This window comes from Ochotona curzoniae, unplaced genomic scaffold (genome assembly GCF_017591425.1).
Source record: "Ochotona curzoniae isolate NIBS_2020 unplaced genomic scaffold, NIBS_Ocur_1.0 contig_2723, whole genome shotgun sequence".
Lineage (NCBI taxonomy): Eukaryota > Metazoa > Chordata > Mammalia > Lagomorpha > Ochotonidae > Ochotona > Ochotona curzoniae.
In genome coordinates this window covers 1,494,859-1,566,947 of record NW_024465573.1, presented here as the reverse complement: position 1 = coordinate 1,566,947, position 72,089 = coordinate 1,494,859, and the positions used below count along the sequence as shown (strand labels likewise).

General features: G+C 39.3%; 6 protein-coding genes across 7 annotated transcripts; 2 read left to right on the top strand and 4 right to left on the bottom strand.

Moving 5' to 3' along the window:
* Positions 1–22,016: 22,016 nt before the first annotated feature.
* Positions 22,017–22,964, top strand: LOC121153943 (olfactory receptor 8D1-like). The gene has a single exon (XM_040976701.1). It carries the CDS (start codon positions 22,023–22,025, stop codon positions 22,962–22,964), a length of 942 nt encoding a protein of 313 aa, XP_040832635.1. The 5' UTR covers positions 22,017–22,022.
* Positions 22,965–28,102: 5,138 nt separating this feature from the next.
* LOC121154227 (olfactory receptor 151-like) lies at positions 28,103–29,029 on the top strand. Its single transcript, XM_040977180.1, has one exon. The coding sequence runs from the start codon at positions 28,103–28,105 to the stop codon at positions 29,027–29,029; it is 927 nt and encodes a 308-aa protein (XP_040833114.1).
* Positions 29,030–33,479: 4,450 nt separating this feature from the next.
* On the bottom strand, positions 33,480–38,204 carry LOC121154225 (olfactory receptor 8D2-like). Of its 2 annotated transcripts, XM_040977178.1 has the most exons (2): positions 37,290–38,198; positions 33,480–33,497 (listed from the first exon to the last, which is right to left on the bottom strand). In XM_040977178.1, the coding sequence occupies exons 1-2, from the start codon at positions 38,196–38,198 to the stop codon at positions 33,480–33,482; spliced, it is 927 nt and encodes a 308-aa protein (XP_040833112.1). The 2 variants fall into 2 exon arrangements, with proteins under 2 accessions (XP_040833112.1, XP_040833113.1); XM_040977179.1 differs by lacking the exon at positions 33,480–33,497 and having other exon boundaries at positions 37,263–38,204.
* A 7,456-nt stretch (positions 38,205–45,660) lies between these two features.
* LOC121153942 (olfactory receptor 145-like) lies at positions 45,661–49,062 on the bottom strand. Its single transcript, XM_040976700.1, has 2 exons — positions 48,139–49,062; positions 45,661–45,717 (listed from the first exon to the last, which is right to left on the bottom strand). Exons 1-2 carry the CDS (start codon positions 49,060–49,062, stop codon positions 45,661–45,663), a joined length of 981 nt encoding a protein of 326 aa, XP_040832634.1.
* Positions 49,063–55,768: 6,706 nt separating this feature from the next.
* On the bottom strand, positions 55,769–56,734 carry LOC121153941 (olfactory receptor 145-like). The gene has a single exon (XM_040976699.1). It carries the CDS (start codon positions 56,723–56,725, stop codon positions 55,769–55,771), a length of 957 nt encoding a protein of 318 aa, XP_040832633.1. The 5' UTR covers positions 56,726–56,734.
* Positions 56,735–64,069: 7,335 nt separating this feature from the next.
* On the bottom strand, positions 64,070–65,014 carry LOC121154224 (olfactory receptor 8B3-like). The gene has a single exon (XM_040977177.1). It carries the CDS (start codon positions 65,003–65,005, stop codon positions 64,070–64,072), a length of 936 nt encoding a protein of 311 aa, XP_040833111.1. The 5' UTR covers positions 65,006–65,014.
* Positions 65,015–72,089: the final 7,075 nt, after the last annotated feature.

Sequence of the window (72,089 nt, the reverse complement as noted above, 5' to 3'; positions counted from 1 at the left end):
TTCAAAAAAAAAAAAATAACAAACAACCAAACAAAAAATTACAGGTTAAATCAAGGCAAACATGTGGTATCTAATCTTTTGGGATTCGCTCATTTCCCTTAGCATTATAGTTTCCAGTTGTACCCATTTAGCCACAAAGAACTGCATTTTGTTTTTTTTAATAGCTGAGTAGTATTCCATGGAGTAGATGAACCAAAGCTTTCTTATCCAATCTTCTGCTGATGGGCATTTCGGTTGGGATAAGGAATTGTTAAAAAAAATTACAAAGTTCATTAAAAATGATAAGAAGCATCCACAGAAATTCGAAGAACTTAAAGAACACTTTAGACAATAAACAGATCGAAATAAAAGCAAGCCAAATTACTATAAATGAAAAACACAATGCATCAAATTTTAAAAATCAGTTTAATGCCTCAGTAATAGAATGAATAAGGCAGAAGAAAGAATACCATAATTGGGAGATATCTCTTGAGATAATGCTGAAAGATTCAAAAAGCTGGAAGAGGAAATGAGTCAAGCTAAGGAAAGCATTTGGGAATTAAGGGACACCATTAAAAGGCTAATATAAGAGTTATGGAGGTTCTAGAAGGCACAAATAAAGCTGGGGTCAATGAAATAAAAATTAAGAACTTTTGAATATTGAAAAATATTTAGGAAACAACATAATGGGTTGGAAGACACAGAACTCCCACTAGGGTTGACCAAAATTGATCTTCACCATGACATATTTTAATCAAGCTTTCTTCAGTTGAACATAAGGAAAAGATCATAAAATACTCACATTAAAACATCAATTAACTTATAGAGCAATCCCAATCAGACTCACAACTGACATCTCAGAGCGACTCTACTGGCCAGAAGAGGCTGGAAAGACAGATTTCAGATTCTGAAAGAAAAAAAAAAAAACGGCCTACATTTGAAAATCTACTCATAACTCCTGCTGATGGTGATGTTGGTAGAAAGGCACCCTCCTTCATTGTTGATGGGATTGCAGGTTAAGGCAGTCACTACAGAAGTCAGTACAGAAACTGCTAATATAACCTAAAATTGATCCATCATATGATTTGGCTGTCCCACTACTACAAATATACCCAAAGGAAGTGGAATCTGTGCATGAGAGAGGACCCCCAACCCTGTATCTATAGCAACATAATCAACAATAGTGAAGACATGGAAACAACCCAAATGCCCAATGAAAGAGGAACAGATAAAAACAACTATGGTACATCTGCTCCATGGGAACACTACACAGTCATTAAACAGAACAAAATTCTACCATTCTCAACAAAATTGTACCACCTAGAGAGTATTATGGTCAGTGAACCAAGTCAATCCCAAAAGTACAAATATTATATGTTCTCTCCGATATGAGGTAAACTTCATGCAAAACATGAGATCTATAGATACATAGGTAAACATGTATACTTCACTGTATCTTCACTTCTCAGTACCGTCTTGAAGTTTCATTCAAAATATTGTTCCATTTGACGCATCCTTAACCTTACAGATTCTACTTTTCTTGCTTTACATTGACTCTCGTGATCAGCAACCAAAAGTTGGGATGTTTCTCTGAATGTCAGGGTGACAAAGTGAAGATGGCTCTGCAAAGTAAGACAGTTGACAAGCTCTTAGAACATAGCTGAACCTGGAAGTTTTTCACTCAAGAATTTACTTGATGTAAGAATTTACTTGATGTCATAAAGCATCAATACATGTGCATTTGAGACTTCAACCCTTTATTCAGGAATAGCCACACTTCCTTCTCTGTCAGTGGAGCACATAACCAGAAACCCAGGCTGATTCCACTTACTGACAGAGATAACTTGAGGAGATAGTGTTTGCTGTCATGATTATGCCGTTTGGGTGACTATCATCCCACATCTGGATGTCTGGTCCAAGTTGAAGCTCTGCTTCTGATTTCAGCTGCATGCCAAGGTGTGTCCTGGGAGCAGCAGGGGATGACCCCAGGGATGGTGTCCCTGCCACCCACAGAGGAGATTTGGATTGAGTTCTGAGCTCCTGGTTTTAACCTGGTTCTGTCCAGGCTATTGCAGACATTTGAGAAGTGAAACATCAGCTAGAAAACCCTCTGTCTCTTTCTCCATCTTTTAGAGTGTCCAAGAAGGGACTGGAAAGGCAGACATCAGGTCAAAAGAAAAAGAAACCGATGCAGTTTATGTTAGTCCAAAAAGTCCAGAAAGTCCAGAGCAGAGAACTTCCATTACCCAGGATAGTCTCCATTCAACCAACATCAGAATCAACAAACAACAAGAAAGAGAGTTTTTAATCTATGCCTGAAATGCCTCATAGCCTCCAGGGTGACATTTAGTAAACAAATATTAGGAACTGGGGTGAAGATCTCCAGGACACAGAATCATCCCTTGTCTTCATTTGGCTTCATTCTAGACACACAGGAAGATGACTTCCAATACTGAACTCCCAGCTCCCAACTTGGAAACCCTTCTGTCCCCTGTGCTATCGACCCAGCAAAGCCCTAGAGTGGAGCCAGATTGAATTATGACCTCATTCAGCTCAGTCACAGTCACCAGGGGTAGCCACACCCAGGGGGCTGTCACCCAGGTCCCGTGACCTCCCTGCTATGGATGAATGTGGTGTATTGACTGGCTGTCCCATTCAAATATCATTTTGGAGACAGTTGCTCTGTGATGGCTAACACAGCTGCCATTGTTCTGCATTTACTTTCAGTTACGTGATTGTCTTCAACAGATCCAGTACAGCAAGGGAGCACTCAGTAAACTGCATAAAACAAGTTCAAAACACTAACAGATGGTGCATTGTCACATCCAATGAACACTGAGTCTGACCATAAGTCCTGAAGTACCTCTGTGAGGGGACCAAAACCTCTTTGCTTCCCTGATACACACTTGGAGCAATAAAAAAATCCTTGGTTCTAAGGGGACAGTCTTAAGGCACAGTGAGCTAAGCCACTGCTCATGAAGCCAGTATCCCACAATCAAAATGAGAGTTTGGTTCCTGGCTCTGATCCAGCTTTCTGCTAATGAGTCTGGGACAGCAACTCAGAGTGGGCAAGCACCTGGTTTCCTGTACACCACGTGAGAGATCAGGGTGGAGTTCTGGGCTCTTGGCTTTGACTTGGCAAAATTGGAAAGGAAGCAGAAGAGCTGGGTGTCCATTGGACCTGCCTCTGTGTAGCCAGCAGCAGCTTAGCCCATGGTAGCACCCTTGCCCTGGCCAGGATTCTTACAGGGCACTTCTACAGGAAACTGGTGGTCTCGCCCTTGCCCTCAGCTTGGGACCCCAGAATCTTCTGTCACTGTCACTTTCTGCTGCCCAGCCTCTTACTAGGTTTGTACAGCTGTCGGGCACTTGTATGATGACGGTTTAACGCTGTCCAGGAGAAGGAGATGGTCCTTCGCTAGTGCTGCCCTCTCTACCACACTGCTTATCACAGGGCACCCCTGTCTGTGGCTGATCTGTCCTGAGCCACTCTGGGTGGAAGCACCTGCAACCCCCCAGCCAGAAGTTTGGCCAGGACAGTGTTCGGGTAGTAGGTTTGTCCAGGACAGGGCTCTAGAGCCTGCGGCAGAGGCAGTGCTCAGGGTTGAGGGTCTTGGAACCAATGCCCTCTCTGTCCTGGTTCTACCTTGGGTCCAGACAAGGGGAGGCTCTGCTCCAGCTTGGGCGGGGACTGCGGACTTATGGCTGCCTTGGGCTCAGGTGCCGGAGCCCAGCAGCAATCTTGGCCTTGCCATGAGTCCTACAGGCCAGGTCTGGTGGCAAGGCCGATGCCCTCTGGCATCAGATGTGGCTCCCAGGCCGAGTAGATCCCATTTGGAATGGGATGTGATCACAGGCAAGAGTTGGGGCCCAGAGTTCAGGGTGTAGCCAAGCCTACCTGGGTTCACATGCCAGGAAATTGTGTGTAACCTGGACAGAGTGCTGTGTGGCAGAGCTGTGACGGGGAAGTAGCCATGGGGATGTCTCCCTGAGAAAACCCTGTCTTGGCCTTTTCTTCCCACGCACCCCCCCCACCGCCGCACCACCACCACTGGTCCCTAGAGTGTGGGGTTCCTCCTGCTGATGCTGACTGGGGATGCCTTCTCTTGGGCTTCTAGGCCCACAACCAGGAGCCTCCAACACCCTCCTCATACCTCACTGCTTCCCACAACGCTCATTTCTCTCTGGGTAAGGAAGGGTGCCCCCCTCAGCTCTGCCTGAGTTATCCGAACTCATCTAAACTGATTGTTTTCATGTGTCTGTGACAAAGTACAACCTTTGAAATTTTGGGGAGCTAATGTAATTTGGAAAATAAAAGTAAACAGCCAAATAGATCCAAAGGCAAACAGTTTGCCATACAGGAGGCTTGAAAACCAGATAACAATGGAAAACTGCTCAGGGCAGCCTGCTGGGAAATGGCATGTTGGCTGTGTTGCTTCCAAACAGGTTTCAGAAATCACTTGCCACCCATCCTTACCACCATATGGGTCTGACATGTGACTTACTAGTCCTTATCTTGGCTCATGTCATTGTTGCATATAATTTCCATGTAATATCACGTTAGTGGTAGAAATTGGATTTGGCTACCCTTATGGTTTCGCTGCCATTGTTCCATATCCCAAACATGAACTTGGAAGATGTTGATATGGCACGTACACAACACACATTCTTTCTCTCTCTCTTGGAAAAAGATTATTAGATTCTATTTTTCCAGATGCACTCTGTTGTAACTAGAGCAATTAGAAAAAGAGGGGGGTGACACTGCGGCTCAACAGGCTGATGCTGTAATTGTAAGAGTGCCAGCTTCCCACATGGGCCCTCGCTGAAGTCACAGTTGCTCCACTTCCCATCCAGCTCTATGCTTACGGCCTGGGAATGCAGTGGAGGATAGCTTAAGTCCTTGGGACCATATACTCACATTGGAGAGCCAGAAGAATCTCCTAGCTGCTGGCTTCAAATTGGCTCACCTCTGTTGCATCCATTTCTGGAGTGAATCATCAGATGGAAGGCTTTTCTCTCTGTTTTACTCTCTGGCTTTCCAATAAAAATAAAGCTTTAAAGAGGGGCATCAAAGTCACAAAGAAACCAGGTTATTACTCTTTGTAGTTAATATGATTTCTTAGAGAGAAAGCCTCCAAAGAAGCCACCAAAATACTGATAGAACTGAAAAATTCAGTAACATTGGAGGGTATAAAGTTGATATACAAAAATCATTAGCACTGCTATACACCAACAATTCCATGTCCAACAGCTACCATAAAGAAAAATACCCAGAGGCCCAGCATGGTGGTCTAGCAGCACCTTGAAAGAGCCAGGATCCCATATGGGCACCTATTGTAATCCTAGCTGCTCCACTTCCCATCCAGCTCCCTGCTTGTGGCCTGGGAAAGCAGTTAAGAATGGCCCAAAGCCTTGGGACTCTGCACTCCTGTGGGAGACCCGGAAGAGCTCCTGGCTCCTGGCTTTGGATCGGCAGAGCAGCGGCCATTGCAATCACTTGGGGAGTGAACCATTGGATGGAAGATCTTCCTTTCTGTCTCTCCTCCTCTCTGTATATCTGCCTTTCCAATAAAAACAAATAAATCTTGTGAAAAAATGGAAAAAGAAAAATACCCAGGAATAAATTTAACCAGATAAAAGATCTCTACCATGAAACTAGAAATCATCAATGAAAGACATTGAAGAGCATATTTAAACTTGGGGTTAGCATGTAACCCCAAGTAATGTGTAGTCTTATTTACAAAACTATATTATTTCAGCACCTAGACTCAGTGTAAGTGACCATACCACGTAACTATGCACCCCAGAGAGCTTACGTTTTACATCTTGATCATCATTCTCCAGTATCCTGTAGTTCATCCTGAAAAACTGGTGACAAATGTCAGGGTCCTTCCAAACTTCGTATTCAGACTCCAAACTCAGTCACATGCATAATGGAGGGGAATCGAGGAAGTGATGAAACCACAGGGCTCCACTGTCCTGATCAGGAGGACTGACATTCAAGCACACACACAATTTTCCATCTACTCATTCAGTCCCCAGACAGCCACACAGCAAAGGCTGGGCAGGCCAAAGCCAGGATTCCAAAACGCCAACAGTATCTTCCATGTGGATGGCAGGAACTCAAGCTCTTGGGCCATCTTCTGGTGCCTTTGTAGGCACATTAGCAAGCAGCAGGTTTAGAAGTGGAGCAGTCAGGATTCTAACTGGCAACACACTGTATACCAGCTTATCTTACAGTAATAGCACTGTAATGGTCTCTTGAGGACACCCAAAGAAGGCACTATCTTTGCTTAAATGTATTGTTTTAATTTACTTTTGTGCTTTGAATCAAATTACTTTTACAATGAACTTATGTATTTCTTAAGGGCTATAATTTACTATTTAAACACACATACAAAGCTTCAACTGACCATACCAGGCCAGCTGCCCTTCTGTTTCTTCATTGTTTCCATGAAGAAGTGAGGCTATTGGGAGCAGAGTGTGAATTCTTTTCAAACAGCTCTCAATATTAGATTCCCCAGCCTCCAGAATGCTGAAGAATAAGCCCAGAACCCTAAAACTTTGCAAAATCTCTATATCTACCTGCTATTCTGAGGACCATGGTGGACGATGTGGCTCTCTGGGCAGACACTATGTGGCCTTCCAGGCCAGGACTCTAAAGTCACACGACCTTCTGATGAGCAACTTGGTGATGCTCTCAGGAGGCAATGATCATTGAAGACACCCTTCCCTCAGCTCTGTAGATATGAATCATGTGCCTGATGGTGTCTTGGGAAAATGAACATTTGGTCTCAGCATCATGATGCCAGAAAAATGAGCCACCATTTGAGACCCATCACTCAGGGTTACAGGACAAGGAACAGAAATCTTGAGCGTAGATGTTAGGATATCTTCAAATGATAAAAGTTACTGTCATTGTTTCAGAAATGAAAAGGCTACACTGAACATCCTACATGTTTTCATGTGTCAAAAAATTGGTATCAATTTCTACCACCAATCAAAGCAGAAAGCTCCTGGCCTGCTCATTTTTAATTAAAGATTCTGAAGAACATCCCTGTCCATGTTCTGCATCTCTGGTTGGCCCATGTCTTGCTCTGACTGACTTCACAAGGAGCCACTGTTATGAATCCACATGTGTGCAAGTCCCTGGCTGGGCTCTGATTGGTCCAAGACTAGCTCTGACTTCATAAGGAGTCATTACTATGATGTAATTCCCAAAAAATGTATATATAGCCGTCAGCGGGGCCTAGGTTTTTGTCCGCCTTACCCAGGGAGCTATATCTGGTGACCTGTGTGACTTGGACCCATCTACCCTAGCGGTTGTGCTTGTTGGAGTGGTGTGTGCTTTTTTTGTTGGTTTTGTTGATTTCTTGTTCTATTTTGTGTATTCTTGTGCCCATTTTATTTAGTTTGTTTTTTTCCACCTATTTGTTGTTTTGCCCATTTTGTTTTTTTTGCAGTTTTGCTTATTTGTACTCCCCCCCCCCCCCCATTGCTAGTTAGCCAGCTTGGTTAGACTTGTTAGCAGTAGCGTATTTAGTGGCTTTTCCTCTTTCTTGTTTTCTGTTTTATTGAGATAGTCTTGCTTCGCGTTAGTCTAGTTAGTCTAGCTAGTTACACATTAGTCAGAGGCAGTCAGTCCCATTGCGATTCCTTTTTTGTTCTTAGTTAGCTCAGTCAGGGTAACTGATTAGTTAGTGTTTGTGAGTAGACAGTGCAGTTCAGAGAGCGTAGAGAGGGAAAACTGGACATGTATACCACCTGGTCGTTTCATCCTCCGCTTCCCGGGTACGAGTTCACAGAGATCATCGGCCAAGGCGGCTATGGCGTGGTGAAGCTCGCCCGCCAGTTGGCCACGGGTAGGGACGTGGCGGTGAAGATCTTCCTGCGGGAACGCCAAGGCACCAACTCACACAGTGTGGCCCGGGAAGCAAGCATGATGCGGAGCCTGCGCCACGACCACATCGTGCATCTCCTGGATGAGAAGTGTCTGGGCAGGTTTGTGTTCCTGGTTATGGAACTAGCCAGCAGAGGCACCCTCCATCGCTACGTGTGGGAGCGAGGCGGCCTGGAGGAGCCCGAGGCCCGCTCGCTGTTTGCCCAGATCCTATCAGCGGTGGACTACTGTCACGCCAGCCGCGTGGCACACAGGGATCTCAAGCCCGGCAACATATTGCTGGACACGAACATGAATGTCAAACTGGCTGATTTTGGGTTGAGCCGCCGGCTGCCCGAGGGGGCGTGGGTAAGGGGCTTCTATGGGACCCCGGAGTACTGTGCCCCAGAAATGTTTTCTGGGGAGGCATATGATGCCTTTCAGGCTGATATGTGGAGTTTGGGAGTGACTCTCTTTGGGATGCTGACAGCGACGTTGCCCTTCAGTGGGGCAACTGCGGAGGAGCTGCAGAACTGCATCATGGCTGGCCACTATGTGCTGCCGCGGCCCTGCAGCCTGGGCCTCACGGACCTGCTGGGCTTCCTGCTCAGCGTAGAGGCCTGGGCGAGGTTTACAGCCGAGGTCGCCAGGACGCACTGGTGGTTTGGCACCCGTAGCGAGGTGCGCCCTGAGAGCCCAGTCACCCTTGTGGAAGTCTTAAATGTTCCCCAGGACCCAGAAGCCAGGCAGTACCTCGCAGGGCTAGGTCTGCTGCCTGGCAGCAGAGAAGAGAGGACGCTGGACCCTGTTTCCCAGAACCTCGGGTTTCAGCCACCTTCCCTCTTACCGAGCACCAGGAGCCACTGCTTGTCTTGGAGCTCCTTCCGTAGTGATACTGCCTGCTCTCCACAAAGCTCCTTCACAGCCAGCAGCTTCCAAGAGAGCTCCAGTGAGTATGTCTCCCCTGTCACCGAGCCTTTGCCCCTCTGTTTCCTCTGGAACCTGGGTCCCAGCTGCCACAGAGGCCCACACCCCTTGCTCTCTCTTACTAGGCCAGCTGCAAGAAGAGAGGAGCTACGTTCCCAGCGCATCCCAGGAGCCACCAGTGTGTCAGGCCTCCGGCTTCAAGGCCAGCACCAGCACCCCAAAGCGCCTCTCAGATCCAGAAGTGGTGTCAGCAAGTGAGCCTGAGGATACTGGCACCCCAGCCACCACCAAGAAAAGGAAAAAGGGTTTCCGGGGCGTCTGCAGGAGTATCCTCAGGTTCCTGCAGTGCACCTGCTGTATCCCGCAGGCCCCAGACCCAGGTCCCAGCCTGTGCTCCCGAAAAGTGCTCCTGCGCTCCCGGAAGGTACTCCCAGAAGGCTGCCGGAGGGGCAGGTGAAGATGAGTCTGGGAGCTGAGATCCCTGAGATTTTCCCCCTGAGATTTTATTTGATAAATAAAAGTATTGTTTATATGAATCTGGTCTCTTGCGTCTTTTCCCTCTGTGCACCTCGGCAAGGTCCTATGGTGTTGGCCAAAGGCTGGGTCTCGGGGAAGGGGAAGCCCAAAGCTTACAAAGGCCACTAGAGGGATGAGTTCTGAGGTGTCTCATAGCAGGCCGTCTCAGTCTGCAGTAATGGGCACTGTAGCAGAGCTGAAAGACTCCCCAGCCAATGTCCTCTCACATTGTGAACAAGATCCCCAAGGGCCACAGATGTTGACCTCACAGTGAGTGGGTCACTAGCTTAGCACCCTTAACAGCTGCTGGGAGCAGCAGAGCAGGTTCATGTGGCTGTGTGCCTGGCATACCCTGGGTGAGGCAGCAGACAAGAGACAGGCCAAGTACCTGCAGGCTGTCTGCCAGGTGCGAAGGTCAGGTGGGACCTGGCAGTACCTTGGCCTTCACAAGCTGCCTGTGCAAACTGGGTCAACTTGAAGCCACAAAAGAAGAGTGGACCCTTCTGGCCCCACCTTGGGGAAGCCATGGGGATGGGGTCCCACACATCTCTGGAATAATTTTTAAAACTGTCACAATTTTTTCCACTTTTTAATTGAAAAGTCAAATTCACAGAGAGAAGATTCTCCATCTACTGGCTCACTCCCCGAGTGACCGTAATGGTCGACACTGAGCTGATCTAAAACCAAGAGCCAGGAGCTTCTTCCAGGTCTCCCTCAAGGGAGAGGGTCCCATGGTGCTGGGCCTGGCTGTCCTCCACTGCTCTTCTAGGCCACAAGCCGGGAGCTGGAAGGTAAGTGGAACAGCCAGTGTGGGTGATGGCTGGCCCCCAGATCTCTGCCTGTTTTGCTCATGTGGGAGGCTGTCAACACACCGTGTCCCCAGGGGAACTGCTCACAGGAGTCTTGGCTAACCAAGACTCCAACCTGGCCTGTTCATGGGACATGAAACTAGAGCAGTGGGCTGCACCCCAGTCTCTGTTCTCTGTCCTTGGACCAGCTGTGCTAAGATCTCCCTGGTAAACAACTCGAGAAAGTTACATGTAACACTCATCCTGTTTTTCGGCCACATTGAATGAGTTTGCCCCAAGGTGTAGCTTCCAGCTCAAGTGTGAGGTTATGTGGGTATGTAACTTGGTTCGTCTGCCAATGGCCTGAGACCTGTGTCCAGTGACAGAGACATGCTTACTAGCCAGTCACAATACCATTGTTGGGTGGGACAACTGTCAGCACTGTCATTCTGCCTGCCCCCTTTTCTACTCTATGTAAGCTTGTAACTTCTTCCAAAAAACAAACATCTCTCACCAGTTTGTCTCCTGTGATTCTGTGGCTGAAAGACACTGCTGCCCCACCACTCTGTGGTCTTGGGATGTGCTAGACAGAAAACTCCTGAGAATCCAGACACAAACCGGCACCCATAGAGGATTCTGGCACATGCAAGGTGAGGACTTGAGCCACTAGGCTGTTTTGCCAGGCCCAAAACTATCAGGAATTTGAGGTTTGTACATTCTTCTGTTCCTGAATCTTTAGACATTTAGTACATGCTAACATTCTGACATGTTACAAAGCCAAAATCACACATAGAAGCTTTAGATGGACTAGATTATCTTGAGGTGTGGACCCTGAGCAGGCTGATGGTGCCCCAGGCTGGCATTCTGCACCACTGGAGGACCAGGCCTGGAGCCTCACCGATCCAGCCATGGAAACGGTGGCTATGAAATAGAGTCAGACAGGTATTTGGGGATGTGTTTGTCAGCGGACTGCTAAGGAAGTATTGTAGCTAAGGATGACTTCTGGCGGACTTCCACAAACTGAGCCACTGCAATCACAGGTAAATGAAGGATTGAGGGGTGATTTGGAAGGGAGTGGATGCCTGAGGACACGTCAGGGTCAGACTAGAACTCATGCCCGTGTGGGAGACCTGGGCTAAGCTAGCAGTCCACTAGAGCACAGTTAGGGCTACAGGGATGCCTGGCAGGACTATGTCATAGTACCTGCCAGTTAGTGTTGGGGCAGGGAGTGGGTCATCATAGGCTGGGCCATGACACTAACCTTCACACAAGAGAACAGGGTCTGAGGACAGATTCTATGGGGAATTTGTGGGCTCATCCCTGTGGGAATACAGTATCTCCTGGTTTGTGTGAGACCTCGGTGTGGTGAAACCAAGCTAGAGATGACCACAAAACTCACCAACACATTCATAGGAACTGTGGTTCTGAATAGGCCAGGTTTTCCAAGCACTTGTGGACACACACAAAGATTGTATGGGGGGCAGCCCAGGACACAGTATCCACCAACACCGACAAAAGCCAAGACTTGGGAGTTACTATGCTGGGCAGTACACTAAGACCTGCTGATCCTCATGAGAGCTGGGTCTGAGAGCAGGCCTCATGGGGAAACCTGGAGAACTCCCCTCCTAGGCTGTAGCTCCCACTGGTGAGCACCAGAATTAGGGTTGTTTATGGGCCAGACCAGGCAGGGATGCTCCACTTGTTGGTAGGTGTGTAGGCTGGCTTGGTGGATAAACTGGGAAAGGCTAAGCCAACTCATAGCGCACATTGGCACAGGTGGAAGCCAAAATAGATGTGTGAGCCATGCCATGCTAGGCTTCTGTACATGTCTGTGCATGTGAGAGCTGCAGATGTGAACAGACTGGACAACACTTAGACTATAGTATCTACCACTGAGAGTTGAGATTGTGGGCAGGCCAGGCCAGGCCAGGCTATGACATCCAATGGCAAAGGCCAAGACATGGGCCAGGCCAGGCTGGGTGAGATCAACCATCAGCATACATAAGACCTGTGACTGGGAGTAGTCCTATCCTGGGAGCTAAAGGAACTCTCTTGATGAGCTAAGGTCCCCACTGGTGAGCGTGGGAGCCAGAATGGGAGCGGCAGATTTGGTTTGACATGGCGGTGTCTGGAAATATGCCAGATGAGGTTAGGTTCCATCACTTGCTTGTATTTGAGAGGATATAGACCAGAATGGATGTAGGACAGACTGGGCTAAATCATAGCACCAGCTGAAGCATGGAAGAGCTGGGTCTGAGGGTGGGCCAGATGAAGATGGGCTGTTGCATCCACTGATAAGAGTCAGAATGGGTGTGAGCCCGACAGTCAAGGCTGCTGTATCTCCTGGTGAATGCTGGATCAGGTGGTGGGTCAAGATAGGTTGGGCCAAGTACCCACCAGTGAGCATGAGATATACCACTGGAAGGTAGCCTGATAGAGGAGCTTGGGGAATTCCTCTATCAGGACACAGTCCCTGCTGGTGAGCTTGAGAGCTGAGACTGTGAGGAGCCCAGATCAGACCTGGTTATAGTATCTTTCAGCATACGTGTGTGTGTGGTCTGAAAGCAGGTCAGGTCAGGCCAGTTCACAGCACCCACCGGCAGAACAGAGAACCAGAAGAGGGTGTAGGTCACAGTATCAGTCAGTTTACATTAAGGACTGGGACTGGGGGTGACTGGGCTGGACTAGGCTGCAAGCATCTGTCAGCAAATGCTAAGATGGGGGCAGGCCATGCCAGACTGACTGTAGGCACTCCCCACCATGTGCAATGTGTAGAGTTAGGAGTGGGCCTAGTTTGGGAACTTCAGGGACTCCTAGGCCACTGCTTCTACTGGTAAGCATGAGAGCTGAGACTGGGGGCACAGTATGTTGGGCATCGATGCAACACCTTTCAGTCCATATGTATGCTAGGTTTGGGGAAGGGCAAGGATGGCTAGAGCCAGAGTAAGTGCAGGCCAATCAGGCTTTGCAGCAGCATCTGCTGGCAAGTACCAGGACAGGGTACACATTATATCAGGCTGAATCACAGTACCCACACTACCCCCTGGCAAGCAAAGACCTGGGCCTTAGAGTGAGTCTTCTGTTAGGCTGTATCTGTCACTGGTGAACATGAAAGCAGGGCTAGGTGGGAACCAGGGTGGACAAGTGACAGCATCTATAGGCATACTTGTGGGCTGGGTCTGATGGCAGGTCCATGTGATCTAAACTGCAGCACCCATGGTTATGTTCAAGAGTCGATGATAATGTGATGGGACAGACAAAACTGCCGTATATGCCAGCACACACACAAGAATTGGGGCTGGGATTGGGGTTGGTGGTGGTTATTGAGGGTCTCACTATTGAAGCTACAGTCCCTGCTAGTATGTGTAAGGGCTGGCTTTGTGGCAGCTGGGTTGGCCTAAGCCACAGCACCTGTGAATTTGTGTGAAAGGGGCTGGTGGTGGAACTGACCAGGCAGCTACAGCCGCTGTTGTGTGGATGGGCTGATGCAGGTAATGGACTGAACCAAGCCAATACTAACTGGTACACGCAAGAGTCAAGTCTGAGGTTACTCCAGGCAAGGTTTCTAGGGGAACTTTGACATTTTTAAGAAACCACAAGAAAAAACTCTGTAGATAATGACAACAAATTGTACAAGAGAAAATCTATCCTTTCAATACATTCTCAATGAACAATGGGAAATTGGGATTTTAAAATGTGATTTGCAAAGGCATCAGATATGTAAAGCTTATTTGTCATAAATCCAGTGGAAGAAACAGATTCTTGTAAGAAAATATAGTGAACTGAGAGAAATTAAAGCTAAGAATAATGAGCTTTGACATCAAAAGATTCAGCAAAAACGTCAATTTTGCTCAAGCTGATTTACAAATTCAAAGCAATCCCAGCCAGAATATCAGCCGACATTTTATAAAAACTAATGAGCTAAAATTAAAACTCACAAGTGAATATAAGAAGGTCAAAGTTTTTTTTAAAAAAAGGGTTGTAAAGAATAATGCTGATAATGACTTTAGGATATCAAAAATATAATAAAGCTACAGTTAATGAGACATGGTGGTAGGTATCAAGATAAACAAAAGGTCAGTGGACTGGAATAAAGAGTACAAAACTGGGTCCATCGACATATGATTGGTTGGGTTCCACAAGACGTGTGCCCAGGTGATCTTGGGCTTCAGTACCTGCAGAACCATGTGTGACTCTCAAATCTTTGTATTGAACTGAAGAAGGCAAGAAAAAGTCATGCATGTGTGGTTAAATAGATTAAATTCTTGAAGATGTCAAGTCATCTACTCGGACAAACCTGGCTTCTCCATAACCTAGCATGACACTGACAGAGGAAGGCAGCTGGAGAGGGCAATGACTGCAAAGCATCACTAAGGTTTTTGGAGTGAATATTTTAATTGTCTTTACTGAATGGATGATGTCATAAACAGATATGACATACATAAAAGTATGCATTTACAAACTTTAATGTTTATTTTACATAAATTATGCCCTGAAAGGGCTGCTAAAGTTTTGCTGAAGAAAATAGCACGTTAGTGCAGGGAACTGATGGAGCACTGGGAGAAGTCCCTTCCAATGACACAAGGATTCAACATGGGCACCAGTTCAAGTCCTTGCTGCCATACTTAGCATCTAGCTTTATTATAATATGCCTGGAAAAGCAGCAGGGAATGACCCAAGTACTTGGGTTCCTGCTGGCCATGCAGGAGACCCAGATGGTTTTTTGGATACCTTTCTTTGTTTTAGCCCAACTAAAGCATTTGCAGCCATTTGCAGAAGGAATTAACAGATAGAAAATCAATCTCTGATTTGGAAGTAGAAATACTTATTTCATGAGCATAATGGTCCTTAGTTGGGGCCATTTTGTTGACAACAGTACATGTCATTCTTTTTAATGATTGAGTAGTATTCAGAAGAGTAGATATACCATGTTTTCTTTCTCCCAATGAAACTTAAACACATATTGACAATAGGATGCGCAACTTTGCAATTGTCCATACCCATAGTGTCAGGACACACTTACATAGCAGAACAATGGACTTAAAACTGTTTTTGAAGGACTACATTATTGTAATAAAATGGGAAGAATCAGTGAGGGGAGACAGGGCAAATCTCATAGCCATTGCAACTGTATAATTAGATAAATAAATAAATTCAAAAAATAAATTAACAGTCATATTTGATTGCAGCAGCTAAGAGGAAAAAATCTTTCTAGCTCTTTGCTCTCTCTGTCTCCTCTTCTCTTCTCTTCTCTTCTCTTCTCTTCTCTTCTCTTCTCTTCTCTTCTCTTCTCTTCTCTTATTTTCCTTTCTCTCTGTTTCCAGCGCTGAGTTATGCATCTTAATAAATAAATAAATATTTAACAAAAGACAAATAGGCCATTTCTGATCATTTAGATTGGTGAAATTCATATATGTCAAGTTAAATTTAAACTAGAAACTTAAATGCATATATACTTTATTCAAACATAAAACAATATGAGAAAGTAAATTGGAGCCCTGGTAGCATGCTTTGAAATTTAAAAAGATGAAAATAATGTCTCTTGCTCCATTTCTGCACATATACTCCTTTAAAATATAAAAATTGGTTGAAAATGGAAAAAGAGTAAGTTTGTACTGGACTGTGGAAAATCCTAAAGTTCATATAAGTATAATTCTTCACTTTTAAATTTTTATAAAACAATACAACTTTTCACATGATGTCCACGGTTTAATGACAACTATGGAAGCACTGTTAATGGTTCCATCACTCCAACGACAAAGCTTGATGTTTGTTTAGAACCACAGGGATCATGGAATTTCTGGAATGATGCCAACAGACATGCACTTTGTTTATTCATATCCCTCAGCCCCTGAGATGATGGCCCCTAAGGAGAACATATGTCTATAATCATTTTCTTTAGGTCTAAGCAAATACAAATAAATATTCTCTTCAATATTTGCACAATAACGTTCCCTGGAATCACCTCTCTTACTTTGGTTAGTTGAGTCTTAAACTGCCGTTGTTCAAAGATATTTGAATTCTCAATCAGAATCAGCTCCACTAGTTTGACCAAATCTGAAAGTAAGTGTCTGATAACAAGAGCATCTGTGAGTTACTCTGTGTGTGTGTGTGTGTGTGTGTGTGTGTGTGCGCACGCTTATACATGCATGCTTTTTGGAAAACAGTAAAGGTTTAAGCTCAACAGCACTTTCCTGGAAGATAATATTCAGGTAAGTCACAAATTCTTACCTAGCTTTGATAAAATGCTTTAGTTTCAATTCGACTGACTGCAGAAGATAATTAAAAATTCTTAATATTTGTGTGCATTGAGCTGCTGTTTTATGCCCACTGAAAGAGACATACCAAGCAAGCAGGGTCTCCAGCAGACCCATATAGGCACACTTAGTATGCGTGCATTCCATTTATGTTTTCACTCCTTCAGCATCAAACCTTAAATTTCTGGTTCGCTTCCAGTACCAAGGCCATTCACATTCACTGCTCTCATTTGCACCCAACTTTTCGGCTTATAGAGCATCTTCGTTTGCATTAAATGGCATCTTATTGCTGTGTTTGGTCAGTTCTGAAATTTCTCTTACTAAACAATCAGTAGCATTGATGTACATACTCAACATCTCTAATTAGTCCATTTCTGAATAAAGAGCCAATCTCCTGGGATAAGTATGTATCCTAAAAGTTAAGATGTGTGTGTCACACATGGGAGTATCTGCAGGCTGATAACTTCAGCCTCTTTTTAAAACAAATGCTGAGGATGTAACTAATGACTAACATGTAACTCAGTCCCTAACCTCTATGGAGGAGACCTGGATTGAATTCCTTCCTTCCAGCTTCCATCACTGTGTACCTGAGGAAGAAATTCAAAGATAAAAGCATCTCCTTCCTTCCTTCCTCCCTCCCTCCCTCCCTCCCTCCCTTCCTTCCTTTGCTTCCTTCCTTCCTTCCAACCTTCCTTCCCTCTTTCCTGCATGCCTGCCTGCCTTCCTCTTTCTCCTCTCTTTGCGCTCTCATTCTCAGTGCATACTTAAATAAATGCCTCAAGCTCCTGACTCCCAGTCCATTTCATAAATGGTATTTTCTGGGTCAAGTATTTTGTTTAGTGGTTAAGATGCACATGTCTGGGCCCAGCGTGGTAGCCTGGCGGCGACAGTCTTCACCTTACACATGCCAGGATCCCATATGGGCACCCGTTTTAATCCCAGCAACCCTGATTCCCATCCAGGTCTCTGCTTGTGGTCTGGGAAAGCAGTAGATCACAGCCCAAAGCCTTGTAACCCTGCACCTATGTGGGAGACCCAGAAGAAGCTCCATGTTCTTGGCTTAGGATCAGTGCAGTTCAGGTTATTGTGGCCACTTGGGGAGTGTATCATCAGATGGAAGATCTTCCTCTCTGTCTTTCCTCCTCTCTGTATGCCTGACTTTACAACTTAAATAAAATAAATCTTCAGAAAAATATGCCCATGTCTCATATCACAGTGACTAAGTTTGAGTCCTGTCTCTACTCCTTTTTCCACTTCCTACAAATGTGCACCCTAGGAGGGAGCAGGTGGTGGCTCCACAGCTGGACATGTGCCTCGTGGGCAGTAAAGATAGATGACATTCCCTCCTCCTGTGTTCAGTTGTTGTGAGCATCTGGGAAGTAAAACACCAGATAACAGCTCTGTGACTTTGATTATTTCAAGTTATGCCCTTCTCTACATTATTCTTTACAAATAATGAATTCAGAATTGTGTCCAGACTCAATATAGCATGAAAGGAACTCCCAACCTTACGTGACATTTTTTCCCAGATAATTAAATTTCTGTCTGCTTCTGTATCTCTTGGTTGCAATTACAGAAGAAGAAACTGCTGCAGAGTTCAAATGTTTCTAATACACATAGAAGTGCTTCTTCCTAGAGATAAGAAATCTCAGTCTTAGACTTCATACTGATTTCTTGCAACACCTGTATTCTTGAGACACTCCATCACTCAGGGCTCTCAGTATTCAGAGATGTTCAAGAATCATTGTATCTCATAACTAGTCCTGCAAAGAAAGGTTAAGCTAGCTTTAATGACACAATCTACATGGGAATGTTTAATCATAAGTGTATCAAATGGGAAACAGGTCACTGAATTTCATCTTGAGCTCATAACCTAAATTTGCCTAAAAGAAAGATACATGAAGCATGTAAATACAGCCAAGACAAATGCAAAAAAAAATGTCAAAGAAAAAAAATAAGACATTCTTGTGTATCACTGGATATGATGCTTTAGTGAAATTATTCAAATCATAATTGAGATGTGGGAGGAGTCGATATAGAAAAAAAATTTGAAGGAAAGATAAAGAATAGATATGCTGGTTCCACTAGGTCTGAGATTGTGTGCTGGATGTTCTGTTCATATGACAGAGGCTCAAAAGGACTGCTATCCTGGATGTACAGCAAAGCAGGGTAACTAAATTTGTCATACAAATAAAAAGGAATACAGAAATAGAAAAGAGATTTCCAAAATCTTTACTATATAACACAGTATCTGTTAACAGTAAAAATTAGTCTAAATGTGATTGGCAACTTTTATGTACCAACAGTTTTCTAAAGCCGTGGCATGCAGCACGCCCACATTCTGACGACTCAGAAAATCATTTCCCAGTCTTGCCTTTCCTCTGATTTTCAGAGTCAAACACTGAATTTACTACTCAACACACCCATTTTGTAATAGCCTTTAAATGATATTATGTGCAATATAAAACAAAAACTTTCTCAATCTGCGCTATAATACTGTTGATCTCTCTCAAGCCAATATCCTTGATCCCAAACTTCCTAATCTCAGACACTCAGATCCAACAAACATCATCCATCCCAAAGCAACTCATCACTAATACTGCCAGAGTGACAAAAGCCATCATTTCTCCACTGGTGCACATTTTTTTTCCTCTGTGACTTCTAAATGTATTCCTACATGACAACTTAAATAATGTTCTTAGAGAATATGACAGCCTGGTTGAACCTTTTGAAAGTGTGTCAAAACACACAACACTCCTCCTTCTGCAGGCTCATTAAAAGTGATCCACCACAGCTAAGTCAGGCTTTTGAGAAAGAGCAGCATCTGGCACCTGCTTCCACCCATAGCCTCACTGCTGTGATTCTCCCACTGCTCTGTCTGCTCTGGCCTTCTTCATCTACTGGTTGCTGTTCAACAGCACCAAGCATGCTTTATTTCAGAGACTTTAAACTTGTTGTCCCTTCTGTCTGAAACAGTCTTTCAGCCAGATCCTTCCTCTGCTGCCTCCGTCACTTCATTCAGAACTCAGCTCTGTGGCTACCCCAATGCAGTCCTCTTCACTTGTCCTTCCTGATTATCAACCACTTTCCTTTACGTTATTTTCCTTGTAATATTGCTTAATGATTAATTCCACAGCTATCTGTAGGTCCATTTGTCTTACCTGTTAGAATGCCAGTTTTACAAGAATGATAATTTGTTTGATATTACACGCTCAACAATAGACTTTTTAATATTCTATTAATTTTTACCTTTATTAATTTTAATATATACTTAACACATTATATGCTTAGTATTATTTAATAGTCCTGGATAACTAAATAAGTGTGCCATTGCAGTAGCTACACATGGTAAGAATTATTCTACTAATGAAATTATTGGAGTTTACAAAGAAGAAGTAAGCTCTTCAGGTTCAAAAAGCTGGAAAGTGGTCACACTTGAAAATGAATCCAGTTCCAATTGAATTCAGTTGGAGCTGTTTATCTTCTCCTATTGACCATTAGAAAGAAAACCCCAAAGATAAGAAATTACACACTATGTGCCCATATAGGATTAAAATGTCGTTTGGGGAAGAGATTTGAAATAATTCGATACAAATTGGATGATTGCACATTGGGTGACATAGGTATAGACAAACATTCATGAAATATTAATAAGCTTGATTTCACCAGAGGAGAGAGTTATGTTTAGCAAATGTTGCAACCTAGGCTACCTATGTCACATCCAAGACATATGAAGCAAAATGCTATTTGTAATATGTTCTCTATACACTTGCTGCAATATATCATTGATCTCCTCCTCATGCTACTGCTCATATTGGTATAGTCAGCCTTGAAACAAGAATCCAATTTTCTTATGCATTTTCTTACTGTCCCCGGAGAGGAGGCATTTCTATTTCATGCTCTACTCCAAAATGGAAGAGTTAGAAGGAAGGGCTTTAATCCTCAGATGCGTTATTATTGCTGTTATTTTCTTGTGTCGTTGTTAGGAAGGCACAGAGTGTAGATTTCAGGCTTATCTGTTGACGGGATGACATGTATGTATGTACGTACGTACATGTACAGGAATGCTTTCCTGTTGATTTATTTTCCACTTTAAGGCTATTGAAGTGATGATATACTTAAGAACTGAAATAGAATGTTTTTAGTGCTTACATATATGTATGAGAAATACTCTAACTTAACAACAGTAATAAAATACTAGTGATTTATAAGAGTAACAAACTAATTGTAGCTGTGTAGAAGTTACTATGCAATATTTAATTTTTAATTTTTCAAATAAACACGTTTGTGTGTAGGACACATTGATCTTGTAAACAAAGAGCTGATTGTGTTTCTTATTAGATGCCTTCAGAGTATTCACTTAAATATTTGTAAGACATTGAAAGTTATATTGCTTTGAGATTTTCTCCTCAGAGCAATTATTTTCTTAATCTTTTTGTGTCTCACAATACAGCATGTATATTAGAATACAAACAGGATACTATAAAAAACACACTCACAACAAAAAAGAATGAAGTTGATGTCTTACGATTGTATTAACCCTTGTCTATACCCCTGTAGAACAGCGTCATTCCTGTTTTAGCTTGCTAAATTCCATAACGTAAGGTGAATTCATCCTATGGATGTGTAGCAATTGAAATTACGATGTCTTATGTGGTTATAAAGTAAATTAAAGTTATGTTTTATTATAAAGTAAAAGAGAAAGAAGGGAAGAGTGGGAAGGGAGGGAGGCGAGAGGGAAGTACAGTTTTCTTAGAATTGCACCTATGAATTAGTTTATTTTTATATTAATAAAATCAAATTTAAAAGAGAGTAACTAAATGTTTGTCGTAGTGTTTCTCTGAAGTTGTAATAAGGTATAAGAGTGATGCTCTTTGTGTGTGTGCACATTCAGTTTTACTGTAACAAAACAACTTGTATCATGTAACACTTGAAACTGAGCATCATCTTTTCTTTTCCAGTGAAATAAACAGAACATTTGAAAACAAAGAAGAACAAAATTCCAACAGCTTGTGGCACCTGAAAGGAGCACATCATGTTTGCATCTTTTTCTGTTGTTACTCTTCCTTCTCCTGAGATTCTTTCAGTATAAGATAATGGCTCCCTTGCTGGTAATCCATTCTGTGTACCATCCGTAGCACAACTTTATTTCTCTCAAAGCCTTGTATGCAAACACAGAGAGAAGCAAAGAAAAGCAAACTCAAAATCAGTAATTTAGAGAGGAATTAGGGAACCAGAGTGGAGAAGACAAAAACTTCTGGCAAATGAAGGCAGTGGCCAAATCAATTACACAAAAGTGCTGAAGAAAGAAGGGCACAATTGAAGGCCATCAAGGAAAAAAAGGTCAAGTTCTGAGATATCAGAGAATGCAATTGTTGCAGATAGAAGCTCACTGAAGCTTAATGAATAACAAGAGTTATGTTTCTTCTATAGAAAAAGACTAACATTAGCTTTGTTGGAAATATAATAATGTTCACTTCTCAATGCCGTGAGCATAACAAATACTGAGCTCTAGAGAAGTAGCATTCACCTCAACTCTATTTATGACTCAACCTCGGGGTCAGTTGGAAATTATTTAATTCATTACTCTCAAGTCATGAAATGCTTTCAGATAACTACATTTCCTAATGGGAAGTTTTTGTTCACACCACTTGGGCTGCCACAACTGAAAGAGAAATGAAGTTAGGAAATCACTCTTCAGTAACCAGGTTTATACTTGAGGGATTGACAGATGAGCCACGACTCCAGCTCCCTCTCTTCCTGCTCTTTCTCCTGATTTACATGGTCTCCATTGCAGGAAACTTGAGCTTGGTCTTTTTAATCAGGGTCTGTCCTCAGCTCCACACACCTATGTACTATTTTCTCAGTAACTTGTCCTTCATAGATCTCTGCTACTCCTCTGTCATAGTCCCCAAGATGCTAATGAACTTTGTGTCAGAAAAGAATTTCTCCTCTTTTCCTGCGTGCATGGCCCAGCTCTTCTTTTTTTGCTTCTTTGGTATTGGTGACTCCTACATGCTGACAGCCATGGCATACGATCGCTATGTTGCCATCTGTAATCCCTTGCTCTACAATGTGAAAATGTCCCCCAGCATCTGCTTCCTACTGATCTCCAGTGTGTACACGATGGGGGCATTTGGAGCCGTGGTCCACACCAGCTACATATCTAGCCGTTCCTTCTGTGGAACTAATGTTATCCATCACTACTTCTGTGATATCCTTCCACTTCTGGATATTTCTTGCTCAAGAGACAGCACTAAGGAGCTTCTCGTGATGATTCTGGTTGGATTTAACGTACTTGCCTGTGTGCTGCCCATCTGCATCTCTTACACCTTCATCCTTTGCAGCATTCTGCGTATCCACTCAGCTGAAGGCAGGTCCAAAGCCTTCAGTACCTGCAGCTCCCATCTTGCAGCTGTCGGGGTGTTCTATGGCTCCATTATCTTCATGTATTTTAAGCCCCTTACCGGTAACACCATCCAGGAGAAGGTGGCTTCCGTATTTTACACCACGGTGATTCCCATGATTAACCCCCTTATCTACAGCCTTAGGAATAAGGACGTCAAAGAAGCTCTGGAGAAATTGTGTGGTAGTAGAATATGTTCTGAGTCTTTGTAGAAAATGAAACTGTCAAAAATTTGCTCTTTTCAAAGTGGATTTTGTCCTTCATCTCTGCCTGTAAGAGCAAAGAGTTTCAAATCAAAGTCCAAATTAAGCTAAGATCATCAATGGTTTATGTCTAGCATCGTCACCCTTCATCACTCAACTCCTCAGCACTTATATTCTCCTCCGAGTACTCTTCTATCTAGTGTTTTAACATGCATCACAGACATATATCATATCATGTCATATCAACTTGTATCTAATCATGAGAAAAATTAAGTGAATAGTGTATAAATCCAAAAGAAATAAAATCGTTGTATTAAAGGGATACCTATTTCTCCATGTTTGTTTCAATACTTTTCACAATAACCGAAGCATAGAATCAAACAATGTGTCCATCAGCTGAATGAATAAAGATAATGTAAAAAAAAAAAGACACAATCTAATATTACAATTAAAAAAGAATAAAGTCCTGACATTTGCAAAAAAATAATGGAGAAACTAAAAAACATCATGTTTAATGAAATACGTCAGACACAAAAGGGCAAATACAACATGTCTTCCTTTACACTTAGGAACTTAAAAAGTTAAACTCGATATGTGTGCTGGCATTATAGTTCAAAAGGCCAGAACCTCAACCCACAAGCACTAGAATACCAGACCGGGTCCTCATTCAAGCCCCAGCTGATTCAGTTCCCATCCAGCTTCCTACTTAAAGCCTTAGACCAGCAACAGAGAATGGCCCAAAGCCTTGGGATGCTGCATTTTTTTTTTTCAGATTAGCTCAACTGTGGCCATTGCTGCCATGTGGGGAGTGAGCCAGCAAATGGAAGCTCTTCCTCTGTGTCTCTCCTTCCCTCTATAAATCTGCTTTTCCAATAAAAATAAATAAATATTTAAATAAAAACGACTAACTATGAGCACAGATTGCTGGTTACTAGAGACTTACAGGGACAGGAAGGATACAAGGAATTTGGATTCAAAGATGCAACAGAAACTGCATATGATATATAGATTGTGACAAATATTCTAAAAGCACATATTAACAATAAGGAAAGTTGGATGCACAGTGTTTGAGGAAACTTTGTGCAACCTCACAATTTTTCTTTTGTGAATTTTAAACTATTCTGAAGTTTAAAGGATTTTTTAAATCTCAAACAATAGAAATAAGTTTAGGCATACTATGTAAAAGAACTAACTAAGAGTACTTTAAAATATCAGTATCATAAATCTAAAGAGCAATTGTAGATTAATATGTACTAAATAAAATTGATAACCACAGAGATGTGAATAAAAATGAAAGGAAGGAAGGAAGAAAAGAAGGTAGGAACAAAGTGGAAGGAAGAAAGGAAGGAAGGAAGGAAGTTGGAAGGAAGGAAGTTGGAAGGAAGAAATGAAGAAGGAGGAAAAAGAAGGAAGTTCATAGAATTTTATCTATGAACTACAATGAACCTCTTCATATTAGTAACATGTAAACTATGGAACCAGTGAGATTGTTTGGTATTAATTCTCACACATTTGTTATGACCCTGGATCTAATGCATTAAAAATTATCCTAAAAGGAAAAGAAAAAGACAATGAACCCGTGACTCACATTAGGCGGACAACTGATGGCATTTAAACACGAATTAGATTTGAATCAATGTTGAACTGAATAAATGTGGAGATTGTTGTGGTTTTGTAGGAAAATGCCTCTTCTTAGATGTGCACTGAGGTTTTAGAGATAAAGTGTTATGATATCTAAACAGCTCTCGAGTGACTCAGCATGTGTGTATGCTGTCTGCATGCATCTAGTGTAATATAGTCAAAAATGCTAAAGCCAAGGTGTCAAAACAATAACTGGTAAATTCCTGTGAGTGTATATGAATAATCACTTTCATTTTTGAGATAGTTCTGTAGGCTTTAAATTACTCAAGGTAGAAGTTAGAGAGAGAAATAACAATTTTGCTGCTTACCTGTTAATCATGGTAACAAATGACAGGTGGAATGGTTCATACATGATAGGATATGGGAGACTGACAGTTAACACATGGTAGCATATGGCAGGTGGGTAGTTAACATGTGGTAGCATATGACAGGTGGGCATTTAACCTGTAAAAGAACTAACCAAGAGTACTTTAAAATATCAGTATCATAAATCTAAAGAGCAATTGTAGATTAATATGTACTAAATATGGCAGGCATATGGCAGGTAGAACAGTTAACCTGTGGTAGCATATGACAGGTGGACAGTTAACACGTGGTAGCATATGACAGGTGGACAGTTAACATGTGGTAGCATATGGCAAGTGGAACAGTTTGAAAGATACTCAATAAATCAAGTAAGATAAAATCTAACAAGGATAAATACAGCAAAGGAAGTAAAAAGCGTTAGAATTCTGCATAGGTCTTGAAGGTAAGGCCTTAGTGTTTTTTTGGATTGAATATGGGATGTGAATTGTAAGAGAATGAAGATAGTGGAAGATATCTTCATTGTTTTAGGCAACAACAACTTTTAAAACAGAGTTACAGTCCAAAGATACGGAAAATTCATGAAAGGAGCTATTTTGACAAGTGGACTTTAGTTTCTTATTTATGGTCATTGTTACCTTGTTATTAAAACAAACACGTTTTTGAGGTACATGAGTTCTGTGTGTTTTGTTCATATATCAGTTTGTGTTATTGAAAAAAAAGTGTTCCCCAAGAAATTAATTTATATTTAAAGAGACCACACAGTGCCAATAGAACTAAAGTGAGTAAATGGGTGGTATCTGTAGATGGTGATAATTATGCATACACTCATACATTTCAGAGGAAAGCAACTTTCACATTCAGCAAAGAACTCTTCTACTACAACTAGATTAGGACCAAAACTGTGCTAAATGCCAAAATATCGGCTAGGGTTGAAACACAAAATTGAAATATTACAGACTTCCTCTCGTGGTTTGATTCTCTGCTTTGGAAAGTGTTGAAAAAATTGTTCAAATGGCAATAGATGACAGTTTCTGAGTATCTCTAGAAAGCTATCTTTGAGTTCTCTGCTTTCCTTGTCCTAGGACTCACTTGTCAAAACTATAATTTAACACTTAATCTCAAAATCTTGAGGAGTATTTTTCCACTTGCCTTGTGTATAAGCATTGGAAAAACAATGTAGAAGTTGTTTTGTCAGTTATTCTGTAACCATTTATAAAACTACATTGTACCTGTAGTTGTTCAAATATATCTTCGATAACTAAATGAGAAAAATAAATAAACAAATAAGCAATAAGATGACTAGGGAGATGTATAGACTCACATTCAGATAGCATATATATTTATCCAGAGGTTTTTCCTGGATTGTTAGAACACAATGCTTTGAAATTATCGGGACTTCTGGAACAAACATTCTAAAATACAGAAATGCCATTTCTCAATAGTTTTAAAGAATACTAATAACTAAAAATCAACAGAAGGTAGATCAAGTACTTGAACTCTTGCCAGCCAGGCGGAAGAACTCTATGAAGCTCCTGGCTCCAAATTTTGGCCTTACTCCATCATGGCTACCTGAGGAGTATAAATCAGATGGTTCTCTCTCTTTTTCTCTGTCTCTCCAACTTTCTTGAGTTAAAAAAAAAATCTTTCTTTTTTTTTTAAATAGGGTAAGAGAGAACATTCATTCATTGATACACTCTCCAAATGGCTGCCATGATCAAAGCTGTGCTAGCGTGAAGTTGGAAGCCAGGAGTTTCATGCAGGTCTCTCAACAATTCTCCAAGAATGAACACAATGAAATGGAAACCATATTATACAGCAAATTAAAAAAATAGGTTAGGAAATGGTGAAAATGCTGACCTACATGACAGCAAAAAGAAGCAAGCATGAACTCTTTACTTATCACAACTATTAACCCCTAAGTTACAAGTTAACAACTCTAATTCTGCTGAACATACATATATACTAAAGTAAAAAAAAACTATCAAATGGATGGAGTATAGCAAAATGTGGTTTTGAACCGTGGCAGTGGAATTTTAAAGATAAGTAAAGGAGGATGCACTAATGATCAGGTGACAATGGATTAGAGTTGAGGCAGCAGTACAACCTCGTATTTAGCTATAGCAGCGTTCGTCAAATCCATTTGTTTTGGTTATCTTTGATTTTCCATATATAAATGTTGTAGTGTTTCCAGTTGTAGACTTTGCCAATATTTTGCTTGATTGACAAATAAGTTTTCCATTGTTTTTTCCAAATGTAGTGGTGCTGTGCTTTCATGAGCTAGCGTTTGACCTATCACTTCAGATCCCAGTTAAGAAGTCTGCATTCCTTGTCACCTTGGTCCAACACCCACCCGTGGCTTCTAACTCCAGCTTCCTGCTAGTGCAGAACCTATGCCATGGCATTGATGAGGTGATGAACTCACGTGGCATACCTGATTTGAATTCCTGGCTCCCACATCAATCTGGACCAAGCCCTAGTCACTTAAGGCATTTGGGGAGTGAACTAGCAGAAGGATCTCTCTCTTTCTCTTCTCTTTTTGTCTGTCTCACTGCTTCTCAACAAATACACCACACTAACCTGCACCAATTTCATACAGGAACCATTTTTTTTGCAGAAAACTTTCTTCTTTCAAAATATAAGAACAAACAATTCTGTCCACTGCAGATGCCATGTATACCTCTATTCCAGGAATGAATAAAACTTAATAATTATGTTCCTCTTCTCAGAGAGGATCATGTCTGAGAGTCCTCTATGGACCTTGTGGTCCTAGGAGAGCATATTTAACTCATCAATATCCTTGGAGACCAGAAACCTGCAAACAGTAAGCAAAAATATTCCCTAGATAAGAAAGGGGATGCTCATGAGAATGGAAGAAAATCTTATTATCATCTATCCAGTGTCATTCAAAACTAGAGATGTAACACATCTTTGAGATCATCGGCCAAAGTCATCGTTTTCAGAAGAGTTGAAGATGAAATGATTTCCTCAAAGCCACACAGTGCATTGGGAACACATTTGGAGCATAAACTAAAACCTAAGGATGGTAAGAATGGTTGTTCTTTAATCTGTATTTCCAGTTGTTCCCCTTTCATGCTTGCATTTCGGTAAAACAGTGACGAAATATCATGGGAAAATGGTTTTCTTACTTTCTGAGATTTTGCTCCTTTCATTCATTTCATTTTCCCTGTTTCCTGAAGGCAATGATTGGATGCAATGACTCCACTATGAATGGATTTGTCCTTGAAGGATTAACAAATCAACCAACACTGCAGTTGCCCCTCTTCCTCTTCTTCCTGGGCATATATGGGGTCACCATAGTAGCAAATCTAGGTATGATCTTCCTTATCACTTTCAATACTAAGTTCCAATCTCCCATGTACTTTTTTCTTGGTAATTTGTCATTCTTGGATCTCTTCTACTCCTCAGTTGTTACCCCAAAACTTCTAGGTAACTTTGTATGGGAAGAGAATGTCATCTCTTATCCCGGATGTATGGCACAGCTCTTTTTCTTCTGTGTGTTTGCCATTGCTGAGTGCTATATGCTGACTGCCATGGCTTATGATAGATTTGTAGCTATCTGTAGCCCACTGCTGTACAATGTCACTATGTCTCGAAAGGTCTGCATTGGGTTGGTGACTGGAGTATACGTCACAGCAACCCTTGGAGCTGCAGCTCACACTATCTCCATGGCCCAACTTTGCTTTTGCAAGCAGACTCTCATCCACCATTACTTCTGTGACATACTTCCTCTCCTAACACTCTCTTGCTCCAGCACCTATGTCAACAAGCTTCTGGTGATACTTGTCGGTGGATTCAATGTGTTAGCAACCACTGTTGCCATCGGCATCTCTTATGCCTTCATACTCTCCAACATTCTCCGGATACCCTCCGCAGAGGGTAGGTCCAAAGCTTTTAGTACCTGTGGCTCTCATCTTACAGCAGTTGGGGTGTTCTATGGATCTATCACATTTATGTATTTTAAGCCACCATCTAGTAGCAGCATGGCCCAGGAAAAGGTGGCTTCTGTATTCTACACCACAGTGATTCCCATGCTGAACCCCTTGATCTACAGCCTGAGGAATAAAGATGTAAAGAATGTGCTGGGCAGAGCAATGAGGAGGAGGTAAGGACCACCCCAGGGCAGTGTTCAGAGCCACTGAAAGTCACGGTAGCTTGCCACTTTGTTTTGTTAAAAACAATCCCTTTCCTGTTTCTTAAAATTAGCAATCTATTCTCATGCCCTTTGTCATAAGTGCTAGAGATCTCCCCATTTATTCATATGTATGCAAACACATACACACACTCATACATTCATAAATTGCACACAAGGACATTGCCAGATTCCTGCAAAAATTAGATTTGTAAGGAAATGGACTAAAAACATATTTATCTTGGTGAGGAAGAACAATGGAAAAATGCTCAGATTTTGGAAAAACCCTCTGGAAGTTCAAAGTTTTCCTACAAAAAAGGCAATGGGAAGCCTGCCTTGTAGAGAATCTCATTCCAGTCCCAGGACTAAGTTTTTTCAGGAAGGAGCTATGGATGCACTATGGCCATGCTAGAGAATCTCCTCTATTCAGGTAGATGGTTTTTACTGCCCCTACATCCAAAGGGGAAATCCCATTTCCAGGTACTCCTGCATTCATCTCACCCTAAAAATCAAACCTAATTGTGGGAAAATTGTCTTTTCTAGCTAAAAATAACCAGACTCAGCACCTGTACTTTCTTCCTACTGCTTTTTTCTCTACTTTACTGAGGTATAATAGACCCACAGTAAATCCTGTGTTCAAAGTGCACAGCTTGGTGAGTGCAGTCATGTGTATACAAAGCCAGTGAGGTAGATGAACCTGCCAGCCCTACAGATTTACTCATTCCTTATCTCCCACATCTCCATGCACTCACCTTCCACTTTGAAATTTCTACATAAATCAAATGATGGAGAAATCGCTACTTTGAATGAAGCTTATTTTACTCAGCGGAAGTATTTGGAACATTAAGGACATTGGATGTACCAACACGTCATTCAATTTTATTGTGGAAATACCAGTTCACTGGATGAGTGTATCATAATGTTTACCTATTTACTTGATGAATACTGTTGTTGTTGTTGCTGTTGTTTCAGCTAAAGATTATAATGAATAAAGGTACTGTGAGTATTTGTATGGAATTCTTTGTAAATGCATATTTTTTTTGTTTTCCTTTCTTCTTGATAAACACGTAAAAGCAGAATGTCTATTTCATTTAATATGTGTGTTTTTAATTTAAAGAAAAAGAAAAATTATCTTGCAAGTTTGTACAATTTTTCATTTTTTCCATAAGCTTGTGAGTATAAACTTTTCTGTTTTTCAATAATATTTGATGTGGTAATTTATAATTTTTGTTATCTTAAACCTAAAAATTTTAACAAGTCCCTAATGACATTTTGTTAAGATTTTATTTGATTCTCTCTGATGAGACTCCATGATTTCATTCTCTAAACAAGCACAACATGATTTCACTCTCTAAATGACCACAACAACCGTGTCTCGGCTGGACTGACTCTAGGAGCCAGGCACCCCATCCAGATCTCCCATGGAGGTGGCACAAACACAGACTTGAGCTGTTGACACCGACCCCCAGTGTCTGCATTAGCAGGAAGCTGGAGTCACAAGCAGTGCCAGGTGCTGAAAAAATTACTTCCAATATGAAGCACAAGTGTCTTAACCACCAGGGTAAACTCTTACCCCCACCCCCAGTACAATAGACTTTGCCTCAAACAGGGTCATAAAAACTTTACATTTTTTTCTAAGTGGTCCACAGTTTCAGTTTATACGTTTTGGTACATAAGGCATTTTGTGTATGATATTAGGTATGCATTTTTGTATAATTGTATTTCATTGTTTTATCACTAGACGTTCTTTTACACTAAGTGACCTTTTCACTCTTGTTGTAAATCAGTTATTGACATATTAAGAAGTCTGTTTTTGGGTTCATCATCCTCCATTTCATTTGTTCGTTCTGATCCAATTCTACACTGTCCATCACAGCAAATTTGCAGTATGTTTTGACATTGAGTAATGCTAATCCTCTTTTTACTTCTTTCCATTATTGTTATGGCTATTCTGAGTCCTTTGGTCTTCCAAGACAATTTTAGAATCAGGATGTCACTAAATTTGCCAACAAGTTTTACTGTGTTAAATGTAAGGATGAATTTGAAGCAGATGCTGTTGTAAGAACAGAGATTTCTAACCTAAGCTTCAGACCCTCTATCTGTTTACATCTTGTCAGAAAACCTATGTAGTTTACAGTATGGAAGTTTAGGCTTTATATATATATATATATTCTTAAGTATTTTTCACTTGTCTAATATTGTAGTAGATAGGTTTTCAACTTTTGGTTGTCTGCTTCCATTTTCACATTATTTAGTATTTTACCTGGAAGCTTTGATCAATGCACTTATTAGTTATAACAGCAGTTTTGACATTTTAATTCATTTTTCTCCAGTTTGTTGTAAACATTGGCATATGTTGGTTTGCTGAACTTATTATGATACTTGGAACTTCCAGCTTTAACTGGAAATAGGAATGATGAAAGAAGATACCATTGTTATTGATTTAGAAAAAAACATACACCATACACCTTTCACAGTGAAGTGTGATGTTAACAAATTAACAATTAACAGTAGATGTTTCACAAATGTCCTGTATCAATTAGTAGAGGTTTTATTTCTAGATTTATAAAAGAAACTTAAGTTGGAAAATTACATTTCCTTATATTATTAATACTTATTCTGAGAATAATAAAATGTCTTCTGTGGTTCTTAAAATACCATATGACCTTGACTACTTGTTGCTAAATTATTATTAAATTCCTAGGACATATCAAATTTTGACATGCATTTTGTTTTTAATGCATTGTTAGATTTTCTTTGTTCAGAATTTTGCACCTGCTTAAGGTGGACATTTGTAGTTTTCTTTTCATGCAGTGGTTTTTTTCAGGGGTCAGTATCCACGCAGCTCTATCCTGAGAGAGTAACTTAGGGAGTGTTTCCTTTTCCAAATTATTAGCACAGTTTGTATTTGATGGCATTTTGGTTATTATTTATAGTTATTGGTATTTTTTCTTTATTGAAAAATTAAAAACATTTACTATAAAACAATCTGTATCTGGGTTTTTCTTTTTGTATACAAATTACTGATTCAATTTTTTAAAAATTAATTCCATTTTATTTTGTAACACAGTTTCATAAGCTCTGGTATTCCCCCAACTCTTCCCTGTACCTTCCACTCATGGTGGATTCCTGTATTACAGTTCAAATCCAGTCAAGATTCCTTCATTGCAAGCATATACCAAGCATAGAGTCCATCATCTTATTGTCCAGGTAAATTCAATGGTTTCTTGCCGAGACTATCTCTGGTCTGAAGGCAGAGCTGGCAGAATATCATCCGGTCCAATTAAAAACCCCAACATAATATCAACAACAATTTATAACAGTATGGAGTTAATTGACATGGTATTGAGTAACAAATATGTTAAAAAATGCAAGTTCTTAAGCACATCCTGTGACTACTTCACTGACATTTCAATTTTAGTTTATATACAACTGGCTTCTGTACACCTTAAAATGGCTATAGGGTACTATTCAGCTGTCTCATGTCTATTTTCATTTTAGTATTTGGCAATTTACATTGTTGAAGTATACTTTCGCTGAACTTGGCAGATTTGAGGATATTCTAAGCTGGCTTATACCTGTAACAAGGGCATATGTCAACAATTGAGGTGCAGAACAGTTTTAGGAGGGGTGTGTAGAGAAATCTTCAATTCCTTAGTGAGGAGTAACTAATCTTTGTGTCCTACCTAGTAAGGTATATGTGAGTCCACACTGACCATTTCCTGCCTGGCTGTAAGCTTTCCTTGTTTTTCTCTGTCTATCTATTCTAATTTTTTTAAATTTTGGGGTTTTTTTTTTTTTTGGATGGGAAATGCCTCTAACAAGAAATAATCCTTGGTAGTGCTTATGCTTTGGGTTTGGGGTATTTTATTTTATTTTATTGTTTGATTACACATTGTGTTTTTTTCTAAGTGATGTGGTACAGCCTAAAAAGTTTTTATAGTGGTTAAAGAATCTGAGCAACTCTACACATGTCCTACCCAATATTCAAATTATAAAGAAATTCAATCATTTTTCACATTTGAATTATTTTGATTTTTTTAAATTTTTGCATTGGAATTTACTCTTGCATACAGCATAGGTATACATCTCATTTATTCTTTTTCCAAATAGATATTTTCAGTTTCTGGGATTATTTATTAAAAAGCAACCCATCTCAGAGCTACCATTGTAGTGTAATAGGTTAGGCTGTGACTCACATCCTGTACCAGTATACTGGGAAGGAGTATCTACAATTCAGTTTCCTGTTAACTTACTTGGGAGGCACAAATAATGGCTCCTAACTCTGGGCTTCAGCCTGATCCAGCTCCAGATTCCGTATTGTTTTCCTCTCTTGCTCTTTTTATGTATTTAGTTGTTCTTTTTTGTCTTATAGAATCACTTATTCCCCCCTCATAAGGGTTTTGACAGTTCTTTGTGAAATCTGTTTACAGTTTTTCTAGTAGCTTGTTGCTACTGTAAATGAATTCTTCTGTTGTAATTATTTTTACTGATTCATGATAGCATACTCACTAACAACAGCAACAAAAAGGAATGAAACATCATTTTTTTTTTATTTTCCCATCTAGTTTCACTAATCACAGCCCTCTCAGGAATTTACCTCTGCTGACCCCAGACTCTTGAGCAGTGTCCCACATGGACTCCAACTTCTCATACCTATAAGTTGATAGGAGAAGCACATACCAACTTTGAGGGAGTGCCTGCAAATGAAGACTGATTTATCTCTAACACAAAAGCCAACTAATTAATTCTTGATCCTATGAAACAGGAGTCAGCAGCCCAACAGCAAGCTTAGACTATGATTTTTGAGTTTCCAAAGTACCCTCTTGAGGCTGGCATGAGACTGGCATTGTGACGTAAGGGGTGAAGCCAGCATCTGCAAATGCCGGCATTCCACGTGGGTGCCAGTTTCTGTTTTGCCTGCTCCACCTCTGATCCAGATGCCTGTCAATAGCTTGAGAAAAGCGGTGATACCCCATGTGCTTAGGTCCACTCATGTAGGAGACTCAGATTACGCTCTTGGTTCCCGGCTCCTGGCTCTGGGCTCCAGGCATCTGCCTTGCCAAACCCTGGCTTTTGGCTCTAAGGAATGAAATGGAGGCTGGAAGTTCTCTTTCTCTTTCTCTTTCTCTTTCTCTTTCTGTGTCTCTAACTCTAACTTTAAACTAAAAATAAACATTTCAATAGCAATAATATAATAAAAAGACCATTTCTGTTTCCCATTAAGAATAGTTGTAAAATACACCTTCTTTATGCAGGTATCTATTGCCAGAGACCAGCTCCGGCTGACTGAGAGCTTGCAAAGGATGCATGGATCAGCGAGATGATAGGAAGAAGAAATAAGACACAGACCACTATGAATGACATGATGCTCATAATGGAAAACTCAGAAAAGTTGCCTTCTTTATTTATACACAAATCATCACAAGCTTTTGCACAATATCCAATTGTTTCATTTTTACTTCATGGTTAAGAGAATACAAAAAACAATACTAAGGAAAATATTTTCAACAAACCATTACTCATTGAAACCTGCAGTCACCTGGCTGAAGCCAGGAACTCCACAGTTGACCGTATATGTGGTTACATAGCGACAAGTGGTTTACTTATACTCAAAATCAATTTTTACTAAACACAAACTAATATTGCTTGAAATATTAAGAGTACAGAATTAAAAGATCATAAATGAAAGGATTTTATAAAAGCATATAACACAGATTCTTTGCTAAATCTTATAATCAAATTATGCATTAATTACCATCACCTTCACCTAGTGCTGATTCAATTGTTTTTCATTCTTTTTGTTAAAGGGCAGTGAAAGGGATCAAGGCAGCTCAGCCAATCTACAAAGGGCCTTTACAAGAAACTTTCTTTCATCTATGTAAACTGTTTTCTTTCCCTAAATATAAGTGCCAATATAAGATAAAGATTTTAAACCATTTTGAGGGGGTTCACATCTATTTCCTTATAAAACATGCCCCATATAATTTTGCTTTCTGTGGTAAGAGACTAAAATGCGGCATATCATGTGTTGCAACAGTTCAAGGTGCATGGTAAACAAACTCTTTGTACCTCCATGATTGCCATCTGTTCCAAGATATTATCAAGCCATTTCTTAAGGAAAACATTAATTATATTAGGGCAAATTTCAGGACAAAAGTGGGCACATAACAGGATGTTTGGAAACATAGTGGGCTCAATTGTGCTATTGTATACTTTTAGCTGTGTGTCATAGCCTTACATTACTAAAGGTGTTTTTTATCATAACATGATTGATCAATTTGAGATGTCATACCAGTTACAGGAATCACTTCACATTAGCAGAAAAACAACACCACCACCCTCAGAAGAATTCTATGAAACATCAGAGAGGTGATTGAGTTCCATACAATGGGGTGAGGCAGCAATGAGGTGACCAGGAACATTCTGCTGAGCCTTGCCTCGCAGCCAGAAACTTCTCGCAGCCTTGCTAACTGAGGAGCAGTGCTCATCACACTCCCATGCCATCCGACCAAACTGCATGGCTCCCCACAATCTATCTTCTGTTTTACAGACCATTTTAATGAGAAGAGATTAAAAAATCTGAGTTTAGGCATGGTGCGGTAGCATAGAGGTTAAAGTCCTCACCTTGCATGCACTAGGATCCCATATGGGCAACAGTTCTAATCCTGACAGCCCCACTTCCCATCCAGCTCCCTACTTGTGGCCTGGGAAAGCAGTCAAGGATGGCCCAAAGAATTGGGACCCTGCACTCATGTGGGAGACCCAGAGGAGACTCTAGGCTTCTGGCTTCAGATCAGCTCAAATCTAGCCATTGTGGCTGTTTGGGTAGTGAATCAATGGAAGTAAGCTTTTCCTCTCTGTCTCTCCTCCTCTTTATATGTCTGACTTTACAATAAATAAATCTTTTTGAAAAATCTGATAATGGCTTATTCTTAACTTGTAGGCGTTTTTATATTTTTCTTTTATCTTTAAATTGATCAACATGAGGTATTAAAGGATATTAATACAAGAAAATGCATGATTATTCTAAAGGGCCAGGTTTCTACAAAGCTGACACCTGCAGTACTAGTATTCTATACTGAGTCATAGTTGCTCCACTTTTGGCCCAGCTCCCTACTGAATCTTGGGAAAAGCAGAAGAAGATGGTGCCTGCTACTCATGTCGAGATCCAGAGGACGTTCTTGGCCCCTGGCTTCAGCCTAGCCCGGTGCTAGCTGTTCCAGCCACACAGTGAACCACCAGATGCAAGAGTTCTCTCCCTCTTTCTCTCTGCTTTTCAAAATAAATAAGTAAATCTGCTTTTAAAAACATTGTTATGTTAATTCAAAATTTAAAAAATGTGTTTATCTCCCCAAACTGTAGCTATATTTTTGTTAGAGTTCATGATAGGCAGAGCTAATTAATGGTCTCCAAAGGCAAAAAGGACTCCTGCACAGTTAATTAGTGATCATTTCAGAATGTATATAAGTTGATCCTTGTAGCTTATGTCTTTGGCCTCTTGCCCTAACACATTTCCTAAACCTAATTGTCTCACTCTTTTTGTCCTTCCCACCCTCCTTCCTTCCAATCTTTCTCTCCTTTATTCCTTTATTCCTTCCTGTTTCCCTCCTTACTCATTTCCTTTCTTTCTTTCATTCTTCCTTGCTTCCTTCCTCCCCTTTATTCCCCTTTCTCTTTCTTTCCTTCCTTCCTTCCTTTTTTTTTCTTTCTTTCCTTCCTTCTTTCCTTTTTTCCCAACTCTCTCTTAGCATTGTTCTACCCTCTATAATCTACCCACAAGTTGTTCTTCACTATAATACACCTATCACAACTCCATTTTAAACCTCAGTATAAAGTATTTAGGAATAAAATAAAATAATTAATAAAAAAAAACCCTTTTGTCAGCAATTTAAAGACACTCCTCTTCCTGCCCTCCGGAAATTTTGATTTTCCAATTAGAATCATCTTATCTCCAACACAGCCCTTCAGTCACTCACTAGTTCTCAAGCATTTTCAAAATTCATGTTCTCCATATAAATTTGGGGGTGATAAGTTTTGGGGTGTTTTTCCCTTCTTCTGTCACCACATTTTAATACATTTCAAAGAAAATCATGTTATTTGGTAATCTCCAAAAACATCTAAATAATTCTCACATACAAGTATTTTTGCTTCTCAGGAAGAGAGCAAAATTGGTTGACTTTCCTCCCTCCATGGGAGAGCTCATCTTGTCAAGCTAACTGCCTTCCCCTGACAACTCTCCTGAGTGCAGTCTTCACATCTTTGTTCCTGAGGCTGTAGATCAGAGGGTTCAGCATGGGGATGACTGTGGTATAGAACACAGAGGATACCTTCTCCTCTTCCAAGGTAACACTGGAGGGAGGCTTGAAGTACATGAAGGTGATAGATCCAAAAAAGATGCCCACAGCCATGAGGTGGGAGCTACATGTGCCAAAGGCTTTGGACCATCCCTCAGTGGAGCGAATACGGAGGATATTGGAGAGAATGAAAACATAGGAAATGAGGACAGCTAGTGTAGGTGCTAAGGTATTAACTCCTCCAATAATAAACAGCAGTATCTCATTGATTTTGGTACTGGAACAAGACAGGGCCAATAAAGGAAGAATATCACAAAAATAGTGACTGACAACACGGGACCCACAGAAGGACAACATTGACATACGGGTAGTATGGACGGTGGCCCCAAACAAACCTAGTGAGTACACCACAACCATCATGATAGAACAGACCTTATGGGACATGACAGTATTATAAAGCAGTGGGCTACAGATTGCAACGTAACGGTCATATGCCATGACTGTCAGAAGGTAACCTTCTGCAATCACAAAAATAAGGAAGAAATAAAGTTGAGCCATGCACTCCAGAAAGGAGATGGTGTTCTTGTCTGACACAAAGTTCACCAGCATCTTAGGAGTGATGACTGAGGAGTAACACAGGTCAATGAAGGACAAATGACTGAGAAAATAGTACATTGGAGAATGAAGTTGAGAACTGATAGAGATTAAGAGGATCATGCCCAGGTTCCCCGTGACTGTGGCCAAATATATTCCAAGGAAACACAGAAAAAGGGGAAGCTGGAGCTCTGGGCAGTTTGTTAACCCCTCAAGGATAAACTCAGTCACTGAAGAAAAGTTAGAGGCAGCCATTTCTTACAAGACACCTATGGGAAAGAATCAAAGAGGGTAGTTAGTCAGTTTCACATTCCCAAAGCAGAACACCATGCCCTCTTGGCCGATTCCCTCCCAGATAACTCCATCTAGCCAATAATTTGGCCGTTTCTAGGAACCTCTTAACACTCAAAAACAATGACCCTGAGTGCAACCCACAGTTCAGATTCTGCTCAAACTTCTTGAATGTTCTGTTTACATCTGAACATCTTTGTTTTATGCTTATAGTCATAACTACCTCACTTTTAGAAAAAGCATAAACAATCCAGATCTAATCACATTTTTTAAAAAGACTGCTTACCTCGCTTATCTGAGCATCTCCCAATAGCACCTTCAGACTTTGCTACAACATGGCTTCCCATCTAGTCCTGATGATTTAAATGCAGTTCACTTCCATTTCCCACCTTGTCTGCATCAACTAGCAGAATCAAGCCTCTTAATCTAGAGCCAAGAAACAGGTTCAAATGTCTGAATTACAAAAACGGCTCTAATCACTTCAGATACTCATTCCCTCATTTCCATTTTCCATTCTCTAAAGAGAAAACAAGAGGAAACCAGGGCATTTTGGTTGTTCTGTTTTATTTTGTTTGTTTTGTTTTCAGTGTGGACATGACTAATGCAACTGTGGAATCAAGGGCTATTAAACTATTAGTTTGAACTTCATTGCAAAATAGAAAGGTAAGGGAGACTTTCTGGTCCAAAATCTGAACCATCAATGAGTCAGTGCCAGTCTCCTTGTAATGCCTTGCTGTGCATCATTTCATATTAAATTCTCATTGACCTTTCTTTCTAAAACCTGCTAGTTTGGAACTGGAGAATTTCCTATGCTCTGACTCAGCTTCCCCTGAAGTTCATGCAGAGTTGAGCCAGTAGAATTTGCCTAAGTCATCAAAATTAATAATTCTCATTTGATTATCTGAAAAGTATAAAATATTCCCTGGTTTTGTGATGCTCAAGAAAGAAAACAAGGAAGAGAGATAGGATATTTTTGGCTACCATCCAGTTAATGAATGTACCAAATTTTGAATAGACTCACTCACACATGGCTGATTAAATTTCCTTTTATCAAACCACACAATGTAGAAATTATTACTGTTAGGAAGATTGTCCAGAGATGAAAATCAGAGCAGACTGTTTTTCTGCTGAGACTAAAACTGCTCATGTCAGGTTGCACTGAGCTGGTTGGTTATGTTTTAACAAAGCCCTATTGATTGAGGGAGTGATAAATCAGCAGTGATAGTTAATCAGGAGCATTTATCTGTTGACTTAAAATCTCAAGGTTACCTAATCTCAAATGTCAGTGAAACACTTTATGAAACCAAAATAAATGTCACAATATACATTTACTAAGGTTTATTCCATATTGGCCCTCTCTTAGTGTCATTTCATGTTAATTGAAAGAAGTGAGGCACAAACAAATGCGGACTGTGTGGTTCCATTTATTGTAAACTTCCCCAATGCAGCAAGCACTCCTACCCAAAGGCGTAAATGTGAAAGCAGTTGAGTGCATTGCTTAAACGTCATGGAGAGAACAGTGTATGCTTTTGGCCCTCATCAAGAAGAGTATTATCTATCCACTGAAAAACCAAACAAGTAAATGAATAAAAAATTATACATTGCAGAGGTCTGCAGGATATCATGCTCTTTTTTGTTTAGATTAAAGCTGTATTTCTAATTTTACTGTGTTCCTGCCCTGTTGTTGCAATAAACCTCTCAGATAGGCCCTATGCACATACCAGAATGAAGTCATTAAATCTTACAAATTTACTCGAGCATGTTGACCATTTTTAAGCACAGTGCTTAAAAATGCCTGCTAAGTCATCCAATCCCACTATTGGATGTAGAGTTAAAGGAAATGAAGTAACAATTCAAAGATACATGTGAACATTTATTGCAGCACAGCTTACAATAGCCAAGAGATGAAATCAATCCTAATGGGGAAACAGGGTGGTATACCATATACACCATGCAATATTATTGGCCTTAACTTCTTTAACTTTGACAATGATGTATGCCTAACAGCCAAGTCAGAGCTTAAGTCTGGCAATTTGATATGACAATTTTCAACTATGTTTTTGATTAGGCTTAATGTAAGCCATCAGCAGAAGAAATATAGTCCATGCAAACCAGGGTAACAGATGTCAGGACAGCAAGGTATTAAAATCTGTGGCTCTGCAACACTTGGCTGGCTCGGTAATGTTCAGATACAAAATATTGAAACAGAAATGTACACAATGGGAAATCTAATCAAATATGAAATCTTCCATGAACACATATGGAGAAAATGAGTAAATTAATCTAAAGTTAACATTTTTCTGCATGAAAAGTTTACAGAACAGTTATCCTTTCTTGCAATGCATAAAACTGCAATCATTCAAAAAATAAATGAACACAATCTCAAAAATGAAACGAACTCCATACCATAGCGATCACAGTAATAAGGGCTTTAAAAATACGCACTTTTCTTGAAGGTAAAACTTGATTTTACCACTTACCAGCTCAGTAATGGTCTGCAAATATTATGCATGACTTAATACATTCATCTAGGAAGCTGTAACAATACAGGATTTTATGATAATTGAAAGAGTAAATGGAGGCTAAAAAGGAAAATCTTGATATGCATTAAATGTAGGATAATTGGTAGACAAAATTAATCCAATATCTACAAGAACGTAAAATTGGAATATGGAAGTAGTGCCAATCCAAACTCCACCTAAGATTTCTATGACCTGCTGAGAAACTGATATTTTTTTACCTTAAGACACTTGCCTTCAAAAGCCGGAAACCTGATTTTATTTGGAAATATTTAAGTGGGACTTAGAACTAGACAACTATTAATTCCCAAAGGTTTCCAAAATCTCTCAAGACTTCCTTCTGTTTGTCATACACAATTTAAAATCAAATTAGAGCCCCACATAATCACAGGAAGATTTCATCACCCAAGAGATTTATCTGTTCATACAAATAAAAATAATTAAAGATAAATTATTATTTTGTCCTTCCTACAAACCTCTAGAAGTTACTAAATGTTTTAATAAATGTAATTATGCTAATAAACCTTTGTCTGAATTTCTACTCTGGTCACTCACCCTAGCTCAAGCCCAAAATGATGTGCAGTCTTGGAATGCTCCTGAGTTTTTTCAATATAATAAACTCCTTTCTCTGACAGAAGTCAACAGGGGCATGCACAGCCTTAAACATAATTGGTTTTCTTGTAGGCACCAGATGGTTGGGTCTTGTTTGATGATCCATTCTATTAATCTCTGTCTTTTGATTGGTGAATTTAGACCATTTGTGTTGAGAGTTAAAATTGAGAGGTTGCAATTTTGCCCTGCCATGCGATTGTGTTTTGTGTGTGTTGTTGTCTGTGTAATTGTCTTGTTTGTGCGGGCTTTAGTTTGGAGACCTTCTTATTTGCCAACTTTGTTTGTGGTTTGCCTCCTTTTTTTCCGGGACTAGCGCATTTCTAAGGAGACTTTGCAGAGCTGGTTTTGTGTAAACATATTCTTCTAGTTTTTCTTTGCTATTGAAGTATCTGATTTCGTTCTCATATACAAATGAGATCTTTGCTGGGTAGAGAAGAAGTCAAGCTTTCACTATATGCAGATGACATAATCCTATACATAGAAAAACCAGGAGACTCAATACAGAAACTACTAGAACTTATACGAGAGTTTGGCAGAGTGGCAGGGTACAAAATTAATGAACGAAAATCAACAGCCATAGTGTACGCAAATAACACCAAGATGGAAGAAGATCTAACCAACAGGATACCATTCAAAACAGCAGAGAGAAGTATGAAGTATTTGGGAATAAATCTAACCAAAAGCGTAGGAGACCTATTCGAAGAAAACTACAAACTATTTAAAAAGGAAATTGAACAAGACCTCAAAAGATGGAATAACATCCCATGCTCCAGGATAGGCAAAATCAATATCATTAAAATGTCTATACTACCACAAGTAATATATATTTTCAATGCAATTCCAATCAAATTGCCCAAAACATTCTTCAAGGAACTGCATACAATGATTCAAAAGTTCATCTGGAAGCACAAAAAACCACGAATAGCTAGAACCATCCTGAAGAATAAGAAGTTAGCAGGGGGAATCACAATCCCGTACCTCTGGACATACTATAGAGTAGTGGTTATCAAAAATCTATCTGAAAATGGAATTAAAAACTTGGCACACTTTGGTGTAAAAAAGTAAGATCTATGTGTAGTTTTTCATAGTACATATTTTCTTCTTTTTTTAAAAAAGATTTATTTTATATTTATTGCAAAGTCAGATATACAGAGAGGAGGAGAGACAGAGAGGAACATCTTCTGTCCATTGATTCACTCCCCAAGTGACCACAATGGCCAGTGGTGCACTGATCTGAAGCCAGGAGCCAGGAACTTCCTCCAGTTCTCCCACATGGGTGTAGGTTCCAAGGGTTTGGGCCATCCTCCACTTCTTTCCCAGGCCACAAGCAGGGAGCTGGAAGGAAAGTAGAGCAGCTGGGACACGAACTAGTGCCCATATGGGATGCAGGCAGATGTAAGGCAAGGACTTTAACCACTAGGCTAATGTACCAAGTTCCTGTTTTTCAAAAGTATTTTAAACATCATGGGATCAAAATAGCCTCAAAACAATTAGTTTCTGTTATTTGAAAGTGAGGTTGTCCTTTCTGAAAGAAATTCACACACACATAGACATCTGCCTTAAAAATCCATACCAAGACAGTTTTCAAAGAAGTTCCAGGTCTTTTCCTTGCAAGGAAATGGAATGATATGGGTATGATACAGCTTATATTTAGAGCCTTTTGTGGAACATAGATAGGATTCTAAGACAATAACAATTTTTGTGGGAAGTTGTTTGGATCAGTGATTAAGATTCCTGAAGTGATATAGAAGTGATGGGGTTTGACAATAGTGATCTCTGATAAATTGATTTGGTTTCTTCACTCTTGCTCTCAAACTGACTAAATCTATATAGCTATATACACACATACACACATGTCTATATGCACATATATGCATATACATATATAATACATGAGTCAATACCATATACACACATAGTATATATTATATACATTATAATGGATGTAATATGCACATGCATTACATATATTACATTAAGCTTATTATACTGTAATTGAATACTTATACATACCTATATTTACCACATGCTATAATATTATAACATTGTATATTATATATCATACATAATATATTCAAATACATTTACTCATACACATATATTAATATAAAATGTTGATATATCACTAATATTCAGCATACTTAATATTATGGGATTAATTATATTATTATAGAAGATTAACATGATGTGCAATATGTTATACTAATACATTAGTATGTTAATGTTATTATCATCATATATACATATATATCTGATTTTCAAATTGACTATATTTGCATATCTACCTATACACATATGTTTCTGTGTATATGTGTGTATATATTATTAATTTTAAAGATGTTCATCTAAGTCCCTTTGTGGAAAAAATGTGTTGCATAGCAAAGTGGTACAAATAAACATAGTTACATGGACTGGAATATAAATGACATTGTGTTTCTCTCTTACAAAAATAGAGCAAATGATGGAAAAACTATAAAGCAACTTAAGTTATTGGAAAATCAACTCTTTTTTCTCCCAGACCTTTTTAAATGATGATCTGATTTGTGGGCTACATGCTGCTTGCCACAGTGGCACAGAATTGCCAATCTTAACAGATTATGTGGCCTGGCCAAACAGTTAACACTGTGGACATTCAACGACACAAAAGTGTTAGGATAGAAAGGTCTCTAAAATCTGATTTGAAAACATATGAACAGCAACATTTGAAATAGTATGAGCAGTTCCTATTTCACAGTCATGGCAGCATAAACTTTGTGTATTCACTTTGAGCACAATAGCTTGAAATATATTCCTACATTCTATAAATATGAATAATAAATGATCCTCTACAACTTAATCAAAAGTTAAGTGCTGCAACTGCTGCATAATGCAAGAGACGTTACATCGGACCCAAGTGTAGGATCTGAGCAGGAGTATTTATTGCCCAAGCTTGGTGACAGCAGCTCCTGCTACACTCCAGGAGCCACTGCATGGAGTAGCAAAAGTCAGAGGTTTTTAAGCTCTCATCCACCAATCAGATTGAAAGTCATGCAATACAAAGTTTCAGGCAGGAAGGGAGTTACCAGATCCCAAAGCTTTGCTATAGTTCACTAACCTAAGGTAGCACAACAGGAGGCAGGAGGGGCCAGGTGGGTTGAGCCTCCGGAGTAAGTTCTGCACTGTCAGCTGTGAATGATGCGGAAGGCAGGAGGGGATGGGTGCACTTTCCACACCTTCAATAAACTTGAGTGGCTCAAGAGGAGGTAGGAAGGGCGGGGTGCAGAATCCATGTCCGGGGTCAATTAACCTGACAAGAGGTGCCAGTCATCAGTGGCTCTGTCATACAGAAGCCATGGGGGGCCATGAAGGAGTGTCCTTGGCTGGAGACAGAAATAAGAGTTCATATCAACCTGGTTTTTTTCTTTTTCCAGTTTTTATTTTTATTCTTTTACATTTTACATTATCATTATTATTATCATTTATGGTACAGTTCCATAGGCTCCTGGTATTTCCTTTATCCCAGCCCCAATTCTCACCCCTTATATCATTACTAAAGTATAGTTCTTCATACACAGTCACATGTTCATCATTGTGGATGTGGGCAATGGCAGAGAGTCCAGAATCCTATTGTCAAGATATAGTATACAGTTTCATTGTAAGTCCATCTTTGTCTGGAAGTAGAAATGAATACAACAGTGCATCCTCACATCTGGATGTTAGTCTCCATTTCACAGCTACTGTACATCTCCTTAAATGAAAAGTCATAATACAAAATCAACAATATAAAAAAATAGAAATTTACAATGCCATGAAGTTAAATAACATGTTACTAGATATAACAGTCTCCATTAACAGTTCCTATACATCCCCTTAAATGAAAAACCAGAAAACAAAATCAACATCAGGAAGAAAAAAGAAATTAACACCCTGAAGTTAAATAACATACTAAAGTAGCAAAATAATTGATATGCCCAGAGAGCCCACAACTCAACTTGTAATAAAACTGTGAGATTTAATTAGACACTTCTCATAAAGGACCTAGTAAACATGAGATGCTAAATGATTTTTATCTCACGTATTAATATGTTTGAACCCAGAGGTCCCCATGTCAACTTACTGCCATAAAAACTGAATATTGGTCTTAGAAGCTGAAGAAATTCATCATGATTGGAACAGCACACTATTAGTGACATCTGGTGGAAAAAATCTGCATTACACTGGAACATTATTCTGAGTTTTTAAATTATTTTTTATTTAATTATTTTTTAGTTTATTTCATTTTTAATATATATGTGTTTTAAATTCCATAGCTGTCTTTATAAATTCCTACTCAGTTTAATTATTTTAATGATATTTCTACTGATTTTTAGATTGTTAGCCAAATTTTTCACTTGGGTAGACATTCTCAGAAAGGAATCTATATATATATATGTTTAAGTTTGGGTATAATTTGAGGACATTGAAGGCAGCTGAAGATAGGTGATAGGGCTGTTATTTTCTCTCTTGCTGTGTGTGACAGATCTCTATAATTCTTGACCAAAATATCAGTAATTTTCAGGTGGACACTGAAACTGCTTAGGTGTAGCTTATATATATGGAACAATATTTCCTGTTTACTTCCTAATGAATTGGAAGAATTTTTTCTGCTGATTTGGAAGAAAAACTATTTTTCTTTCTCTGCATTTCTTAGAGTTTGAAAGGATGAAAGGTCTTGTTAGAACAGTGAAGTCTAGTATCGTCTGTTTAAGAAAAAAATTCTATTAATGTTACATAAACATGTAAAATAAATTATTAGGAAAAAGAATAAATACACACTAAGGAAACAAAAGTACAAACTGAGAGCAAAGGTCTGTGGCAAAATCTGTCTTAAAATGCAAATACAAACACACAGTTCAAAATACACAGTAAAGAGCAAGCATTGAGGTTCAACACATTGAGCCACCACATGGGCTGCCAGCATTCCATATCAAAACACTGGTGCGAGTGCATGCTTGGCTTTCAATCCAGGTCCTTGCCAATATGCAGCAGAAGCATTGTACAGCAACAGAACAAGGCACATGTGCTTGCACCCCTTTCACTCATGTGGGAAAAGTGGATAGAGTTCCACACTTCTGACTTCAGCCTGGCCCAGACTCTGCCATTTCGGCCATTTGCGGAACAACCCAGCAGTTCTAAGTTTCTTTTTCTCTCTGTCCCTCTCTCTTTCTCTCTGATTTTTCCCTTTCTGTAACACCGCCTTTCAAATACAAACAAATCTTTTAAAAAATGTACATGGGTATCACATGTGTTTAGACTACTGTTCTTATATTTGCAAATCAATGCAGTAAACAGCTAATTCCATACAGCTTAGAGTGAAGTAGGTACTATTGTAATCTAGAGGTAATTTAACAAATGTAGTACAGGAGAAAAACATACACACATTTCCATTTTAGATAAGGGGTATGAGTATTTGCAGAATTTGGTATCTAGGGTTCCTGAACTCAATGCCTTGATGAGAACAGGAACAAATGTATCCCCCAATCGCATGGAGATTTGTCTTGATCCATATACCATTATCAGCTTGAGAGGAATTGATGCTAAGTTGTTATAAAAATCCATTGGTTCCTTTTCAATGATGTGCAGTCATGATGTCAGCACTAGTAATGCCAGCAAGAACTCCCCAAATGGAACAAATAGACACATATCATTAAAGGATAAAGTTGGTTTCCCCATCTAAAAATTAACCAACAAAAAAATAAAACATCAATTACCATTGAGTTGGTTTCAGAAAAATCACATATGAAAATTACACTGATATTATGTGTCTTATCATTTGTCTTATCACATCAATAGTAATTGGCAAGAATTTTGAGGCCAAGCATGCTATTGATGTTGTGTATGTTAGTGGTAGATGGACTTTTTATAATCAATAGTTCATGGTGATCTCAACTTTTACTGTACTTCAGATACAGCCCAATCTTTGCAGCAATCATTAGATCCAATGGACTCATATTCCAGACAAGATCATAAAGGTACATGACTTTCTAAATACCCACAGTGAAACAGTTGAGACACTCAGTGTTAGAAAAGATAGGTTACTTTTGTTTCTGGTCACCAAATTCTTTTCAGCAACAGAGCTTTATTTTAGTGTAAAAAATATTTTCTCCTAATTTATCTCATAAGAAAATTTAAACATTGGGCCTGGCGCGGTGGCACAGTGGTTAAGGTCCTCGCCTTGCATGCCCAGGATCCCATATGGGCGCCGGTTCTAATCCCAGCAGACCCACTTCCCTTCCAGCTCCCTGCCTGTGGCCCGGGAAAGCAGTCAAGGACGGCCCAAAGCTTTGGGACCCTGCACCCGCGTGGGAGACCCGGAAGAGGCTCCTGGCTTCGGATCGGCATAGCATCGGCCGTTGCACTCACTTGGGGAGTGAAACATCGGATGGAAGATCTTCCTCTCTGTCTCTCTTCTCTGTATATCCGCCTTTCCAATGAAAAAATAATAAAAATAAATCTTTAAAAAAGAAAATTTAAACATAGAGAAAGCCACTAAAAAATTGTAATGGCCATATAAAATTCAGAAAAATCCAATTCCAGCCATAAAACAGTGAACTTTTCAGTTCTGTCAGTGCTATATGTAAGTTCCTAGAACGTGGACTAGCAGATGGGTGGAATTTGGCAAGTATTTGAAGAATGGCATACCTAAGATTGATAAGAAAATTTCAATTATAGATATGTATATATTTAAAGGGAATTTAAAAGGAAACCTGTGCTATTTTATAATAATGCATACTATCCAAAGCTCAGAAAAATATTTTTCTAGTTAAAGTTCTTCTCAGAGCAACCTTAACTTCCTTGTTTCGGAAACTATAGATGAGAGGGTTGAGCATGGGCACCACGATGGTATAGAACACTGTGGACACTTTCCCTTGGTCCATGGACAACATAGAAGATGGTTGGAGGTACATGAATGCTCCTGATCCAAAGAAAACAAAGACAACAATCATGTGTGAACTACAGGTGCTGAAGGCTTTGGATCTCCCTTCATTTGAACGGATACGGAGGATGTTGGAGAGGATGAAAGTATAGGAGATGATGATAGCAAAACTGGGAACACTGACATCAAAGCCCACGACAATAAAAACCACCAGTTCGTTGATGTGAGTGCTGGTACAGGAGAGTTCTAGCAGGGGCAGGATGTCACACATGTAGTGGTTGATAGTGCTTTTCTCACAGAAGGTCAGCCTCATCATGCACCCTGTGTGTGCCCAAGCACTGATCAATGCCCCTACGTAGACAATCACAGCCAGCAGGGAGCAGACCTGAGAGGACATGGTGACTGTGTACAGCAGGGGCTTACAGATGGCCACATAACGATCATAGGCCATCATGGTCAACACATAGCACTCTGCATTGACAAAGAAACAGTAGAAAAAGAGCTGAGTCATACATCCTGCATAGGAGATGGTGTTCGTGTTTGATATAAAGTTTACCAACAGTTTTGGGGTGATGACAGAAGAGTAACAGAGGTCAATGAAAGATAAATTAAACAGGAAGAAGTACATGGGTGTGTGAAGGTGAGAATTCAATCCAATTAAAGTGAGCAAGCCCAGGTTCCCTGCCACAGTGATGACATAGACTCCCAGAAAGAGGAAGAAGAGGGGAAGCTGGACCCCTGAATATTCTGTTAAACCGGCCAGGATAAACTCAGTGATGGAGGAACTGTTTTCAGTGTCCATTCTTCATCCAGAAGATCTGAAAAACAAGGAGTCCATTGCATTTGAGATAAACTCAGGTTCACCATGCAAGCCTGTGCTCAGCCGCATTTGGAGTGAAGACACCCAGTGTGTCTGCTGAGAGTTACCTTTCCTGAATTTCCTTTTACAAAGAAGACATTTCCAGAGGAGAAAAAGTGCAGTGCAAGAAAGAAAAAGGAATGCAATGACTCCCCATTTGTCACTAACCTATACTCCATGCTGGCTTATGAATCGTTTCTTCCCACACTCTGACTACCATAACCTGGCTGCAAATACCAAATACAGATGAAATGCTGTGCAGGGTGGAGACCAGGAATACCATGTCCACAACAAAAATAGGGGGAGAGATTCACAGAAGCCCTTTGACTGCTTGACTCCTCAAACTCACATTAAGTAAGTAACCACATCAGCGGTTGAAGCTGGGCCTCCTTCATGAAAAAAATTCTCTGAAGGGAAGAATCTGGAAGTGCCGCTATCCCTGTCTGTCCTCTGCACTCCTCTGGAACGAGCATTCTCCCGAACAGACTTTGAATTGTTTAGACCCCAGGGCCAACATGAACATAAGCAGAAATGTGCAGAGGAGGATGTGAAAACAGAGGTGCCATGCTCACCCACTTCAGCTCAGAGGCGTCGGTGCTCTCACCACAGTGTGCTTTCTGCTGCTCTCCACGTGGAAATAGTTCTACCTCTACCGAGGAGACTGAGCTGCAGCCTGCCTCCTGCCTTTGCACAGAGAGATCCAGGGCATTTATCAATCTATCCACGATTTGTTACAGAGGCTTTCCTAGGAGGCCTCTGTGATTCAAACCCTTCGGGAGAGACAGATTTCATTATTCATTTATGTACCAGAGGGGATGCTTTTACCCTGTTGTCTTGGAGACAATCTTCAGCTCGAAAGTTCATGTGAGACATGTCACATTTCCCCAGGGTAAATTATCCAGGAAATTTCCACTGCTTTATTCTTTTTCATAGTGATTTCAAATATACATATATATATTTGAAAAAAATGTATATATATTTCACATATATGATGGTTAACATAAAGCTAATGGCAGATAAAATACTTTGCAGATTATTACATAATTATGCTGCAACCCATTGCAATTTCAGGTTGTTAACACACACACTCATATGATCCATACTACTTTTTCTCTTTTAGACAAATTACTTCCTTTTATTTATTTATTTTTTTAACCTCAGAACTTTCTCTCCAAGGTAAGCTCCTTTCAAACTCACTATCTACAGAAGTTTATACTATAACACCTGTGTTTCCTTACTTGTTCAAATTAGGGGAAAAAAAATAAATTTAGTAGAAGAGGCTTAAAATCTGAATTACAAGTTATATAACTTTGATCTCTTATTATTAATATACTATGTAAATATTGTTCACATTCTAGAGTCCACTGCATCACAACTTACTCAAATATTTCACATCATTGAAATCACTATTTTCTAGATATTTACCATCAAAAATAATGCTAAATTATGCATTTTGATATCCAACCAGCACTTTTTAAATAATTATTATTATTATTGCAAAGGCAGATTTACAGAGAGAAGGACAAAGATCTTCCATCTATTGCTTCACTCTCCTGATAGCTGCAGTGGCTGGAGCTGAGACAATCTGAAGACAGGAGACAAGAGAAAGGAGCATTTTCCAGGTCTCCTACGTGAGTACAGAGTCCCAAGGATTTGGTAAGACCTCTGCTGCTTTCCCAGGCCACAGGCAGGGAACTGGTTAGGAAGCAGAGCAACCAGGACATCAACCGGTGCCCTTATAGAATCCGCCTCAGTATTCTATTTTTATGAGATAAATTCCTTTATTTTAAAGGCTTATTTATTTGAAAGGCAGAATTATACAGAGAGGCTGACATAGAGAGAGAGAAAGAGAAAGGGATAAAGAAAAAATATTGCATCCACTAGTTTACTCCACAAGCAGCCACAACAGGTAGAAATGGGTCGATCTGAAGCCAGGAGCTAGGAGCATCTTCCTGGTCTTTCACATGACTGTAGAGGCCCAAGGACTTCAGTCATATCCCTATGCATTTCCAGCCATATTAGCAGGCGGCTGGATTAAAAATAAAGTAACTGGAACTCAAATCAGTATTTTAAATGGGATGCTGGTGCTAAAGTTGGACGTCTTATTCACTACAAAAATATGCTGATCCTTTCAATTTAATATCATAAATTTTTTTCAGAAATTATAACATCACTAAACATGTATGAAAGGGGTGACATTGTGTTAAAGCAGGTTGAGCTGCACCTTGCAATGCTGGTAACACACTAAATGTGACAGTTTGAGTTTGTTACTCCACTTCTGATTCAGGCTCCTGTTTATGTTCCTGAGAAAGCAGTCGAATATGAGCCAAGTACCTGGACCACAGACACTCACATGGGAGACAAGGATGAGGTTGTTATACAACAAATCCAAGAATAATAATACATGAAATATTATAAATAAATATAGAGTGATTGCCAGAGAAATCTTCAAAAAGCCCATGATAATGTTTATTGTGGAAAAACAAACCTGCTGTGGGGGCATGAAATGGAGCAGAGGGTTAAGCTCACACTAGCAATGCCAACATCCTGTGTCAGTCTGTCATTTAGTGCCCTGGAGAAAATAGGCATATTTACAGAGAGAAGAAGAGACAAAGAGGAAGATCTGTCATCTTCTGGTTAGGAAGCAGAAGTCCATGCCCCGAATAGCTGCAATTGCAGAAGCTTAAGCAAGGAGCCAGGACCTTTTTCTTGGATATAGGTCCCAAGGCTTTGGGCCGTCCTCCACTTCTTTCCCAGGCCACAAGCAGGGAGCCGGATGGGAAGCAGAGTAGCCAGGATATAAGCTGGTGCCCATATGAGATGCTGGTGCTTATAGGTGGAGAAATAGCCAACTCAACCATTGCCCCAACATTGTTGCACTGTTTTTTATTAAGATTACTTTTTACTTTAGTATTATATTTTAAGTGGCCAGGGATGTGCCAGGCTGAATCCAGCAGCCAAGAGCTTCATGTGAATGTCACACATAGGTTCTCTCATCTTTCGTTGTGTTTAACAGGCCAATCTCAAGGAGCTAGATCAGAAACGGAGTCGTGGGGACATCAGCTGGCACTCACATGAATGTTGGCATTGAGGGTGATGGCTTTATGCCTTACACAGCAATTCCATTCCCTTGGCAGCTCCACTTCTGATGCAAAAATAAAAATGCATTTGGAAACAGAAAAATGGCTCAGGCACATAGATCCCTGTAACCCCTACATAACACCAGAATGATATTCTTGGCTCCTGACTTTGGCCAAGCCCAGATTTGGTTATTTGACCATTGGGTAGAATGAAGCACCTGATGAAACATCTTGTTCTCTGTATCCCTCTCTTCCTCTGTCATTCTGCCCCATAATCAAGCAAACCTTTTCAGAAAACATTGCTGGGATTTCAATACTTTTTGAAAGTAAACACTCTTTTTATTTTCCATGAACTTTTTGAGGAACCCTGTATCATCTGTGTGGTGAGGGGAACCTTTCCTGTCGTGATCTTGATTTGCTGCATTGCTCCTTGTAGGGCCCTTCCCCTGCTGATTCTCTTCCGCATGAGCCATTCCGTCTTGTGTGCTGAAACATTATTCTCAATCCCTCTTACAGATTTCTTTACTGTTTATTTTAATACAGCTTTAATCGATATTTTCTAACCTTTATTGTGAGGTTCACCTTAACTATGCATATAGAGAAATAAGACATATGCTCTTGTGGGCACTTGAAAATAATGCATTACTGATTCATGTGAAGTTTCATAGAGAGAATATTGCCAGTATGGAAGTCCCCATGTGCCCCTCTGGGTTATGGCTCCACCCATTCTCCAACACCTGACTCTGTCGCAATCACTTCGTGACTATCCTGTAAATCCCAACAACGCAATGTTTTCCTTTACTGTAAAGACCAGTATAAATTAATGTTTACCTACACATTCTAGATAAGAGGACAAGATACTCAAATATGAATAACGGAGGATACTTTGCTGTTATTTTATTTGAATATTCTGCTTTGATTTTCACTATTTATATTTTAGTTGTGTCCTGATTTTCAGTAACTAAAAATAATGTTTGTTGTTATCTCTGTGATTTTAAAAGGCAACAAAAATTTGTATGTTTAAATAAACAGTCCTAATAAATTTTAATAAAAACTGCAATACATAGATTGATCTCTGTAGTAAATTATGACTTGAAATAGCCTGTGAACATTGCTGAAATAGAAACAAGGATTTCTACCCTCGCTAGTTCTTAGCCCTTCCTTAGGAGCTGGCTTAACACAGAGATTGATAGATAAGACAGAACCCACGAAACATCCCTACACTCAATGAAGGATTACTAATACCTGCACTTGCTTCTGTGTTGATTTTAGAAGCTTTTGTGGAGTACAAGACCAGTCATAGCAGAAACAACTGTAAGATGCTGAAGGAGTCTTTATTGGCCAAGTTTAGAGACAGCAACCCTCACTGCAACCCAGGGAACACTGTACCCAAAGGCCAAAGCCTTTGAATAATGCAGTGGAAGATAATTTACAGGACTTTGCAGAGCAGGGTATGAATTTAGATTGAATGCTGTTTGGATTGCCATTATTTAACATGCATGAACTGAACCACTTGTCTATTGATTGTTTATTTGGCTTCTGCCTAAGAATTTCATATTCTTCGAAAACCATATTACATGATATAAAATCTCTGATACGTTTCAATTTGTTGTACTTAGTGCAAAAAATGTTCATTTTTGTAATTGAACCAATCTCTCTGTAGCTTCTGACTCTGGGAACCCAACAGTCCTGCTCTTTGATATACAGAAAAGTAACAATAACTTAAACCTGTTCTCCCTAAGAGGTGGCAATTCTCAATATGAACATAGAACATTGATATCTAGAGATCTGAAAGATGGGGGAGGGTATAGAAAGTTTGTATAAAGCTATGCAAAGTTTGTATGGTTTACGGATTAAAACAAATGTTTTAATGCAAATAAATAATAGGCTAATAATAGGGAAAGTAGAGTTCAGAGCAGTTTTACACTTTGTGTTCTTTGAAATAAAAGAGATTAAAACACAGATTAAGGATATTTAACATGTGACCATACTTTATTTCAAATCTCAAAAAATACATTTAATATCCATTATTATTTACTTGACTTACCAAGCTAGAATCCTGATTTGTTACTTTTTTCTTCGATACCAAAAATAATTTTGAATATCTCTAAATCAGATTCACAATCATTTGCAAGTCTGGAAGTATCTTAAAGGATGTCTTTTGGTAGCTATTCATAAAAACTGGTTCCACCCCTCCACCACCCGCATCCCACCCCCCAAAATGAAACAAGCTGCAGCAAAATATCCAGGACTTCAGGGAGAATATCAGATTGTGTTGCAGTTTTCCTTTCTTGCATTGTACACGAATTGGAATTATAATATGGGCCAGTGCTGTGGCATAGGGGATTAAGTGACTACCTGTAGCACCAGCATCCCAGATGAGTTTCAGTTCGTGTCTTATCTGCTCCTCTTCTGATCTAGCTTCTAGTTAATTTACCATGGAGAGAAATGGAGAATGTCCCAATGGTTTGGTCCCTGCATCCATGTGAGAGACCCATAAGAAGCCCCTGACCAACCCAGCTATTGTGACCAGTTGGGGAGTGACTCGGGGGACAGCTCTGTCTCTGTCTCTCTGTTTCTCTCTCAATCTATCTTTGCCTCTGCCTCTTTGTAATGATGCTTTTCAGATAAATAAAAAAGTTTTTGAAAGTTGTTAGGAGAGGAAATAGTATAACTTACTTAAATTAGGTATCTTCCTCTTTGATAACAACTTTGTTATATCTAAACCTTTTAAAATATGACATCTTATTTATGCAAAAATTATAAAATGTCATCATATTGTTTTCCAGAAAAAAGAAAACAATGAAACAAAGCTCTTTCAATAAACTCAGCAATCATCTAGGAACAAAGCAGGGTCAACCTCCAAAGTAATAATGTTAATCAATTTGATATTCAGCTAAATAAAAGTAATAATATGAGATATAGAGAAAATACATTATTGTAAGTATAAGGCATATGAAATGGTGATACTCATGGTTTGGTTTGCATTTTTCCTTTAAAAGCTGTGGAAACCGATAATGTTTCTGAACTCCAGGATCTAATCTACAAATTACATACATAGTGACAATTTAATGTGTGCATGTCAAATAAACAACAGTAAATATAATAATTCTGCCAAGAGTAATTTAACCCACAGGGTTTACAAATGCAAAGTGGGTTGTATTTGATGGTCCACATGGAAAAACCTACATCTGCAAATTCCTGAAGGTTGAAAGAAACATACTCCTGCCCAAGTGAGAACTGAAAGAAACCTTCCACAGTGGAATAATGTCAGGCACCTGTTCTGTACTGTATAGCTTTCAGAACACCCATCACTTCTAAAGAGAAGCAAAAAATGACATTGAAAACTAAAAGAAAAATTGTTCTTAATGATATTCTTAACCAGGTAAAATCCTGAAAGGAAAAATTATATGTAAAAAATGATTTATTTTTTAGTACTGAATAAAGCATTGGTAAAAAATTTAAAAGGAGAGAGAAAATTTTTCTTCAGGATATTGAGAAATAAACAGGAAAACAAATGTGCCCCTAAACATTTGTAATTAAATCACCAAGTCTCAGTCCTTAAATACCTACACAGGAGTAGTGTTTATAATTAAAACTTTGATCCTATGCAGGGTTTTTCTCAAGGCAATTTTAACATCTTTGTTCCTCAAACTGTAGATTAACGGATTCATCATGGGAACCACAATGGTATAAAAAACAGAAGAGATTCTTCCCTTACCCTGTGATCCAGAAGAAGATGGCTTGAGATACATGAATGCACCTGACCCAAAGAATAAAGAAACAGCAATTAAGTGAGAACTGCAGGTGCTGAAGGCTTTGGACCTGCCCTCAGTGGAGCTAATGTGCAGAATGCTAGAGAGAATGAAGCCATAAGAGATGAAGATAGTGAAGCTGGGAACAATGATGTCAACACCCACCACGATGTAAATTTCTATTTTATTGACATAAGTGCTGGTGCAGGAAAGCTCAAGCAAAGGAATGGCATCACAGAAATAGTGGTTGATTATATTAGCATCACAGAAAGTCAGTCTGAGAATGTACCCAGTATGAATCATGGCATGTGCAAAAGCTGTCAGGTATGAACCAAGGATAAGGTGGAAGCAGACTTTAGGGGACATGGTTACATTGTACAAAAGTGGTTTACAGATGGCCACATAACGATCATAGGCCATTGAGGTCAGCACGTAACATTCAGAAATTACAAAAAAGCAAAAAAAGTAGAACTGCGTCATGCATCCCGTGTATGAGATGATATTCTTCTCTGATATGAAGGCCATCAACATTTTGGGTGTAATTACAGTGGAGTAAAAGAAGTCAATAAAAGACAAATTAAAAAGGAAAAAGTACATGGGTGTGTGAAGGTGTGAGTTTAACATAATTAAAGTTATCAAGCCAAAATTTCCAAAACATGTGATCAAATATATGACTAGAAACAAGAAGAAAAGAGGCAGTTGGAGACTTGACTGGTTTGTTAACCCCACTAGGATGAATTCAGTCACAAAAGAGCCATTTGTGTGAGCCATTCTTCTCAAAGGTAGTCTGCAGACACAAGAAAAAAGAATCACATTGCAATTTCATTTGATCAACACATAATCACATGCAACTGTAAGGTCAATATTGTGGATGACCAAGGCTTACCCAACATGAATTCACAGACTCTGCCTTGGCTAGATGATGTTGCCTCCCTTTTACGGGAGTCTTTAAAACTAACCAAAGCAAAACACATTATCAATTTATTCTCTTTCTGTGGGGCAATTCAGTCCTTCAATAAGCAAACAAGATTTATAAAGAAAAATCCAAGGATAAAAATGAAGAATGACAGACATAGACAAATGGTCTCTCTCTCCTCTCTTCAGTCAAGGAAAATTGGAGACAGTGAAATTAACACCTTGGTGTTACTAATAATGTAGAATAATATTTGATAGGAGAGGCACAGAGAACTGTTTCAAACTGAAACAAAGAAATCTAGGTCTGTGACAAGCTATTTACCATCAGAGAAGAAAAATAATAAATCTAGAATTGTGACAGCTTTTGGACTTGCAGAAGGAGTCTACTCATTAAGGTCCTGCAACCCCTGGCTCACTGAGAATATTCTCTGCACTCTTTTCAAGGAGAATATTGCAACAACCTTGAAGCTGAGGATTTCACAAAATGGAAGAAAAATGGAGCTTTGTAGGTCCTTGAATATTATGTAGAACATCAGTGCATGTTGCTGTGTTAATATGCAAAGCAATGAACCAAAATTCTACAAACTAATTCCCATTTGTGGATATAACATAATCAAAGTCATGGCAGGAAGGAATAAGATGTTTTATTCCAACAATCAATAGATGGAAAGTCTAGTAGGATTACTTGATATTTACTAAATTTACTAAACTACACAAAGTGAAAATGTTTCAAGACAAAGTATGGCAGTGTAAAAATATTCTTACTATATTTGACATTTTCTAGGAGGATGGATTTCAAAACTAATTTTCTCAATTCAAGCAAGACAAAAAATTCAAAAGCACAAGATCCTGAAAGGCTGAGGGATGTCATCATTCATTTGACCAATGTGATTGACAATGAAAATATATTTCAATGCATGAAATTGTCTCATATATACAAAAAAATATATATGGAATTTTGTGACATCAAATTTCTATGAAAAGTCATATAAAAAGGAAGAAATCAGTGTAGACAGAATTTAAAACTCACCTCCGGCAGGCAAGAAAACTTCAGTGCTTCCTATTGCTATTCACCCTGCAGACCTGCTAACGCCAGCATCGGGTTCTGAGACTTTGCTTCCTCTGGTGTTAAGAGGATGAAGTATGGAGTTATTTTTTCTGTATTCTGTCATTATGTTTCAGAACTGCTCAGCACAATTTATGCCTGCAATTAAGGCATCTCAAGTACAAGGGACAATTAAACAGCCTCTGTCTGAGGACATTCACCACTTGATTTGACAACACGATATTTAACGCGGGTTTAATTTGTGTTGCATTTGGTTATAAGCACAACAATGTCTTGCTCATTCTCTTCCCCAGGGAAGATTCTAGGTTAAAAAAAAAAGAGAGAGAGATGTAAATACATATCAGATAATAAGCCACCGTTATCTGCTGAGTGAGTCAGTGTGGCACCCAGGTTTTCTCCTTACACCAGAGATTATGTTTTGCCCACAGAGGAGCCCTCTTTCACCCCATGTCCTTAATGGACATCATACTGTCTGCATGCTTCTTTATTTGTTCACAAGAAGTGTTTCCAGAATTCAACCACTCACTTTAGATTTTGTGTCTCCTGGGGTATTTCCACATTTACTACTCAAGTGGTGTATTCCTACTAAATCTCTTTGCATTATAATATTTAAAGAAAATTCCTATGTGAGCATTGATCAGATTTTTACATATGACATGTCAGTAATGGAATCATTGATTTCTTCCCATCACAGAGAAGAATGGTAGTCATGGAGTTAGAAGCTCTGTGTGTGCATCCCCATCCCCATAACTCTCACAGTTTAATATTGTGTGAGCCAGAATAATAACCTTTTGTTATGGTTTTGTGATCATTGAAACATTCAAGAAAAGTGGTTGGAATGCTCTTGGCAGTTGGTGGATAGTTAATTGCAGTTGCAACATTAGTGGCTAAGGACTTAAGAAGATATACTTAGGACAGATATATATAAACTCATTTTAAGTTGATAAATACCATGTCTACAATGTACTAAAAAGACTGGAGGATGTTAGGGATAACATTGTACCTTTTTTGTGAACAAATTCTGCAGATTTCACAGCAGATTTAGGACAGTACAGATAACTTCAGGATTAAATTAAATACAAAAGTGATTTTATAGCAAAGAAAGATAGTAGACTAGTATTTATTCCAGGATATGAAAAGCAGGAGGGATGTGTGACATTGAGAGATTTTACATCAGAGACCAAAGCACAGTTTGATAGGAACACAAATTTGTGTACTCTATAGCACCTAAAGGTGACAACAGTTTTTGGGGGCTGGGTGTGGTAGTGTAGCGGCTAAAGTCCTCGCCTTGCACACACTGGGATCCCATAAGGTTGCTGGTTCTAATCCCGGCAGCCCTGCTTCCCACCCAGTTCCTTGCTTGTGGCCTGGGAAAGCAGTTGAGGGTGACCCAAAGCCTTTGCACTCTGCACCCACATGGGAGATCTGGAGGATACTCCTGGCTCCTGACTTCTGATAGGCTCAGCTCTGGCAGTTTTGGCCACTTGGGGAATGAATCAGCAGATGGAAGTTCTGCCTCTCTGTCTCTCCTTCTCTCTATGTATCTGCCTTTCAATAAAGCTAAACAAATCCTTTAAAATATTTTATTTATAAAGTGCTACCGTAATACGTAATAGCTTTTGAATTTTCTGAGCACCTAGAAATATTAATGAACTAGTAATGCTAATTTACATAAACTTATCATTATATATTGCAATGGTGTGTTGAATTATTACCTTAAACAAATGAATTCACACAGTGAAAAACATGAGCAAGAGAGATATATCCTATAGTGGTGCTATAGAATTTCATAGTTGTTTTCTCTAATCTAGCTGTATTTTGGTTCCTGATAGAAAGCCTCTCGCGGTCACCCATCCCTTATTCTCATCACATTTTGAGTAAACATAATTCTACTTTCCCATTTGAAATCAGTGTGTCTTTCACCATTACACATGTTTGAACATGGGTGCTTGCAAAAATTCAAAAAGTAAAATAAGAGAAGAATGGTGGATGGGGATTGAAAACTGGAGTTGACAATAAGAGCAGCATTGTCACCTTCTTAAAACTGAACCTATGAAATATATTAAGCATATTTTGTTCAAAATATAACAGTTTTGAAAATTAAGAGGAAGAAATCGAAAATGTGAAAAAAAATATCACTGTATACACCGAATTCACCAAGCATCACACCAGGTCCTTCCTAACACAGGTAGGTTCACTTACATGCCAAAAGACTGCCATCCCGTTTATCCCTAACCTAGAAAAAAAAATCAAAGATTTAAGTAAAATTTGTATTTGATGCGTATTGTTTCCACATCATTGTAAGTTACAAATGTGTAACTTGAACATTACAATTTGGATACTGTTTTATGATCTCTTTGTTTCTGCTGCAGAATCCATCAGAACTCTCAACTGCAGCGTTTCACTTCCTTTTAACCAATGTGATCCTTTCTAAATAGTGCAGATCTTGGAGTAGATTATCTGCAAGTTTCTGTTTCCACTCAATTGTGTCAGTTTCACTGGTTTGATTGCTGCTAAGTAGATTGAGGGTAGCATGTAAGAACGCACTAAATATTTGGCAACACTGTGGCTCTGTAGTTCTCTTGCTAGAATTTTTTCATACTTAACTACATATTTCTTCTCTCCAAGTAACATAGTTCATAAACATTCTGCTACTTAAAACAGAAAGCATAGTTTTCAACAATGGACCCAAACTAAGTGGAGATCAATGAAATGGCAGCAAAGAATTAAGATTACTTTCTAAAAACGTTGATTGAACCACAAGAATATACAGCTAATTTTTAATTGCAAGTAGAATATGGAAAATGAGAACTCTGACAAAAAAATATAAACAGTTTTGGTAAATAACAATTACTAGTGATTAGCGATACATCATTAAACGAGCAAAAATAATACAATATTAGGCTTGATCAAATGCAAAACGCATCAATCAAACATCATAGATTAGCAGACTGGATTTTAAAAGAATCTATTTGTCGCCTAGAGTAGACATATCTCACCAACAAAGATCATCAGAAACTATATCTTATGGATTTTGCTCTTTTAAATGTAGTTTCATCTCTCAAAACACTTTCCTTCTAATTAAACACTTCACTGACTCATAGATCATACAGTAGCATCACTTTCTTCAAAAAGGTTCTTGATTTTCATTTCTTCAGTGACACGTTAGTCACTCAGTAGCATGTTATTTAACTTCATGGTGTTGTTCATTTCTTCTTTTCTTTCTGTTGTTGACACTGTGTGTGACTTTTCATTTAAGGGGGTGTATAGTAACTGTGTAATGGAGACCATCATATCCAGATGTGAGGATGCAATGTAATATGTATCTCTACTTCCAGATCAAAAATGGATTTACAATGAAACTGTTTACTATATCTTGACAATAGGATGCTAGACTCTCTGCCATTGTCCATGCTCATAATGATCGACATATGACTGTTTATTAGGAACTATATTAATAAAATAGGAAACTCAGTGTGGAGGGGACTTGAAGAGGGGTAATGGAAATTCCAGGCCCTATGTAACTGTATCATAACATGATAATAAGAAGAAGAAAAGAAAAAAACTGTTAACTGAAGATATTCTTTTGAGAAAATCTGGCTTTCATGAATAATGAAAACAATCACAAAATGTCCCTGACAAAGAAAACCTAAAGGATTCTTCCGCATTGGACCTGTGTTACAGAGGTTAGTAAAGGACGATTTCTAGGCTGAAAAAAGCCACTACTAAATCACGCAAAATTCACCCTATCACAGAAGTCAGTGATATGAGTAATATGAAGTCATATTTGCAATACTCTAGGACAGAAAGAAGAGAGGAAGAAACAACTATCTGAATGATGAGTGTTAAAGAAATTTAGCAAAATAATGATTAAAGTGCCACAGGATGCATGGATTTTAACATTGAAAATGTGAATTTTGGAACTAAGAATCCCTAATAGGGATTAGTCATACTATGTTAAGCTGCTCTGACATATGAAAAAACAAAGGACGGACATTCCAGATGGCTGAGCGATGCAATTTTAAGACAAAAAATGAGGTTAAAAAGAAACAACAACAAAAATGCAGACTCCACTTGAGAAAAGGAAAATGGCAGAGACACCACTGCAGCCTGCTGCATTGGATGTCTTCTCTTTTTTTCTCATTGTTTTAGAGTGATTTTAAATGTTCTTTCTTCATTCTGATTTTATTTTTCAGTTTTATCATGGCTGCTTTTGAAACTTTCTATTACATATATAAATTCACTGTTCTGTTAATTACTTGTATTTCCCTAGTTTTTTAATAAAAATTATATTTATTTGTCAGAGTTCTCATTTTTACATATTCAGTTTTCCATTAAAATTATCTGTATATTCTTGTAGCCCAATTAGCCATTTCATTGAACTACAAGCAATCCTAATTCTCTGTCTTCTTTTTCATTGATTTACATGACTTTGCTAGTTACTAGCAGAATTTGAGAATTCCCCTTCACAGTGGAATAATATCCACCTACTGTACTTTTTCATTTAATGATTTATTTATTTTTATTACAAAGGCAGTTATACAGAGAGAAGGAGACACGGAGAGGAAGATCTTCCATCCGACGATTCATTCTCCAAGTGACTGCAACACTTGGAGCTGAGCCAAGCCAAAGCCAGAAACCAGGAAATTCTTCTGGGTCTGCCATGCAGGTGCAGGGTCCCAAGGCTTTGGGCCATCCTCGACTGCTTTCCCAAGCTACAAGCAGGGAACTGGATGGGAAACAGAGCACCAGGATTAAAACTAGCGCCCATATGTGATCCCAACGCAAACAAAGTGAGGACTTTAGCTCTTAGGCCACCATGCCAGGTCCAACCAACCGTGTTCCTTTACTAGCGAGAGAGGGGTACCCCTTCTCTGCCAAGGGCCGATTGGATACTTACAACATCATTCATGGTCCATACAAAACTATCAACTGGAAAATTTGCCTGCTATAATTTACTGAAGTTTGACTGCAACCTGTGAGCCTTGTAGAGTGCATGGGTTGAATCTTTCCCACTCTGCTAATTGATCATTTACAAATTTTTCATTTTTTCTGAAAATAAATAAATTTCATGACAATTAAAGCTGAAAGATATACTTCTTTAATGAAATCATTAAAAAGGCAAATGGTGAAAGGAGAGAGTAAATAATGACATAAGAAAAAATAGCAAAGTAGTTCTTCCATGCATAAAATCAGAATTTCTTGTAATTTTCCTTATTTGTACTGTAGAAAGATACTCAAGATTTTTATGGAAATCAAAATACATAAATCACTTCAAGGAGACCCTGTGCTCTTGTGCATCTTCCTTTGAGCATCATAGTCTGGCTAATAAAGCAAAATCAATGTTGTCCTGTAATTATGAAAAAAATCATTTTCCACAGAATTTAGAAAATAAAGACATACATTGTGCATGTGGAATATTTAAAATGATGGTAGTAATATTCTTGCCTTGCTCAGAATACTCTTAAAGACTCCACACTTTACACTCTTGTTCATATAATAAATACTTATTGACAATCTGGTAATACAGTTCAACTATGCAATGGTAATTGCACAATTCTTCCAGGTATAATTTCATGAGTGGTGTGTTCTGCTGTGAAGTGGTTTACACCTGTATTCTACATCTGTAAATTTCTAATGTCTGATTAAAACAACCTCTGCCAGTGGAGGATGAAAAAACAAAAGTAAAAAAATGTTGAACAATTGCATTGTTTAAGAAATTATGGCCAGTGGAATACTGTCCGCCAAGTGTTCCCTTGCCTCATATCTTGCAGAACATTCTTCTTGTGTAAAGACAAATACACTTTTTGACAACAATAAAAACTGGGGAGTAAATTTCTTATTTAATGCTATTCTTAACCAGATCACATGGTAAAAGTAAAACTATGCAAATGGTGAGCCAAGAAGAGCCACCAAATAAAAAATTGTAGAAAAAATTTCCTCTTCACAATTATGTTTGAGAATGTTAGAGAAATTTCTATCATAATCATGAAGTCAAGGGTTTCAAGAAATGGAGGCACAAGAAATAGAAAAAAAACCTGCCCTTAATTTTGTAATTAAAACCACAATGTCTTTTTGTCCTTGACTGCATACACACACACACACACACACAAAAAAAAAAAACATGGTTTTTCTTATTGAATTTTGATTCTATGCAGGGTTTTTCTCAAGGCAATTTTAACATCTTTATTCCTCAAACTGTAGATTAACGGATTCATCATGGGAACCACAATGGTATAAAAAACAGAAGAGATTTTTCCCTCATCCATTGACCCAGAAGAAGATGGCTTGAGATACATGAATGCACCTGACCCAAAGAATAAAGAAACAGCAATTAAGTGAGAACTGCAGGTGCTGAAGGCTTTGGACCTGCCCTCAGTGGAGCTAATGTGCAGAATGCTAGAGAGAATGAAGCCATAAGAGATGAAGATAGTGAAGCTGGGAACAATGATGTTGATGCCAACTACAATGAAAATCTCTACCTCATTGACATAGGTGCTGGTGCATGAGAGTTCAAGCAAAGGGATCAGATCACAGAAATAGTGGTTGATCATATTGGCATCACAGAAGGTTAGTCTGAGCACACAGCCAGTGTGGGCCATTGCACCTGAAAAGGCCATCAGATATGAACCAAGGATAAGGTGGAAGCAGACTTTAGGAGACATGGTTACATTGTACAAAAGTGGATTGCAGATGGCCACATAGCGATCATAGGCCATTGATGTTAGCACGTAACATTCAGAAATAATGAAGAAACAAAAAAAGTAGAGCTGTGTCATACATCCCATGTAAGAAATGACGTTCTTTTTTGACACAAAGTTCATCAGCATTTTGGGTGTAAACACAGAGGAATAACAGAGGTCTATGAAAGACAAATTAAAAAGGAAAAAGTACATGGGGGTGTGGAGGTGTGAGTTCAACCCAATTAGAGTTATCAAGCCCCAATTTCCCAACACAGTGACTATATATATGACGAGGAACAGGAAGAACAAGGGTAGTTGAAGATCAGGTAGATCCGTTAAGCCCGCCAATATGAATTCAGTCACAACAGAGCCATTTGTATGTGTCATTGTTCTCTAGGACAATCTGTGGGCACAAGAAGCAAAACTGTATTAGAACCCCACTTTTTCAACATTTTCTCACGTTTAAGTATAAGGTCAATGTGAATGCCTGAGGCTGCTCTAACAGGAATCGACAGGACTTTGTTTTACCACTTTCTTACTTCTGAGTGACTGACCTTCCCCTTACTGCAGTCTTAACAGTTAAAGTAAACTGAAACACTAACCTATCCTCCTTTGTGAAAGGAAAGCATGGCTATCATATACAAAATGACTATTGAAAGAGCCCAAGGACAGACTGGACCGATCTGCTGTACATATTAGCAAGCATGGGAACCAGGGCAAGGGCCTGGTGGGGGTTAGTGTAGGTTGCCCCAACTAAGCTGCAGCTCTCACTGGTTTTTGGGAGGGCTGAGTGTGTAGTAGGCAGTGTCAGGCTGGACTTTAACACCCATTGGTTCACATGGAAGATAGGGCTGGAAACAGAACTGACTCAGCAATTGCAACCCCAGCATATGCATAAGCTGATTGGGGTGATGGACTATGTTGGATCCTGTACTGGCATGCACACATAGAAAACAGGTCTGGGGTCACTTCAGATGAAGTTTCTTTGGGGATCCCTCCAACTGAACTGCTTGATCTCAGAACCCCAACCATGAGGAGAAGTGCAGGTTCCATGGTCTCACCATGAAACGCAAGTGTCAAACCTGAGCCTCCTTAGAGGCTAAGATGGAGCAGTGGACAGCAAATCCAAGTGTACATGGAGGATATGGAAGTCTATTGGATCCTGCAGAGGATACCTCATGCCACAACAGAGGATGGAAGACAGAACAAATCGATCATCTACCCAGCCATGTGTTGGCAAATGGAGACTCTAAGGTAGACTTCCATCCAGTGGATTCTGGAAAGATTTCATCATGATGGCAGTGGCGTGAATGCCAGCAATTCAGAACTGTTGGACTATCAAGACCACTTGAGCAGTGCCCTTGGAGGATGCAGCGTGTCGGAGACCTGGGATGGGTGGGAGGCCGGGTGGGCTTCTCCTTTTATCTCTCCCCTTACACAAGATTTAGATAATAAGTAGTAATGATAATGTGGAAACAATGGTCTCCGACCGCCCTCAAAAAAAGAGCCCAAGGATATAGATGGAGAAGAGCAGACCTGGCCAATGTGGTCCTCCTCTCATCATTTTGTCATTTCTTTCAGATTCTTCCTCATCCATGAAATCAGAAGCAAATGCATTAGCAATCTGATGCTACCACTAATGCAAATTAGACACTAGTAGGATGGGCTCCCAAAATAGTTTATTATTTAAAATAATATAAAATCTAAGAGGTTCTTATGAGAGATTAGAATATGTTATGCTGGAAAGGGAATTTACTTATTAAGGTATTGTGACCACTAATGCTTCTGCATATTCTCTATTCTCCTTTCAAAGAGAATTTTATAACATAATCATGAAACCAAGGATTTCAAGGTGTGGTACTTTTTAAATCCCTGTATTTCATTTAGAAACATGAGGACATTCTTTGAAGTTAATATGCAAGAGACTGAAAGAGAAATAATCTTGCCTATATGCAGGACTTAATTTAGTCAAATTCATATAAGCAGGTAGTAGGATGTTTGTTGCCTAAAGTCAGTGAAAGGGAAAATCACATAGGCAGGTCAAAGAAAACAAGTTCAGTTATAAAACCTTAATAAATTCTAGATCGTTAATGTATAGCACTGCATATTACTATACTAATTTTCTAATTACTGTATTAATTTTTACTAATTACTTATTTTTACATTTTACTAATTACTACATTTATTTTCTAAGAAGGCAGATTAGGACATTAATTTTCTCATTGATACACAGACAAATCTACACAAAAATGCCACTAAAAGGTAATGGGTATTCTAATTAACTTGAACTCTGTGGTTCTTTCAGAATATAAATATATATGCATATACGTATCAAAATATGAATTTCCCCAACTCATAAAAATATATAAATTTAGGTTCTGTATATACAGATATAGATATAGTTATGGCAGTGACATCTCCATTAAACTACCAAATAAAAATGATGACTTTATATAAAAAAAATTCAAGACTCACCACAGACAGGGAAACTCCAAATATTCCTTAATTTTAAGACCTTTGGGATCCCAACATGACCAATCTCAGGCTCTGACGGGCTTTTTTTACTGTTGATTCGAAGAGAATGCAATATTGATTTGTTTTTTTTACATTCCCTGAAAACTGTTGTCTCTATTAATGATTATAATTTTTGCCACTCACACCAGAAAAAAACAAGCAACCTGTGTTATTATTATGTTTTCCAGCTTATGAGGCTCTAGGCTATTTTATATGAATTGACTTATATAATGCACTTGGTTATAAGCAGGGTGAATGATTCCTCATCCTCTTCCCAGGGAATGGATTCTAGGTAGAAAAGGAAAATAAATGAACTGTATTTACACACCAGTCTATAATCCTTAGGGATTCAATACACTACACTAATGTTTGCTTCACCTGAGGGAAGCTGCTGCTCTCCCAGTAGAATCCAAACTAAATTCTCTCAACCATCTTCAACTCAGTAGAGAAATATTTTCTGCTTTCTTCCTACATCATTAATAGAACTATTCCTTTGGGTATATCCTGTCGGTTTCTTAATTTCTTTTTGTTTTAAGAAAGAAAATGTTTTATTTATTTATTTTATTATTTGATGATACAGTTCCATAGGCTCTGAGATTTCTTCTCTCTCACATCCCCAAGTATCCCTGCACACACTCACACACACACCCCAATTTTCCCCATATTATTACAATAGTTTAGTCCTTCACAGTCATAAATTCACCATTCTACTATTTAACTGTATCCTGACAATGTAGGTCAGCAGAAAGTCTGATGGGGGCTCCTTTAATGTTAATTGCTTTTTCATGTGCATATTTCACGATCTCTCTCATGTTCAACTGAAGAGAGCTTGATGATCACGTATTGTAGCAAAGATCATTTTTGGTCAACCCAGCTGTGAGTTTTGTGCCCCTCCTGTATTTTGTTTCCTAGTTCTTTCTCCAAATTAGGCAGGTTTTCCTTTACTATTTGATTGAACACGTTTTTAAACCCAGCTTCTTTTTCTGTGCCTTCTAAAACTCCCATAACTCTTATTTTGGCCTTTAAAAATGTCCCTTAATTCCTGAATACTTTTCTTAACTTGACTCTGTTCCTCTTCCAGCTTTTTTATTTTCCCCTCATTGCTGAAAGAAATGTATTCCAATTCTGAGATTTTTCATTCTGCCTTGCTCATTCTATTATTAAGGCTTTCCACTGAATTTTTAACTTGACTATTATGCTCTTCATTTTAATAATTCGGCTTGATTTTGTTTCAGGGTTGCTATTTCCTGCGTGACATATTCCTCAAATTCCTTGAACCTCTGTGTGTGCTTCTTGTTGTTAAGTTTTACAAGTTGTTTAAAATTCTGTATCCCCCATTTTCTTGATGTATTCCTCAGTTAACTCTGAAGTTGACAAAGGCTTTTGCTCCTTTGCAGGGGAGGCTTCAGTAATATTCATGGAGTCTTTGTATCTCCTTTTGCTCTTGGTCATTGCTATTCTGGCGAGCAGATTTCTCTCCTTTGGGCTGGTTCTCAATCTGTGTCTACAGGTCAGTTTTACTGACTGTATCAAGTACCCGGTTCTTCGTTTGCAGTTACTTGTGCCAATACTCCAGCGAGTTTCAGTTCAGGGTTCTTGTGACAGACTTCCACTACAGTCCCCAGATCTCTAACTCCTGGCTCTCCACTTTCCACCCCTTTGCTCCTATGCTGTGGCTGCACTTCCGCCTAAACAGTCTTTCTTCCACTCGGTTTGAATAGTGCCCAGAATTACGGAAATGTCAGCTGTTCTACATCACTGGATTGTCAGTGGTGCTGGCCTTGATGGAACCTGCTGCCCATTAGATCTGAAAGCCACTGGGACCTATTTGGGGAGGAACCCATCACATGCCAAGTCAATTCTATTTTCCTTGTGAGACCAGTTTATAGTATTGAGCAGGAAGTTGGTTCTTACCCGACTCAGTGCCTGTGCAGCTCGCTCTTGTTGCTTCAGCCTCACAATCTTTTCCTCAGTACACAAAATGGTGCCCTTTGTGGTACTAGTGGGGGTCTGAACCTGCTGGTCCCTAGGTATGGGGGCCGCCTGGACCTATCTTGGGTGGAATCTGTAGGATGCTTGTGTCACCAGTGCAATGTGTCAGTCTGGAAATGAATTCGTAGCTTAGCGCATGCTTCAGCCCCACAACCTTTTCCTCAGTACACAAAATGGCACTGATGTTGCCCTGGATTTCTCTGAGTTATGAAAGCCACTCTGTTTCTGTTCCTGCCTGCTTGGGCTCTGCCACTCTGCTTAGTGTTCACGGTTGAATCAAGCGAATCAGCAGGGTGGCCAGTACTTTGCCTGTGTTCACCTTCTGAGCTCCCAGTGAACTCCCCATTCCCACCTGAGCACTGGTGAAATTCCAGCTGCTGCTGTATCTGGTCACTACAATACTGCTCTGCTGGCTCTGTTTATTCCAGGTGTCCATCTGTTGTCTACGTGTTCTTTCCTGTTTCCTGGGATTGTGGACTCTGCTTCACCCTGGCTAAAGATTCTCCATCTAGTTTGCAATAAACTTTCCTTTTATTAAGCACTAGAACAAGAGATTTGGAAGGTTTCACATGCAAATCAATATTAAAGAGCTGCATGTTCATTCTGATTTGATCTTTTTATGGCTATTGAATTATTGCATTTACCCAATAAGTATGTACAATTATTATATGCCAATTAAAAAGAAAAAAAAAAAACAGGGCAAGCTTTTATCCTGAAGTTAAATTGACCATCACAGTGTCCAGCTTCAAAAAGTGATACTTGCGTAATAAATGACTTTTGTAACACATATTTGAAAGAAATTTAAAGGCAATAGTACAGAGATAAATTAACTGTATTTCATATATTTATGAGTTGCATGGGAAGTAAATTTAGGACGTTCAAGGAAAATAAGAAAATATTTGCACCTAAATGAACTTGTCTTTTAATTCCATTTTCCATAAGATTTTTCAAATAAATAAATATGAATAATACAGCAAATTATTGGGGTAATGTCAATTTATTGGCAATACATTTAGTAAAATACATTATAATTTATTATCAATTTATACATGTATACTTGCCTAGTGAATATTATTTATCATAACGTTATGTTCAGATGGATGTCAACGCAATATGATGGAGCGATACAGCCGTTGAAACAGAGTGCTCGAACGGCTGCATGGACACAATCTGTTAATGACTTTAATGCTTATTTCACAACATAAAAATACCTCAAAGTAAGTGATCAATGTGAGAATAATTTAATGATGTTCCTAGAAGAAAATACTAGAGTAAATCATGATACACCTGGCTTAAGCAATGATTCCTTATATAGGAAGAACTGTCCACAAGTGAAAAAGAAAGAGGAAACAAAATAGATCAATACACTTCCTCAGACTTTAAGATTTTATCTCAAGGATACAGGGATGTTGCATAATTGTAAACCAATAAACATAAAAAATAACATCAACACACCTCATTTGTATATTCAAAAAACATTAACAAATCTCATACAAACTGTTATAAATTATAAACCAATTCAATAAAGTTGCAGAACGCAAAAGTAGGATACAATAAATGGGTGCTTTTTATATATCAACAGTGATCTTACAGTATTAAATCATGAAATCAATGCTTATCACAATAACACAGTAGCTGCGATAACACAATAGCACGAAATGGTTAAGAATAAATTGAGCCAAATACGTAAAACATCTTCATAATGAAACTATAAAGCACAGATAAAACAAATCATAGAGTACAAAAATACTGACATATCATTTCAAGGAACTGAAAAAAATAACATAGGTTAAAAATGCCCATAAATGGTCCCGCCACGGTATTCTAGAAGCTAAAGTCCTCACTTTGCTCTCCCCAGGATCTAATCTTGGAGGCCTACTTCTCATCCAGCTCTCTGCTTGTGGCCTGGGAAAGGAGTTAAGGACGGCCCAAAGTCTTGGAACCCTGCACCTACGTGGGAGACCGCGAAGAGGCTCCTGGCTCTTGGCTTCGGATTAGCACAGCTCCAGCCATTGCGGTCACTTGGGGAGTGAATCAACAGACAGAAAATCTTCCTCTCTGTCTCTCCTCCTCTCTGCATATCTGACTTTCCAATAAAAATAAAATAATAAGTCTTTAAATAAAGCTCATAAATTACCTAAACCATTCTGTAGATTGAGTGAAATCTCAAAAAAAGAAAACCCACAAGTGACACATGAACAGTTTTAGAAAAATATACATAAAATTTATATGAAAGCATGCAAGACCCAAAACTGTCAAAACAATCCTAAACAAATAAATCTGGAAACATTACAATGCTTGACATCAATGTACACTACAAAACTTATTTGGGCATAAATGACACAGACATCAGTGGCACATATTTTGGAACCTAGAAATTATGCACATATTTTCAGCCAACCAGTGTTTGACAAAGGTGTCAAAAGCATACACTAGAGAAAGGATAGTCTTTTCAATGAATGGTACTGGATGAACTGGAAATACAAATGTATAAAAAAATATTTTTTCTCCCTATAAACAAAAATCAACTCAATATGGATCAGGACTTCGCACAGGACTTGGAACTAAGAAATTCATGGAACATAACATGGGAGAAAACTTCAAGACACTTGTGTAAACAACGGCTTTTTTTAGATGAGACTTCAAAATTTCAGGCAAATAAAACAAAAGCAGACAAATGGGACCACATGAGACAGAAGTTTCTCTACAGCGTAGGAAATGGTCAACAGGAGGAAGAGACGTCCAAACAAATGAGATAAAGTGTTTGCAGCTACTCATTTGATGAATTAATATTCAAAAATTTGTAAGCAATTAAAAACAGTAAAAACAGCAAACAAAAGTCCCATTAAGACATAAAGTACTTGAGGGATTGGTGCAATGATGTTGCACCTCAATCTACCACCTGTAACACCAGCGTCCCACGTAAGCGCTGACACGGCTTCTTGTGGCTCCACGTCTGCTTCAG

Excerpts from the sequence above, each read along its gene's own strand:
- LOC121154227 (XM_040977180.1), top strand. The coding sequence starts at position 28,103 with ATGATTGGATGCAATGACTCCACTATGAATGGATTTGTCCTTGAAGGA.
- LOC121153942 (XM_040976700.1), bottom strand. The coding sequence starts at position 49,062 with ATGGACACTGAAAACAGTTCCTCCATCACTGAGTTTATCCTGGCCGGT. Across the intron at positions 45,718-48,138 it reads GAAGAACTTTAACTAGAAAA|AATCTAAAAATCAGTAGAAA; the intron begins ATATTTTTCTGA and ends AATTTGGCTAAC.
- LOC121154225 (XM_040977179.1), bottom strand. The coding sequence starts at position 38,198 with ATGGCTGCCTCTAACTTTTCTTCAGTGACTGAGTTTATCCTTGAGGGG.
- LOC121154224 (XM_040977177.1), bottom strand. The coding sequence starts at position 65,005 with ATGACACATACAAATGGCTCTGTTGTGACTGAATTCATATTGGCGGGC.
- LOC121153941 (XM_040976699.1), bottom strand. The coding sequence starts at position 56,725 with ATGGCTCACACAAATGGCTCTTTTGTGACTGAATTCATCCTAGTGGGG.
- LOC121153943 (XM_040976701.1), top strand. The coding sequence starts at position 22,023 with ATGAAGTTAGGAAATCACTCTTCAGTAACCAGGTTTATACTTGAGGGA.